Source organism: Furipterus horrens, unplaced genomic scaffold (assembly GCF_987537825.1).
Source record: "Furipterus horrens unplaced genomic scaffold, mFurHor1.1.pri manual_scaffold_6, whole genome shotgun sequence".
In the NCBI taxonomy this organism is placed as follows: domain Eukaryota; kingdom Metazoa; phylum Chordata; class Mammalia; order Chiroptera; family Furipteridae; genus Furipterus; species Furipterus horrens.
The window spans coordinates 175,353,109-175,425,197 of NW_028327176.1; the positions used below are offsets into that span (position 1 = coordinate 175,353,109).

General features: G+C 34.9%; 1 protein-coding gene across 1 annotated transcript; it reads right to left on the reverse strand.

Annotated features, from left to right (window-relative positions):
* Positions 1-20,403: 20,403 nt before the first annotated feature.
* Positions 20,404-42,974, reverse strand: NMBR (neuromedin B receptor). The gene is made up of 3 exons (XM_090280677.1): positions 42,553-42,974; positions 23,187-23,535; positions 20,404-20,805 (listed from the first exon to the last, which is right to left on the reverse strand). The coding sequence occupies exons 1-3, from the start codon at positions 42,972-42,974 to the stop codon at positions 20,404-20,406; spliced, it is 1,173 nt and encodes a 390-aa protein (XP_090136803.1).
* Positions 42,975-72,089: the final 29,115 nt, after the last annotated feature.

Below are 72,089 nucleotides of genomic sequence, written 5' to 3' on the forward strand. Positions count from 1 at the left end.
CAACATCCACAATATGGGGATACCAGAAGGAGAAGAGGGTGCACAAGGAATTGAGAACCTATTTGAAGACATAATGACTGAAAATTTCCCTAATCTGATGAAAGAAAAGTACACATAAGTCCAGGAAGCTAAGAAAGTCCCAAACAAGTTGGACCCAATGAGGCCTACACTGAGACACATTGTAATTAAAATGACAAGGCTTAAAGACAAGAGTAGACTCCTACTAAAATCTGCAAGAGAAAAGTGGGGAGTTACATACAAGGAAGCACCAATTAGACTGTCATCAGAGTTCTCAACAAAAACATTTCAGGCCAGAAAGGAGTGGTGTGAAATATTCAAGGTGATGAAACGCAAGGGCCCACAACCAAAGCTATTTTATCCAGCAAGGCTATCATTCAAAATCAAAGGGGAATAGGTAGCTTCCCAGACAAGAAAAACTAAAGGAGTTTGTTGACACCAAGCAAGTACCACAGCAAATGTTAAAGGGCTTGCTTTAAGAAGAAGAAGAAAAAGATAAATAAAGAAGAAGAAAAAAAAACAGAGGAAAAGAGTCTAACAACAAAATGGCACTAAATACATATCTATGAATAATCACCTTGAGTGTAAATGGCTTAAATGCTTCAACCAAATGACATAGTGTAGCTGAATGGATAAGAAAACAAGATCCATATATATTGCCTCCAAGAGAGCCACATCAATCTAAAGATGTACACACACTAAAAATAAAGGGATGAATAAAGATATTTCACATAAATTGAAAAGAAAAATGTATAGTAACAGTATTTATATCTGACAAAATAGACTTTAAAATCAAGGCTACGGTAAGAAACAAAGAAGGATACTACATAACGATAAAGGGAATGATCCAACAAGAGGATATAAAACTAGTAAAACATTTATGCACCCAACGTAAGAGCACCTAAATATGTAAAGCAAATCTTGAAGGACATAAAGGAAGAGATCAACAGAAATACATTCATAGTCAGGGATTTTAACACCTCACTGATTTCAATGGATAGATCTTTTAGAAAGAAAATCAACAAGGAGAAAGTAGCCTTAAACAACACACTAAATCAAATGAATTTAATTGATATCTTCAGACCATTTCTCCCCAAAGCATCAGAATACTTTTCAAGTGCACATGGAACACTTTCTAGAATAGACCACATGTTAAGACACAAAACAAGATTCAATAAATTTAAGATTAAAATCACATCAAGCATCTTCTCTGACCACAATGCTATGAAACTAGAAATCAATCATAAGAAGAACACTTAAAAACAGGCAAAGACATGGAAGCTAAATAACACGTTATTAAACAATGAATGGGTCAACAATGAGAACAAGGAAGACATCAAAAGATACCTTGAAACAAATGAAAATGAGGACTTAACCATCTAAAGTCTGTGGGACACTGGAAAAGCAATCCTAAGAGGGAAATCCATAGCATTACAGGCCTATCATAAAAAAATAAAAACAAGAAGAAACTCAAACAGTCTAACTTCATACTTAAAGGAACTCAAAAAAGAACAAAGCCAAAAGTGAGTAGAATGAAGAAAATAATAAAGATCAGAGTAGAAATAAACAAAATAGAGTCTAAATAAATGATACAAAAGATCAATGAATCCAAGAGCTGGTTCTTTGAAAAGATAAACAAGATTAACAAACCTTTAACCAACCCATCAAGAAAAACAAGAGAAAGGGTCCAAATAAATAAAATCAGAAATTAAAAAGGAGAAATAAAAACTGACACTAAAGAGATACAGAGGATTATAAGAAAATATTATGAACAACTATATGTCAACAAATTAGATGACCTGGATAAAATGGATAAATTCGTAGAAACATGTAATCTTTCAAAACTAAATCAGGAAGAATCAGATAACCTGAATAAACAGATTACACTTAGTGAAATTGAAGTAGTAATAAAGATAAATAAAACTAAAGAATAAAAATAAAACTTCTAACAAACAAAAGTCCTGTCTGGACCAGACAACTTCCCAGGTGAATTTTACCGAACATTCCAAGAAGAACCACATCTCCTTCTCAAACTATTTAATAAAATTCAAGAGAAGAGAAGGCTCCCAAACTCATTTTATGAAGCCAGCATTATCCTAATTCCAAAACCAGATAAAGACACTACAAAGAAATAAAATTACAGGCCAATATCCCTGATGAACATGGATGCTAAAATCCTCAACAAAATATTAGCAAACCAAATACAGCAAAGAATTAAAAAAATATCATACGCCATGATCAAGTGAGATTTATTTCTAGAAATGCAAAATTGGTACAACATTCACAAATGAATAAAATGATTCACCACATAAACAAAATGAAGGATAACAACCACATGATCATATTAACAGATGCAGAAAATGCTTTTGATTAAATTCAGCATTATTTCTGATAAAAACTCTCAACAAAGTAGAATTAGAGGGAACATACCTAAGCATAATAAAAGCCATTTATGACAAGCCCACTGCCAGCATCATACTCAATGGGCAAAGCTACGAGGGTTTCCCTTAAGATCAAGAATAAGAAAGGAATGTCCACTATCACCTCTCTTATTCAAATAAAACTGGAAGTCCTAGTCACAGCAGCCAGACAAGAAAAAGAAATCAGAGACATCTAAATTGGAAAGGAGGAAGTAAAATTGTCTGTATTTGCAGATGTCATGATACAGTACATTGAGAACTCCAAAGATTCCAGCAAGAACTACTAGAATTTATAAATGATTTCAGCAAAGTAGCAAGATACACAATTAATATCCAGAAATCAGTTGCATATTTACATTCCATAAATGAACTAACAGAATGGAAATTAAGAAAACAATCCCATTCACAATTGCCATAAAAAGAATAAAATACCTAGGAATAAACCTAACCAAGGATGTGAAAGACCTGTACTCAGAAAATTATAAGACACTGAAGAAAGAAATAGAAGAAGATACAAATAAGCGGAAGCACATATGGTGTTCATGGATAGGAAGAATTAACATAATTAAAATGTCCATACTACCTAAAGCAATCTATAGATTCAAAACAATTCCTATGAAGATTACGATAACATATTTCACAGAACTAGAACAAATATTTCAAAAATTTATATGGAACCACAAAAGGCCATGCATAACAACAACGATCCTGAAAAAGAAGAACAAAGTTGGATGAAACTAACTATAAGGCCATAGTAATCAAACTAGCATGGTACTGGCATAAAAACAGGTCAGTGGAACAGAATAGAGAGCCCAGAAAGAAACCCACAACTTTATAGTCAACAGAGGAAGCAAGTACATACAATGGGCTAAAGAGTTTATTCAATAAATGAGGTTGGAAAAATTGGGCAGAGAAGTGCAGAAAAAAGAAACTAGACCATCTTCTTACACCACACACAAGAATAAAGTCAAAATGGATCAAAGACTTAAATGTTAAACCCAAAACTATAAAAATCCTAAAAGAAAACATAAGCAGCAAAACCTTGGACATTGGTCCTAGTAAATTTTTATCAGGTATATTTCCCCAGGCAAAGAAAACAAAAGAAAAAATAAACAAATAGGACTAGATCAAACCTAAAAGTTTTGGCACAACAAAGAAAATTATCAACAACATAAAAAGACAACCTACAGAATGAGAAAACATATTTGTTTATACATCTGGTGAGGAGTTAAGGTGGGGAGTGAAAAATAGGGGGCAGAGGAATTGAGCAAAAGGAAAATAGTCTCATAGACATGGACAACAGTGTGGTGATTGCTGATGGGGGGGGCATAAGGGGATTAAATGGTAATGGAAAAAATACAATAAAAAAATAAAATAAAAATTTAAAAAAGGGAAAATGGAGGGAGGCAATACTTCTCTGTATGCAAAGGAAATGCACCTTCACTGTGAAAAAGATATACTAAAAAACTATAGGGGAAAAATTACTCAAATTTTTATCCTTCAATATTTGGACTCATTTTTCTATTATTATGCAAACTGTTTATAAACACATAAAATTTGCATTTAAAATGTGCAGCTAAGATTTTCTAATGATAATAAAGTGCTAAAACCGTTTTATAGGCTATATATTTCTTCATTGTATAAATACACCATAGCTGAGTTTGAAACATGCAGGTACTGGCTGACTTTTTACCATTATAAAACAGGCATTTAAAACTTCCTCTATAAATCTTTATCTTTTCTTAGGAATATAAATTAGAGTATATATTCAGAAATAGTATTTCTGTGTCAAAGAATGTGAACATAGTTGGGCTCTGGGTCATATTAACAGTTTCTAAAAAAGTCATTTTCCTATTTATACATCCACTAGCACTAAATAGTGGGGTAATTATTATGTTCTTCATAATTGCTAGCAATGAAATATCGTAGTTATGATTTACTAACTCATTAGTACCAGTAATCTCTTTCAGGCATTAATTAACCATTTTCCTTTCTATTTTTTTAATAGTTTATGTGCCTTGTCCAATTATTAGTAGCTTACTTTGGGCAGTTTCGCCTTGTGAAAATGGGTTAATGTCTTTGTAAATTAAGAATTCTGTCACAGTTGATGTCAAATACATTTTTATATTTTTATTTAATTTTAGTTTTTTGTTTTTTGTTTCCTTTAAGACTTAAAGAAGTTTACTTACAGTGAGACATTATTCATAGGTGTTTGATTTTATTCAGATTCATAAAGTGTGTCTCCACTCAAAAATTAAGTTAATATTCACCAGTAATTTTTGCTATTTTCTAGTTTCAATTTCTATTTAGCTCTTTCATCTTTGTATAATTTATTTTGGTTAAATAGAGTGAAGTAAAATCAAAATGGATTTTTTTAAGTTAGCTCATCAATACTCTCAGCAAAACAGTTGACCAATCCATCTCTTTCACCTGATTCATTAGGATTTATTTATCATACATTACTTTATAGGACCTGGTTCCATGATAGCTCTTCTGCTCCATTGATCTGCCAGTCTATTTTTTACCCACTAATTGAATAGTTTAATCATTTAAATTACACATTCAATTATTTTAGTCTAATAGAAAGTTTTATTATCTTGTAAGATTAGTTTCTATATATTATTCTTGTTTTTTCCAAAAGTTTCGAAATGTTTCACAGCTGCTTATTTTTTAAGAAAAGAATGAAATACCCATTTTTGTTGCAGTTTTGTATAGTGATTTATGAGCTTTGACTCTAAATCCAGTCTGCATAGGTTCAAAATCTCAGCCCAACCATAATGATTAAATATATGCAAAGTGCTTAGAAAGTACCTGTCAACATAACATAGAATATTATACAGAAGCGTTTTCTATTATTATGTGACAAGCACTTTGATAAGCTTTGCGTGCACTGTATCATCGAATCCCTGTCCCTGCTTGATCCTACCTCTCAGAACTCTTCTGATTTAATGATCTTGTAAAAACCAATCAAGATAAAATCATCATATGTTTGGTTTTGAGCAAACAATCTCACAATAAAAGAAAATTGAACACTTATATTTTCATTTAAAAAAATTATTTTCTTAAGTATTGTCTCACTTGATGTTCCTGATTCTCTTGACCTTCCAAATAACAGGATGGGGAAAAAAAGAATAAATGCAAGTGTCTATATGTATTTTTCAAATCATTTTAAACTCATTTTTATTGAAATATTGCATTATTGTGAGTCTTCTGTTATTATTTTATCTATGAAAAAAATTTTAGGAACAGCTCTTTAGAGCTTATAGTTTGTTCCAAGTGCACACCTATATATACATGATATATGATCTTAGTTGGTCCTTTATGAAGCAAGCTCAATAGGTTGGAGTCTCAGTTGTTAATGGAGAGAGAGCAGAAAGAGAGAAAGAGAGAAGAGAGAGGCAAAGAGTTTTATCAAAAACACAGGTTAAAATTAAAGATTCCAGAGATTATGGCTTAATAAATTTACACACTTAGTAACTTCCCTTACCCAAGAGATAGAATACAGATGGTTCCAAAGAGCAGATTTCAAGAAATATTGCCCAGAAAAGGGATACAAATGGACACATCTGGCAATAAACATTGCCTATAATTGTGCCTGCTTCCTTATGAAAAAAACAAGACAAACTTCTCAGGCCAAGACAGATGTTAGCAGATTACAGTGTGAGGTAGAATGTGTTCAGCATGGAAAAAAGACAGACACACCTACATATGCCGTTGGTGTTGCAACAGCTGCTACAAATCAACAGCTGCACTGTCAAGAGGTTCTGGAGGTCACTTTTTGCCCCCATGATGTGAAATCACTTCCTCAATGTCATTTCTCTGGTTTAAAAATAAAAGTCCTGAGACAGTGGCCTGGTAGCAAATATTCAGATAATGTCTCAACACATCCTCTGTTTGAATTGTGTCTTTCCACAATGACCTCACAATTTGGAATGTAGCTTCCATGTTCCCACTCCCCATGGCTGACTCGTCATTAAATATGCTCAGTTAAGGGGAGAAGGGAAAATCATTAAATTTTCTTACACTTCACCATAAATATGTGACATAGAATGTTTCTTCCAAAATGCTTTCCATACATATTTAAGATCATATGTTTAATGATTCTATACTAATTGAGATTTTACCTCTATAAAATCATAACCAATACACTATGTATTATGAATGAAACTGTCCACTTTTCCAGTTAGCCAACAGAAATGTCTTGTCTTGCATATATTACTTCCCTCTCTCCAGTCACTTCTCCTACTATCAGCACTTTATTGTAATGAATTCCATATGTCAGTTAGATCCATGGTATTTTGAGAACCATTCTAGAATTAATGTTTCAGAAAGTTCAGAAAAAGTGCAAAATTTGAGTAAGAACTATGAGAAAGATCATTTCCCAGAGAAATATTAATCATGTTTAACTTGCAACAAGTTACCATTTCCATGGCCTAATATGTTTCGAGTGTATGATAAACTTTTATAGACAGAAAATTATGCCTGGTTTCTTTTTTCTGAAAATAAGTTATTATTCACTGAGTTTCTTTTATGTTTTAATATTTGCTTAGAGTTTTACACACCATTCATTGGGTTCCATTAGAAATGTTCATCTTTAAAGGGTACTTAAGATGGTAGTTTTTAATACAGTCAGTTATCTGGGCAGTGATAAAATGGTCTTAGCTAATAACATCCATCATCCTCAAGTCACTGGAGGCAGGTGGTTTTAGTGAATGACTTGTACATTTCACTGACCAATTTGCTCCACTTAGGAAAAAAATATCAGTAGTAACATAAAACCTGTGGAGCAAAACTTCAAAGAAATACCAAATGGGAAAAAAGAATGGCCTGAAAAGACAATATCTAAGAACAATGAGTCAGATTCAGTGAACATTGAAAATCTGAGGTATGAAAATAATTGGCTCCTAATAAGAATAAAACAGAAACAGACTCTTTTTCTTAAACAATTTTAAAGACATTTTTATGATATTAACTATACCTGAGAATAATTTTCACCATGGCAAGTAAACAGTTAGAAACCTGCAATTGACAGTACTTTAAGATTACTGTAGTACCATTTAGGGAGCATAAGGTGACATTGTAATATCCTGAGACTGTTCTCATAAGCAGTAAGCATCCCTTGGATGCTGTCATAGCCTAATCATTCATATAAATAATAATCTTTTACTCTCAGTGACTATGACTTTTCTCACCCCATCCTCATCTCACAGAGTGGTTTAATTTCAATGGATATCATGAGACTATAGGACCACTATCCTAAAATTAGGGGACCTTTGGAGCTGAAAAACACAGAAGTTGTCCCAGGAGCCCCACGTTGTGACAAGACAACTTCCAGGTGGCTACGGCACAGTCAGAATAACCACAGACCTTGGGTCAGAAGGCTAAAGTTCAAATTCGGATTCTTCTGTTTTTTATATGTGCAATCTTAAGCAAGTCACACCACCCTCTAAGCCTCCATTTCCTCACTTTGAAGCAGAGATAGTATAAGGAATGAGGATAGTATAAAGAACATCTGAAACAATTTCAGGAGTACCAACCTTTGCATCATAGGGTGCCAGTGGAGAGGAGAGTAAGAAAAGGATGATAACCTATGTGAAAAATATGACAGAAAACTTCCCTAACCAGGTGAAGGAAATAGACATACAAGCCCAGGAAGCACAGAGTCTCAAAAAAGATGAACCCCAAGAGGCCCACACAAAGACACATTATAATTAAAATGCCAAAGGTTAGAGACAGAGAGAGAATTTTAAAAGCAGCAAGAACAAAACAGTTAATTTTCTACAAGGGAGCTCCCATAATACTTTCAGTTGCTTCTCTACAGAAACTTGGTAGGCCACAAGGGATTGACAAGAAATATCAAAGTGATGGAAAACAAGGATCTAAAACAAAGATTGCTCTACCCAGCAAAGCTATCGTTTAGAATTGAAGAATAGATAAAAGAGCTTCCCAGACAAGAAAATTCTAAAAGAGTTTATCACCACCAAACCAATATTAAATGTTAAAGGGTATTATTTAAGAAGAATGAAAACAAAAGATAAAATATGAATAATAAATTAATGATAAATACATATCTATCAACAATTACTTTAAATGCAAACTGATTAAATTCTCCAATCAAAAGACATATGGAGGCCAGATGGATGGATAACCAAACAGGACCCTTACATATGTTGTCTACAAGAGATTCACTTCTCACCAAAAACATACACAGACTTAACTCAAAGGTATGGAAAAAGCTATTTCATGAAAATGGGAACAAACAAGTATAAAAACGTTGAGGTAGCAATACTTATACCAGATAAAATAAACTTTAACAAAGGCTGTATAACAAGAGTCACAGAAGACCCAGCAATTCCACTTCTGGATATTTATCCAAAGAAACCCAAAACACTAAATTGAAAAGACATATACATCCATATGTTCATTGCAGCATTATTTACAATATCCAAGACATGAAAGCAACCTAAGTATCCATCAGTAGATAAATGGACAAAGAAAAGATGGTGGATATATACAACAGAATATGATTCAGCTATAAAAAGAATAAAATTTTGTCATTTGCAACAACATGGATGAACCTAGAGGGTACTGTGCTTAGGAAAGCAAGTCAGACAAAGAAAGACAAATGCCATATGATTTAATTTATATGTGGAATCTAATAAACAAACAAGCAGAACAGATAAAGAATCATAGATACAGAGAAGATTTTGACAGTGGCCAGAGAGAAAGAGGGTTGGCAAGATGGATGGAAAGGTGAAGCAATTAAGAAGCACAAATTGGTTGTTGCAAAATAGGCATGGGGATGTAAAGTGCAGTGTAGGAAATATAGTCAATGATGTTGTAATAACTATGGTGTCAGAGGGGCGCTTTATTTATCAGGGTGATCACTTAGTAAGTTATGTAATGTATAATCACTGGCTTGTACACCTGAAACTAATGTAATATTGTATGTCAAAACAAAAAACAGTACTGTATTTCAAACAAAAATAAATTGTAATTGTTTAGTTGTTGGAAGCTGCAGGCTATAGGCTGAGATGTATTGAAACAAAATCCTTTTTAAAAGAAACCTATGAGTTTATTTCCACACCAACAAGGGGCAAGAGGGCACTGCTGCTCCAATGCACACAGTTTCAGTAATTGTTCACTTTGTTACACATCAGGGGTCTGCAGGACTCTGGCACATATTTCATGACAAATAATTGCTGACTTGAATAAAAACAATAGCAAATACATAAAACTCAACACCAAACAAACAAGCAATCCAGTTAAAAATAGGCAGAGGACCTAAAGAGACACCTCTCCCAAGAAGACAGATAAATGGCCAACAGATATATGAAAAGATGCTCAATTTGGCTAGCTATTAGGGAAATGCAAATCATAACTACAATGAGATACTGGGTCACACCTGTTAGAATGGCTGTTATCAACAAAACAAGTAATAACAAGTGTTGGGGAGGTTGTAGAACCCCCATTCCCTGCTGGTGGGAAACATGACCCAGCACATGACCCAATAACCCCTCTTCTGGGTACCTGCCTGAAATACTTGAAACCATGTATTCACAAAGATAAACCTATGGATCTTGAGAATATTATGCTAAGTGAAATAAGTCAGTCAGAAAAAGCTAAGAACCATATGACTTCACTCATATGTGAGTTATAAAACTGAAACTTGTGGACACAGACAGCAATATGGTGGTTACCAGAGGGAAAGAGGAGGTTGACGTGGGGAGGATCTCATATAAGGTGATGGAATATGGTTTGACTTTGGGTGGTGAGCATACAGTGCAATATATAGATCTTGTATGGTAGAAACTGACACTTGAAATCTATATGATCTTAGTAATCACTATCGCCCTAAAAAACTTAATTTTTAAAAATGGCCAACACAGTGTTCCAAGCACTATCCTCAGTGTATTACCTGTATCATTTATTTAACTCATACAATGAGCTAGCAAAAATAAAAAAGAAAGGTAATTTATTTTTGTGTGCCTAAAGAGTACAGGCAACACAGGAAATAGAATCCTTTATGTCTTAAAAATGCTTCTATGATGAGAAGCCTGATTTTGTGCAGCTGTTCTTTTTTGCATATGCTCAGCTCCAGTTTGTTGTAAGATTTCAGTGAATCACTCCAAATTCAGGATGCAGGATTCCATAGAAATAGCCCAGGTGATTGGCTGGTTAAGATAGGTACATAACAGCTAGAATTATAAGCTGTTGGAGTGAAAGAGGAAAGGTCAACCTAATTAATTCATAATACCATTAATCAAAACAACTTTTTCATAAATCAGTGGGGATTATAAGGATAAAGGGAAATTTTCTTTCTTTCACTTTTTACTTTTTTCTTGATTTTTTTTTGTATGCTTCAAATCAAGAACTTTTTTTTTCCATATTGATGACTGGTATAGTCCTTTTGCAGATTCTATCAGGTGGTTTAATACTTCTACCAGAAGTATTAAAAAGATCTCATTTTAAGATGTCAAAGGAAAAGATAGAATAAAGAGAGTCTCATTTTGAGGGTATTCAGTGGCATTTAGTGACATTTTTACCTTAGAAATGACTGTACTTACTGTTTTTCCCCACTAAAATTGCAGCTGTTATATAACTATATTTACTGGGATTCAATTATTTTTTTGCTTTTAAATATGAATTTTTTTAAATTATTGAATCAATTGCCAGCAATAAGCAAAATCTATTATAGCTGTACATTTTGAAACAAGTATTTCAAAACAGACATAAGACATTAAAGGGATTCACCAGAATATACAATGATTTTAGAAATCAACACATTTTGAAAGGCTGTATATATTAAAATTTCCAATATGATAAGGAGACAGTGCTTCTTTCTCTCTTATAATATCTCCTTTTTCATATTAAGTTTTTCAGTACATGAATAGTCTATTTTCAAAATTACAAAGCTCATTTTTAGTTGTTTTCTTCTTCATTGTAATACCTTAATACAAATACAAAAACTATGTTACTATGTTTCCAATGCCTGTTTCTGCATCAATTAAATTCTCTTTAATGCATAATAAAATTTTTAAAGAAAAATTATGTTCATGTATCTCTAATTTTATATATTATTATAAAAGATTTTGGCAGTCATATTATTTAAAATAACTTGGGGAGAATATTATTTTGATATTAAGAATAAAGTCATTTTTAATTTATTAAATTATCCTATAAAGCTATAGTTGCAATTCATTCAAAATATATAATTAAGAATTTAGGATTATGCTAAATAAAATATAAAAGTGCCTCATATTTCACCTTGTTGGACATGCAATTGTCTTTAAGCTCTTGAATTATAAAAATGATTAATCATTATTCTGATTTTAAAAGGGGGACATTAAAGAGTGAAGAAAAATGTTCTGGCAGAAGAAGATAAATAAATAGAGAAAAACTCCAACCACTGGCATGTGCAAAGGGCCAATTACTAAAGAGGACTTCATGAAAGAAAACATGACTCCAAGTACAGGAATTGAAAGTATGTTCCTATTGCTGAAACAATGAATTCAAATTGGAGAGAAATGGAAAAAAAGGTTAAGGGAGAGGTAAACCAGAGCAAGTTTTATCTTTTTATTTATTTATTGCAATTTTATTATTATTGTTATTCTATTACAGTTGTCCCACTAATTTTCCTTTTTGCCTCCACACAGCCCACCCCTGCTTCCAAAGTCAATCGCCACACCATTGACCATACCCATGGGTCATTCATACATGTTCTTTGGTCCCTTTCCCTTCTTTTCCCCATTAGCCTCCTCCCCCTCCCTCTCTGGCAACTGTCAGTCTGTTCCATGTTTCCATGTCTCTGGTTCTATTTTGCTCATTAGTTTATTTTGTTCATTAGATTCCTTTTATAGGTAATATCATATGATATTTGTTTTTCACTGCCTGGCCTATTTCACTTAGCATACTCTCTAGTTTCACCCATGCTGTCAGGAAAAGAAGGAGTTCCTTCTTTCTGTCTGCTGCATAGTACTCCATTATGTAAATGTACTACAGGTTTTTGATCCACTCATCTACTGATAGTCACTTACGCTGTTTCCAGCACTTGGCTATTGTACATAGTGCTGATATGAACATAGGGGTGCATAGGTTCTTTTGAATTGGTGTTTCAGGATTCTTAGGGTATATTCCAAGCAGTGGAGTTGCTGGGTCAAAAGGCAGTTCCATTTTTAATTTTTAAAAAAATTTTGAGGATATTCCATACTGTTAGCAGCAACTCAAATGTGACTCAGGACCAGAGTTCTTGTCTCCCCAGAAGAGCAGTAGCTAGAATAAAGCAGTGGCTTAGTATTAATGAATAAAGATATTAGATTACCTAAACAAGGGCTCTGATATAAAACTCAAGTAATAGATGAGGGGCATTCTATGGGATACATTTTTAAGAAAGTAAAAAGCTAGTTATCCCAACAGATGTCCCGAGTCAGAGATGCACCACCACTAAGGGGCAACAATGCAGAGTTATACAACACTGAAATCCATCTGGTCCTTGGATCATGATAGACTGTATTCTAAAACATTTAAGAGAGGTTTATACCACCCAGGAGAGGCTAAGGGAGGATTTTAGAGGCTGGGAGTAATTCAGGATGTGATAGTTACACAGCTTGTTTGCACCAGCCCTCTTGACGTCCTGTAGAACATCTCCTCCTCGTGAATTGTCACTGTCCATGGGTGATGTGTGACAATTGTTATGGTTGTCATGACTGATATGATACAATAATGTGATTGTTTATGCCTAAGATATAGAAGGTGCTTTTTTAAAATGCAGTCTTGTATGTATTAGTTATGATCACTTGTTAGTAGATTCCATGTGAAATATAAATGTAATAAGACATAAGCCCCAGCAAATCTAAATACAAGGAGAGACCTTGAGTGTTCTAATGTTGAATGTGCTAATTGGAGCATCAGAAATGATCATTGTACCTTGTAGATCACAAAGTAAATAAACTCAATGAAAGCAGTGCAAAATTGCCTGAATTATTAACATTTTGAGGAGGCGGAAACAGGACAGTTTTGTTTTCTAAATTTAGTACTGTTTTAGATTATTTATTTATTGCAATCCCTTGACTAAAAAGCATAAAATGTATCCACATCTATTTCTTATAGGGAAACAATTCATTTCAGCTTCCTGCTCATATATTTATTGTACTTAAACAATACAAATTAAGTTAATTTGTTTTAAAGGAATAGACAATTTCAAAAGTCAACCTGAACATATTTCTATTTTTGAAAAAAAAAACAGAAAAACAGCTATCTCTCCAAAAGAACTGTTAAGGGCCTAAGGATATCAATGCTGCTATAAGGGGTAAAAAAAATTAAGTTTTGTTTTCCCTAGCACTTTTTCTCCCTCATACAATATTGTTATTTTTACCCAATTTTTCTTAAAAAAGAAAATAAGACATGCCACTTGGTTTCTATAGTAACAAAAACTAATCTCTAGCTTTCTTCATGAGCTATGATCAGGTTGATACCAAAGAGGACTCGTGGGTCTTGCAAAATTCTTCAAGTCCTGAACAAATAGTACTGCCATCTTCTGGCATTTGTCTGAAATGACAGACAATTGTATTGGTTCTGCTGCGTCCTAACCAAAAGAGATGCCCTTCTCCCATATTTCCTCCTGCTATTTCTAACACAGCATAATGACGTGGCACACATTCAGCCAGTTCTTGGGTAACCTCCTCCAGTTGCAAATAAGCCTTTTGTCCCCGAGTGAACATGAAGAAATGAGGATGTCTTAATGCAAACATTTGTTCCAGAAAGTTGAAAGATGGATACACTGGGGACTGAAAGGATCAGCATCTTCCCAATTCTTTTAAGAGGTTTTTTAATTGTTTTACATTCAAAAAACATAAAGCATAAGCCAAGCGGATCAAAGGGGAATTTTACTAGTGATTACTATGACAGAGTTTTTCTGTCCAAGGAAAGAATGGAAGGAGGACTAATGGAAGAGGGCATCTGGATCTGGGGACTTCCTCCCACCCTCTACAGCTGACAGCAGTGAGTTATGAGGTGTTAAAGAGTAAAACAGAGTTACCGTAAGAGCTGTCCAAATAACTTACGGCCTCGAATCACAGCACCATCTTCGGGAGATAATTCATGTCAACGGTAAACGTTCAGTAATATGGATTTTCTCCAAACATCGTATTTAATAAACAGCACCACTGAGAGGTGACTTTAATGGCAAATTAAATTATTTAATAGAATTGAACTATACTCTGACATGAAACAAAAGCTGATTAAAATGTAGGCAAAGTTGATAAAGTCATTGAAACTAAATACTGGTTCTGAGTAGCGAATAACAATCAGTCCAAAATGTTAAGATGCCAGCCAAATCAAAGATTAAAGAGAGTAGAGATTAATTTAATTAGTGTTTATATATATTCAACACTGAATTTTCTTTATTACAGATATAACAGCAAATTAAAATTTAAATGCATATGGCATACATTTTTTCTACCAAGATAGTTTATTGTTGCAATATCTGTTCTTTACAATATTAGGCACAACAAGTAATTACTTGAACAAATGACTTACTTATACTAATATTGATATTCCCATTCCTAAAAGAAAATATTTCTCTGTGGTTAGGTGCAATGTAGTTGTGGAATTTCAGAGTGAAATCTGTCATTTATAAGTTGAAAGAGTATTCACAGGCTGTCCCAAATGTGAGCTAAAATGTGCTCATCAATAACAGATTAATTGAAATTGCTATGGAACATTATAATATGCAGTGGTAGTAGTAAAATATTATTGATTTTATTTGAACGATATTACTATTACTTGCCTCAAGTAAAACTGACTCAAAAACAGCAAATGGGTATTCTGTAGCACTGAGCCCAGACCATGCCCCCGTGAGAAGAGTTGAAATGTTAGCCCTTGGCTTTGGCTCCATGATGAATGCTGTCCTGGTAGAAATCATCAACTCTGATCTATTTCTGATTGTACCTGGTCAGTTTGCCCGGCAAGTCTACAGACATTTCTCTGGAATTGGTAATGCTAGTGGATTTTTTCCACACTGTGTGGACTTCAAGTTTCTTTCTCTGAAAGTTGATTCTCAGTCAGGGTGCCCTTGCTCTCTATCCAGATCGAGAAATGTTCTGCTTCACGGGTTCCCTCCATAGTAGAGCTCATTGTACCAGTCAGAAGTCGTATATACAGGCAATTATTAAACTAAAGAATGAGTACCTAGTACAACTCTGTACTCTGTTGAATACTCTGTGGGCTCAATTGATCTGGAAATTATTTTTGCCACACACCATCTTTCTCTCCCCACTCCCAAGACCCTAAATTCTGGCCTTCCCGGTTTTCATCTGCACTTCCCTGAGCAATAATCTCTAACTTGTTTCCTAACAGTTTTTCCATTCTGCAAACCATCCAGGCTACTTTCATATTAGTCACCTGAAGGAACAACTCTGATTAAAACATCCCTTTGCTCAATGTCAACAATTGCCCTTAACGTGCAACACAGAATTCATTCACGGCGTGCCTCTCAAACCCTGCACAGCATGGCGCAACTTACCTTCCTAACTCTTGCTTCTACCATTGCATCTGGGAGGTTTCTCCTTGCAAGTACTTGGCAGGTTTTTAGTTTTAAGTTGAAAATTATATAACTATCTTGACCTAAAATTATATGTATAGAGATATTTAAATTTTGAATGATTTAAGGAAGTGATAATAAAGGAAAACATATAATTATGATGTCATTTAAATAGAAAGTTCCCTAATGGCACCAAAATAGTGTTCTAAGAACACTGTAGAACTTCACTCCAGAACTTTGTAATTTTTGTCTTTAAATGTGTAATTTTCCGCCCTGATTTTATTAATATTTTTAATTAAAAAGAAATCAATATGGTATCCTAAAACCAAGGTCTATATAAAATGAAGAACAAAAAAGCCTTAAAAGTGCTCAAACATTTATCTTTATTTTACATTTATTATTTCATTCACACACAATAAATGCTCCTAAAGAAATGTATCTTCCTACACTGTGCAGTGAGATAGACCAGATCATTTTTTTTCAGACAGTGATACACTTTATTAATATTCTTCTTGGAAAACTGCCTGGAGAGGAGAAACCAGTTCTCATTTTTAAATACTCTAGACAGCTTGTTATAGCTTGGGCTGAAATACCAAACTCGTGCCGACAGATCAAGCATGTCTGAAATCCAGTGTACACTTTTATACGGTCATTGTTGATTCCAAGAGATTTATTTGATTAAACACATAAGCAGAAATACTGCTACTCTTAGTAATTTGTTATTTGGATAAATCTGTGTTTTTAAAATAAACTAAGAGTGTACACTAAATTCAATTTCTCATTAAATTGTATTAAGTATCTGCAAGATATCATATAGTTGTTTAACCAAACTCTTTCTGCATTATCATGAAGAAGACTTACCCACTGAAAACCAGGCATTAAAGAGAATAAATAAGTCCAATGGAGATAATGGGATCATATAAAAATACCTCATGGGTTCTCCTTTTCTTCTGCTTCTGCACTCTAATAGAACCATCTTTACATACTCTGTTTTTTTCTGTTATACATGCACATAAATAAACATGTGAAAATATTAAAAGACAGGTCATACTGCTGAGGGCTTATGCTTTTTGATTTGAAGAATGTAGCAGAATACCACACACACAAAGCAAAAGATACATTTCTAATATTCATCAGAAAGTTAGAGGTTTTAAGCATAGACTCATGTTTCCCAATTAAATTTTTGCATCATATGCAAATAATATGAATATTTAAATATTTGAGTTTTCAAATTTGATTACCTACAATGCCAAAATGCCTCAAATGATGACAGGTTTTCTATTTCAAATGGTTTTGTTAAGTACCATTAAACATTTTGTAAAACACTTTTCAAGTCCCTATGTGGGTTAAATTTATATTATTTTTCTGCTCTGAGGACTATAGAGTGATTATTGTGTTTATTGCCCATGAAGGAAGTTAGTTCCTAGAAATGAAATCGGGGTCAAATTTTGCTGTATACTATTTCAAACAAAAATTAACCACCACAGATAAAGACTCAACTCTGTATATAAAAAACTTCCCATTCAAAAATTTGGTAAGACACACATGGAAAAAATTGAGTTCTCGGAATAACCATTAAAAATAATTTAGAAAATGAAATTGTATAAAATGCTGTAACCATAGTATATAGGTAATATTTCCTCCAATAATCATCAAAGATGCAGTTAGACCAGATTTTCTTTAGCAGTGTTCTTTTTATTCCATTATGACTTTAAAAATGGCTTTCGGCACCAAAACTCTCCATATTTATTTACATTTTATCTCATTGTTTTGAAAAAGTGTAAGAAAAATATGCATACAAGTCAATTTATTTGAAGTTGAAATACACATTTGTTCTATTTTAAGAAAATTCTGGTGTTTGAAACATTTCATTTGTCAGGAGCTTAATAGAAATATTTTCTAAGTAAACAATGAAGCCAGTAATAAAATATTAGTAAATGAAAATGTACTTGTCCAAAGTCCATTAGCTATTTTACAGCTATATAGAATTGTATAAAATTTAAGACATGTTCTAACACACAAATAGTTGAATAAAATATTTGCTTTGGAATTAAAAAATGTTTCATTAATATTTATCATTCTCTTCCCCATGCTTTTATACAGGATGTACAAAATAGAGAAACAAACTTGGGGGGAAATTATAGTATAAAGGTATTCACATAGGTGAAGACCCAAATTTATGCTATTATTCTTTGCCTTGGAATAATAAAAGTGATCTCAGAGAACCATTCTTTTTTGGCCTTTATGGTCAAGTAACCTCTGTATTTCACGGAGAAAAATGGTAAAATCTTTCTTTTTAAAAAAGAAAGCAATGGGGTGGGGGGAATCGGGACAACTGTAATAGAACAACAATAAAAAAAGCTAAACATTTTTATGCCTTTTTTACTTCATTAGTGTCATTACAGAAAAACATTTTTAGCAAAATATGTGTAACTAACATTTTTCTAAAATATTTAATGAATGAATGTCTTTAATTCTTGAAAATTAAATCAACAGATTATCTAATACTATTATTCTCTTAAACTTTAAATTATCAGGACTTTCTACCTAAAATATACATATGTCCCTTAGCTTTATATATATCCATAAAAAAATTCATATGTATACATATGAAACTAAAAGGATCTTGCAAGATGTATATATCTTGCAATCTTTCCTATGTCTATTTCTACCATTACCTTAATACCAGTAAGAAAAAAAATGGTGCATTGACCAAAGATTAGCCTTGGTTCTTTAAATTTTAATGGGTGAGACTTAAAAGGTTTATAAAATATCCAGGGGCAATACAAAATTTGTGTGTAATATCTTGCACCTTTCTGATGAGTGGATGTACAAATTTCCAAATGATTGAGAACAGCTATTCAAGATAAAAGAAAGCCACAACTGAGTGGCGGTGGAATAGTGGGTGCAGACACCATGGTGTGGTATCCATCTCTAAACCCCACCTTTCCATGGCTGCGTAACCCTCATTATGTTTCTTAATATCTCTGAGCCTCAGTTTCCTAATTTTAAAAATATAGAAAATAATGACATATTTCAGAGGTGGATTTACCAGTAAGTCTATACTAAGTTCAGAGCCCTGGCAATGTGTTCATATTATCAAGTATTTTTGGTAAATTTGCAACTGTGTGTATTTTTTTTTAGTGGAGACATCCCCAGTTGTATAACTCATACCCTACCAAAATTGGATCCTTCCCTTCTTCACCTCAGGAGTTTTATTGAGGATTAAGTTAGATAGTACAGGTAAAGATTTAGGATTATGATTAGAACAGAGAAAACATTTGATTAATGTTCATTCTCATCATTTTTATCGACTGTCATAGGTAATTCACATGTGTTTATTCTTTCCATTGCTACATACAGTTGAGAATTTCATATCTTAAATAGCATAGGTTTGGGATGTTTCAAAAATGGCTTAGTACACCAACCAAGTTTTCTTTCTATTCAGCAAATTTGGAGAGAGGAATAGTATGAATTAATCCAAATGTTGGACTTATTAGTCATACTTATGAAGACATAGCTTTAGAATTTAATCAAATCATCTTTTTTTTATTTTAGTGAAAAAATTCCAAGACACTTATTCAGAAAAACATCTATGATACCATGCAGAGTAAGCTTGCCTTTTCAGGTGGCTGTTACAAAAAAGAATGAGTAAATGGTTGAACTCACCAGAATTACACAAATCTTATCATAGCTATACAGAATCATTCAAATATCCAGCGATTTAGTAATGTATTCAAAATTGCCATGCCAATTGCTGAATCACAGTTTTACAATTTGAAACATGATATGTATTTTACATTCATAATGTAAATCATATTCAGATGATGTCTATCTTACTATTTATAATGTAAATGTCCTCAAACCTAGAAGTTACAGTTATGTCATTTCTAGAAATTATGGTTAATCACACAATCACAATAAATATTGGCTCTTGATTAAGCTTCACCTTTGAATTTACTATTATCTTATTCAAATAAAGGAGATATATACATGCACTAAGAATGAGTAAAATTTTTCCAGAAAAATATGACTTGTATTTCAAATATTTGGAGTTTGAATATTACCCTCATTGAATTATTGAGTCAATATAATAATTTATTTCCTGCCTCAAGTGAAAACAAATTTAAGGTCACATTAGCATTAAATCCTGAAACAATGATGATTTATATACATGTAGGACTGGTTTTTGAGTCACTTTTAATGTTATATATATACACATACATACACACGTATTTATGTAACTTAAAATTCTGTTCATAAAAAAATGCTGGCTATGTTTGTCTTGCCTTTTGTAAGTCAATCATGACATTGTCTAATAAATTAGCTCAGCAATATTAAGAAAAAGAAAATTGCTTAGTTTTGTTCTGCTCAATAGACATAGAAGAGCAAGCTGTTTCCAGGTGGTAAGTTGAATGGCCAAAATTACAGTGCCATTTCTTGCTTCATGCTGTGCCCATTTAGCAAAATAGAATTGGTCACCACGTTCTTAGCACTGCTTTTCAGAGATGTCATGCGCACTGCAGAAGAGCTCACTAAGGAGCTGGTTGATCTCTCTGGATAGGATTTCCTCCTACAACAGAGCTGGCTATTGAAATGCCTCCTGAACCTTTCACTGAGTAGATAAAGGGCAAATGGATTGACACAAGAATTGCAAAAGCTCAGAAACCGGGCAACTACGGTGACAATCATGTGACTGAGAGATGGGTCAATCTTGTTATAGTTGAAAGACCTATACATGTAGAGAATGTGATTTGGAAACCAACAGAAGACAAAACAGCCCACGAAGACCAGCACAATTTTAGCCAGGCGTTTTCGAGTTTCCATCTGCAAATACGAGGAAATAGTGCAATTAGTTAGAATGAAAGTCAAGCCAGTCACATTAAAAACATCATGATACAAGAGAAGTAAATTTATTATAGCATGTAAATGTATCCAAAAATACAAAAGCTGTTCATTTTCTTCAACAACATAATGATTTTAACAGTTTGATGAATCCTATTGTAGTCACTACACTATTCCCATTCATAACATTTGACAGCTTATGTAAGACTAGATGACAAATTATTAAGAAATGACTCTGACTCTATGTAAAAACTGTGCTCTTAAAAAATTGTCTTATTTTTAAATATTTCCTTTAGCTTAAAGTTATTGTGTTCACTTTAATTATAAATCACTTCTGTTTATATTAAAACCACTGAATGAACCACAGAATATATTCAACCTCAGTTTTTTTTTTTTAATCAGGGTCTTTTAAATAAGAAAATTAATTTATTAAAATAAGGTATAACTTTTAGACCCTTACTACACAAAAAAAAATCTTAAGATTTAAACATAAGACTTACATAAACCAAAAGCACCTAACATAGTTGTCAATCTGATACATTTTCTTTCTTTTCATTAAATTTACATGTTATGTTTATTGTTTTATAAGCAGGTCTTCAGGAATGTGATAGACAGACACAATTCACATATTGGACATTGTTCTTTTCAAATCTAAAAATTATTTGCTAATATCTAGAGTCCAAGTTTACCTGATATTTGTCTGATTTGTTTAAATATTTAAATAAGACAACATCAATATGAAAACAATTTATCAAAAGATGCTGATAGTAAAAGACATAATATTTTTGAGCTAAAACTAATGATAAGCAACTAGAAAATAGCAGAAGAGCCTTAAAAGTGTAGGAATCAAACGGGTCTGACATTGGGGAATAGCAGTGAGTGGTCACAGCAAAGGAAAGGGCAAGTTGGGGGAGTCTAGCCCAGGAAGAAAAATGTGATACTCCAGATGTCTCCCTGTGGCATAAGGTAGACAACCTGGCAATATTAAGAAAATTAATGTACAATTTATATTACAAAGTAGTGTCCTTACTAGTAGATGGAGCATGCGTGCAAGAATTGCGCAGCAATCTACACTTGGACACCCAAGGCAGGCTGTTGGCATTGAGATGACTTCTCAGCAGATGTTAAGCACAATTACTCAGCCTGAGTTTATAAGTCTCAATAGAGAAATTTGCAAAAACAAAGCAGAACTAAAGCCATTGAATAAAAAATGATGGTGGAAAGCGTAAGAGTAACTTAACTTTTAGAAACCAGATCAAAAACTCAAACATCCAAACTGAGATAAAAATTAGGTCACAGGCTCTGAATTAAAGAATTGTATGAAAAGTGGAAAACACATGACCTGGACATTTTGGCTTCAGTGAGGACAGATATTTAGAAAATAAATGTACTACCTTACCTGACAATTACTTTAATGATTGGTTAATTTTTTAAGACTTTGAAGCAGACAAGGATCGCTGATGTTGATGTTCATCAATAAATAGAGGTTACCTTCCAAGCGAGAAAAGTCTAGGAGATTCTGCTGTTGCTGAAGTGCCCAAAGCCCCAGCCAATTTTAATTATCTGAAATTTAACTTGTCTTCATTCAAATTAGGGAGGACTTACCCTTAAGTACCCTTTGGAGGGAGCCCCTCACTAGGAGTGCCCAAATGTACAACTTGAAACTTTGTCCCGTAAGTACAGTATTTCAATCTCTTTGTATATTAGAATTTTTTTCCTTAAATTAGTGCTTCATATTCTTTAAGGAAGAAGGAGTATGTAAGCTGTTGCAATTTTTAAATTAGTATACAATCTTTATAGGAAAATCTATAAAGTTGAGTCAGACCAAGTATGACTTCAGCACCAGCCTTCGATTCCTCTCTTGTTCTGCTGCCCTGTTCCCAGCCTCCCATTCTGACCTCACACCCAAACCTGATCCCAGACCCCAGGCAGTGCCCTACAGTCCTTTTCTGATGCAACCTTATCCCAGACTTCCTGTCATCTTTAGGGGGCTTATGGGAGATGAGACAAAAATTAAATAAATCTGTACTTAAACTGTGAAAAATTTCTGGTTTGCTATGTGATTCTTTGCATAAACATTTCCAGATAAAAAAAAATTCTTCCAAAAAATTTAATAGTCGTAGGCCCAAAGGGCAAAGAAGCAAGGCCTTGGTGAGCCTATACAAAGCTATAACATGGCCACATATTAGAGAACCCCGATGTCCCTTTTAGCTCAGGCTAGTGCATGTCCCAATGCCCTCTGACTTGGTACTAATCATTTCTTTTACTGAGAACCCATGAAATTGAACACAAAATAGCAGTACTGCAGCTGACCAGGGCACCTCCAACACACACACACACATGCGAGCACACACCAAGCTTACCTGTTTTTTGGTATGTTCATTGTATTCTCCAGGAAGATTATGTGCACTTTTAATTAAGGTCTTTGCAATATGATAATAATAAATGCTAATAATTGCAAGGGGTATGAGGAAATAAATCAAGAAGATGAGCATTGAATGAATCTTTGGATGTAATTCATCAGTCCGAGGGTAGGGTACACATGCTGTAAAGCTGCCGTTATCCAACTTATCAATTTGCACCACTTCCGAAAACACTGCTTCCGGAACAGCCAGCAGCACAGAGAGCACCCAGATACCCACAGCCTTCATGCAGGTCCACAGCAGCGCCCCTGAGGTCTGGACGTCCATGGGGTTTACAATGGCTCTGTACCTGGGAAGACAGTATATCTCAAATTACTCTTAGTAAAGAAAGGAAGTAAAAGAGAAAGAAGGAGGGAGGAAGGGAGGGAAGGAGGGAGGGTAGAAAGAAGGAGAAAGGAAGGAAGGAGGGAAGAGATGAAGGAAGGAAGGAAGGAAGAGAGGAAGGAAGGAAGGAAGGAGGGAAGAGAGGAAGGAAGGAAGGAGGGAAGGAAGGAAGAAGGGAAGAGAGGAAGGAAGGAAGGAAGGAAGGAGGGAAGGAAGGAAGAAGGAAAGAGAGGAAGGAAGGAAGGAAGGAAGGAAGGAAGGAAGGAAGGAAAGAAGGAAGGAAGGAAGGAAGAGAAAGAACTCCTACTTGCTAAGAGAGAGAGATCCCAGCACTCCACTGCTCCCTAGCTGCTGTGTAATGTAGGCAATACCTAAGATCCCTAGTTTCTCTGTCTGAAAGTCATTCTTGTGCTTATTAACACAGGAAGACAGAAAGACAGAGGAAAATGTCTGAAATTGTCATTTCCCAAATTGCAGTAATTTGCTTACCATTTTCACAAGTTTTTTTTTCTAAATATACATACACAACAAGTGTCTTCATTGACTACTCTTAATTAAATGCTTTTAATTTCAAAAAATATATCACTACTGTAATTGCTATGATAAACAATAATCATAAAATAGAATATGCCTACAAAATAGTATTAAATTCAGACTTCTGGCCAAGATGGAGGCCTAGACTGACACACTCTGTCTCCCTCCACAACTTAGAAAAAATACAACTACTGCAAAACTAGAAATAACCTGAAATTCCAGAAAATAAATGGAAGTCCAACATATGAAGTTATAAAGAAGTGGTGCTTGTCCAGACAGGTAGGAGGGGAGCAGCCCAGGCGGAGAGGTCAAGCTGTGCTGGCAATAGCAGCTGCGGCAATGGTGGTGGGACAGTGGTGAGCACAGACACCCATATTTAAGAGGAGGCGAGAAGCACCTGGGGAGTACCCCCGGCTGCAAACCAGACCTGTCAGCTTGCAATTCCAATGCTGGAGAAGGCAGACCCTCACTGCCTCGGAATGTGAGGCCTGGAATGGGTGGGGATGGAGGAGGAGGCTCCTGGTCTCTCAGCAGACAGTGAATAACAGGAATCCATCTTGGACCCCTGCCCTCACAGAAAATGCCACAGCCTGGTGAGAAAGGTCACCCAGTTGTGACAAGTGCATGGGGCTCCATTCCCTATAGCATAGGAGGTGTGACAGCCCTGCCCAGGAAGCAAAGGTACACACAAAACTGTCAGGATGGCACAGATCATGATAGAGATCCCAGTGACACAGCTGACCAGCCAGCAAACATCTAATCTAACAAAGCAGCAGATAGGAAATCTTTCTGAGGCACAGTTCAGAGCTTTGGTTATAAGAATGCTTACAGACCTAACAGCAGATCTTAAACAAGAAGGGGAAGGAATGAAGACTAGTCCTGCTGAAATGAACAAAAACACATACAAAACTAGTGGTGAGGGAAAGAAAAACAGGGACCAAATCAACAAATTGAAACATAGAAAAGGAACAAGCAGTCAACCAGTGCAGAAAGAGGAAACAAAAAGTGAGGAAAATGAGGAGAGGCTCAGAAACCTATGGGACAGCTATAAGTGGACCAACATCCGAATCATAAGGTTGCCAGAAGGTGAAGAAGAAGAACTAGAAATTTAAAAATTATGTGAAAAAACAATGAAACAGAACTTCCCTAACTTTGGGAAGGAAATAGACTTACAGGTCCAGGAAGCACAGAGAGTTCCAAAAAACCTGACCCAGGGAGAACCACACCAAGACACATTATAATCAAAATGTCAAAAATTAAGGATAAAGAGAGAATCTTAAAAGCAGCAAGAGAGAAGGGAATTACATACAAAGGGGTCCCAATAAGACTATCAGCTGATTTCTCAAAAGAAATTCTGCAAGCAAGAAGGGACTGGCAAGAAATGTTCAAAGTAATGAAAAGCAAAAACCTACAACCATGATTAATCTATCCAGTGAAGCTGTCATTTACCATAGAAAGGCAGAGAAAGGGCTTCCAGGACAAAGCAAAACTGAAGGGGTTCATCAGATCCAAGCCACTGTTATACGAAATGTTAAAGGGACTTGTTTAGGAGAAAGAAGATCAAAACTATGAACATTAAAATGAAAACAGTATCACAACAACCAACAGCAGAAGCCAGGGAATCAAAACAAAGGCAAACTAAGTAGGCAACGAGAGGGGAAAAAGAATTATAGGTATAGGGAAACTTTTGGGGGGAGGTCAGCAGGGAGAGGGAAGGGGGGGAATGGGAAGGAGATGGGACAGGAATTAAGAAGCATAGTAGGAGGGAGTGGAGTAGACAGGAAGATGTTGAGAAGAACTATATGTACATCCAATGGGCATGGACTAAGGGGGGGGCAACTGTTGGGAGGGGGGTCACTGGGTGGAGGGAAACAAAGGGAGAAGAAATTGGGACAATTGTAGTAACAGCATAACCAATAAAGCGTATTTTAAAAAATAGTATTAAATTCTACCTTGATACTCTTTTTTTAGCTTATAAGCCTGAGTTGCTCACTTATTTCCCTAAAGGTATCAGAAAATCTTAGAGACTAATCCAAACTGGGTTTTCTCCATAATTTAATCATTAGGACTGAAAGAAATGGAATAATATTCTGTCTTTAAATTTCAAATTTATTTAATGTGGAGACCTTATGAAATTCTCTGACTCCCACCTGACACCATCATAGTGGTCAAGTGCTCCTCCAGGACATACCAGCTTTAACAATCCAAACTGTCTACACCTACCTCAGAAACACACATTAGGGTAATAATAATGCAAACAAACCAAAATTGTATGTAAATCTCAAATTATTTTTATTTGTCTTTGAAAATATTCCAGGTCACAGTATACTTAGGAGGTTAACAAGATGCAATTAAAAGTGATTTTAGTCTAACAAATCTGAGCTATAATCTCTGATAACTGCTGGAAAATCACATAAGGTCTTTTTCTTCCTCTGTAAAGTGGAGGTAAAAAAAAAAGAAAAATAACCTCCCTCAAAGTTTTATGATTAGAAAAATATGTGTAGAGCACCCCTTGCAGTGCCTGGCAATTAGCAGATCCTAACCATATCACAACTCTGTACCTTCTCCTTATTTACAGTTCATTTAGTCTGGCGTTCTAAAACCTCAGAATATTTCAAGCTGCATAACAAGCAATGAAGGTCTTCTTCTGAGGTTCTCTAAAGATGCTTTTCATTTCCCACAAGGGAGGAAGAACTCTCAGCCTCAACCCCACTCTGAGAAAGCCTCTCTTCCTCCTTTCAGGCTTGCATCAAAGTGCCATTCCCAGACCCTCAATAGGAAAAAGGTCATTTGCATTTTGATCTGGAGGATCTTCCCATGTGAAACAGGAAACATGGAAATTAAAGCAGAGCAACAGCAGAGGGCTTCAACACCAAATTAAGCAAAAAAGCATGCATTGGGCGTTTTACCCAGAATTCACACAGCGGAACACAAGAGATGTGGTCCCATCTCCTATTCTGTTTAATTTTACAGTCTTAAGAAACTCAAAGAAGTACAATTAATAATTTAAAATGAGCTATTTTTTCTGCATTTTGCATTTTTTAACAGATTAATAACATTCAAAGAGGTTTATTTGTTTGTTTTTGAACTCAGGGAGCACTAAGAGTGCTGTAAAGAAAAACAGAAGTCCCTTGTTACATCTCAGGCCCTGCTCATGTTGAAACAAATTTCACATCATTTCCTCCATATATGTAAAAAATATAATTCTCCCACTGTCTCTTGAATCAAATATTATAGACATTAGCTCTTGATATCCTGCTACCATAATTGAAGATTTTCTCTCTACTGCCTCTATTCTCCCATTCCCAACTTCCTGATTTAATAAGTATATTGTTTACATAATAGTCAATAGGTAATTATTATGACTAAACAAATATCATGCACTGCAGAGTTAAGTAACATAACATTCTCTTTTTTATATACATGGCTCTGATTTTTCTAGAGTTGTTAATTGATAATTTTTTGGTTGTATAATTTTCCATTTACCTGAATTTAATTCTTTTTTAAATGTTATTTCACCACTTTCCTGAATAATAGGAGTCCTAGTGCTTGAATCTCAATTCTTCTTCTTTCTTAATTTTTGACTTTATCAAACCCATATCCACCTGCTTTTAGGTTTTATTTTCTAAGCTGTCTTATTAGCTTTAGCTTACTTCCTTTCTTCTGAATTTTATGTCATATTTTTATATTTTTAAATTCTAGAAGTTTTTTCTAGTTCTTTAGTTATTATGTAGCTATGGAACTAACACAGAAAATGTTTAGTTTTTTTCTCCTTCTAGAATAGATTTCAAGTTGTAGGCTTTTTTTTTTTTTTTTTTTTTTTTGGTTACTTTATTCCACAAAAGTTAAATATTTGCTGCCTGACAATTCATATGTAAGATCGAAGTACTAAACACTGATTATAAATTATTTTATATGTGGAGGAAGTGGGGAAAGACAAAAACATGGAGTAAGGGGGCTGTTGATCACTAGGAATGGACTAGTTAACTAACCTTCCTTTTTAGATTGTCAGAAACAACAAAGAATATTCTGAACTTTTCTTCATGGATTTAAAGGAGAGAGAAAGGTAACTTCCCGACCCTCACTCCTATCTTATAGCTACAGACATTTGCAGAAGCACTGTAATCATAAATGATGTTGGGGAAAGTTCAAATAAGAATAAAAGTAATGACCCTTTCATCCTGATAAGATTGCCATAGTAAAGCTAGCAACAGATGCAGAATTTTTGGTTGAGACCTAGTGGGAGTGCAGGACAGGGTAAAAAAGGCATTTTCCATAGGGATGATTCTTAGCCACCTCCGGCAGGAAAGGGAAAATGGGTCCCATGAATTTTTCATTAAATGATTCACATTTGGTCAAAAAGAGAGTATTCCAAATTCTGTACAGCCAGAAAATATAGTTCAAACACAAGTTACTGAAGTGTCATTATTAGTGCTAAACCAGGGTTTATAGCTGTCAGATGATATGTTATACATCAACCCATGTTTCATGTGTATCTTTTAAAGAATAAAAAGCAAAAAGTAATATATATAGTACAAATTAATATGAATATTTTAAATCATGTTTCCTTTAAATATTTATGAAAATATAAGACTGAAATATTCCCTCAGTATAAAAACTATCTCATTGAATTTAGTAGCAAAATAGGTATGTATAGTTTTTTTCTTTCACATAGTCTTAGAAAACTATCCCTTACTGAAAACTAGAAACTAGTCAATCAAAATTCATATAAAGAGAACATAATAATCACTCACATATTAAATATCTACAAATAGATATGATTCTTCATTAATATCTGTTTTGAATCTTGCTTATTATATCTCTATGCAGTCTTAATTTAATGTAAAGAGACAATTAAATTTAATCATATTACAAAATATTAATGAAACAGATAAGTTTAGCTCATAGAAAGTTATCAAAACATCTCAAAATCTCCATCTATAAATTTCTGCAAAGCTTTCTAGTTATACTACCCATAGTTCCTTCTGTGATACCAAACTTTCATTTATCAGAAGCTATCAGAGTCCTAGGGTGAACTGACAAGTAGAAGGAGACAAGAGTATTGTGGAAACAAGAGGAAGAGAGAAAGTAAGAATTGCAGAAAAAAGTGTAGGTCTCTGTATCAAATGCTCTAAAAGCAGAGAAAAAGTTCTTGAAACCTGAGCCTGTGTCTTGCTCTCTGCTCTACCTGTAATGCATAACACAATGCCTGACCCATAGCAGGTTCTCAATAAATGTTTACTGAGCTAATAAAGAAATACGGTCTAAGCAACAAGGAGATGACTTCATTAAGAGTAGTTTGGGGAGAGTGGGATGACAGTTTTTGGTGATTAGGTTCCCTTGAGTATGGAAGTGAGAGATGGAGACAGTCTAACCTACTACTGATGCCCAAGCTGGATCAATCTTCAGAATCACCTAGAGAACTGAAAAAAAGATAGAATTAGACTTCTTCCCAGTCGTACTGGCACAGAGTTTCTAGGCTGTAAAAGGAGAGAGTTTGCATTTTTATCAGATTTCAAATGATTCTGAATATAAGCCAGGTTTAGAAAATACCTTTTGAAAAGATTCGCTGCAGAAGTGAGCATCTTCCCACAGGCTTCCTGCACTGGGGGCACATTCAGCATTGTGGAGAGTATCAGAAATCCAGCAAAAGTTCAGTGTTTGAAGAATCGGATGGCTGGCCTTTACAATATAGCATAGCATATTTTAAGAGTACTGATATCCTATAGAAGCAAAACTTATTCTGAGTGAAAGTACTAAATTCATCATTTAAAAATATCTATTCATTACCAATACAATAGAATGGCTAAAACTATAAGTAACCTTATTAAAAATATCGTAATATGTGGCTGTCACTTTGGAAAGGATGAGAAGCACCTTTCTCATTATAGAGGGGTCAGCTATTCTAGTTGTTCCTTACCAGACAAAAAATCACTTTGTTCTTAATTCATTAAAAAGCATGACTTAAATCACACAAATATTTCATACAGAGGAGAGTTATAATGACAACTTATGCTGAGGAAGGCAACAGGTTGGAATTAGTCAGTCTATAATTAAAGGCATTGAGAAAAGGTTGTAGGTGATAGGGAGATTATTATCATTAATTTTACAATAGGCTCATTTGCTCTCCTCTTCAATGCTTATTTTCTGATAATTAACTGCATGTGTGAATAAATACTGATTGGAATGAGTGAGTCATGTGTCATCTTGACACATTAGTAATATAGTAGAAGTAGTTATACAGCAACCCACAGTTTTAAAATGCTTTCACATTAATTATTTCATTTGATAAAATAGTCCTGTGCTGCAAAATGATTTAGTGTGCCCACTTTACAGAAAATCTTATTGAAACTAAGGGATTGCATGACATTTGAATGATTCCAGAGCCAGTAACATACACCTCAGAATTCACTCACGTGTTGTGATTAGAAATCCTGTACATTTTAAACTATAATGAACTGAATCATTAAATGCTTTATCTATTCTACCCAGTTTCAGACATTTTATCTCTCGTCTTTTTAAAGTCAATTGAATTTTTAACTGGAAAGAATTAATTTACATCTGCAATTATGTTTTCTTAATATAATGATTATGTTTACAGTAGAGAAACTAATCCTCAATTGTATGAGGAAGTAATGCTTCATGTTTTTTAAGTAATCTCTAAAAACTGCATTCCTATAGTATCTACATAAATGTCTATAATCATTTGTAGGTTGTGCTTATTTGGTTCTACTTAAAATGTGATTCTCTTTCACCCTGGCTGGTGTGGTTCAGTGGACTGAGCACCAGCCTGCAAAGTGAAAGGTCACCTGTTCAATACCCAGTCAGGGCACATGACTGAGTTTTGGGCCAAGTCCCCAGTTGGGGGCATAAAAGAGGCAATAAAATTCATGTTTCTCTCCCTCTCTTCTTCCCTTCCTGTCTCAATAAATAAATAAATAAATAAATAAGGAACTTCTGGTCAAGATGGAGAAACAGGTAGACACATTTTGCCTTCTTGCTCAACCATAAAAAGGATCACAACTAATCTCAAAACAAAAAACACCCTGAACTGCCAGAAAATTGAACTGTGTGTAAGTCCAACAACCAAGGACTTAAAGAAGCCATAATCATCCAGTTGGGTAGGAAGGACAGAGCTGGGGAGCCAGGGCAGAGAGAACTTGGCAAGGCAGCAATGGCCAGGCTGCAGCAAGGATGTGGTAGTGGTGGTCAGCAGAGTGGGCAGTTCCATATTCACATATGGTGGATAAAAATTGGGTGGGATACCTTGGGGGTGAGAAATCACAGCCCCAGGCCAGACCCCACAACCTTCCAGCATTGGGAAGTAAAACCTCATAACTTCTAGCTGTAAAAACCTGTGGGATTGGGGCAGTGGAAAGAGACTTCCAGTCTCTCAGGAGAGTCTATTTATAAGGCCCCCATGGCCCTAGAACGTATTCAAACCCACCCACTGTGGGAACTATAATCAGGGCAACAGCTAGAAGGACACCTGTCACATCCTGGAAGAGGGTGAAGTGACTAGAAACTGGGTGAGTACTGAGCAAGCCTCATCAGCCAGGCAGCTGCAATGTCCCCTCTCTGATCCCTTCACATACAGAACCACAAAGCAGTGAAACACATTGCCCTCCCCTGACAAATGCCTAATGCTTCATGGTATACTACTTAACAGGTACAGGAAAACGGGGAGTCAAAGCAGCTCTACCTAATACACAGAAATAAACACAGGGAGGCTGCCAAATTGAGGAGAGAAAGAAATATGGTCCAATTGAAAGATCAGAACAAAACCCCAGAAGAAGAACTAAATGAAATGGGGATAGCCAACCTATCAAATGCAACATTCAAAACACTGGTCATAAAGATGCTCAGAGAACTCATAGAGTATGGCAAATGCATAAGGAAAGAAGTAAAGGATGCACTGAGTGAAATAAAGAAAAATCTACAGGGAACCAACAATGAAGGGAAAGAAACCGGGGTTCAGATCAATGATTTGGAACATCGTCGTCGGCAGCCGTCCGTCTCGAGAGACGATGGTGTAGCTTCTTAAGTGTCTATCTGCACCGCCGAGAATGGCTGTGCAGTCCGACTCGGGAGTGACATGGCATCTGTCTCCTCCCCTGTTGAATCGACATCTTGCGATGACGCTGGAGTGTCCTCTCCAGTGGAGCTGAAGCTACAGAGCCTGGGCAGGGTGATATGGAGGGTCTGCTGTTGCCCATGCAGCAGACCCCCCCTCTCTTCGCAGCTGAAGGGTCCAAGGGAAAGACGGAGTCGATACAGCTTGGCTTCAGGTGCGCCGCAGGAGTTGCCGGTGTTGACTACAACGTCAAACCGCCTTAGGGACTCCGGCTCCGGATTTTCTGTCGGGGTTTACTCCCTTAGCCTTTCCCCAGAAGAGGTATGCCGCAAGGCAGCGGAGGTTTTTTGGAGTCAGAGTTTTCCTTCTTTGATGTACCCTGACTGGAAGATCGAACCAGCGACACTTAGCTCGCAGGCCGACGCTCAATCCACTGAGCTAAACCAGCCAGGGCTAATTTGGAACATAAGGAAGAAATAAACATTCAACAATAACAGAATAAAGAATCAAGAATTAAAAAAAAAAAAAATCAAGGAGAGAATAAGAAGACTCTGGGACATCTCCACAAGTACCAACATCTGAATCATTGGGATGCCAGAAGGAGAAGAAGAGCAAGAAATTGAAAACTTCTTTGAAAACATCAATGAAAGGAAACTTCCCTAAATTGGCAAAGGAAATAGACATACAAGTCCAGGAAGCACAGAGAGTTCCAAACAAGTAGGACCCAAAGAGAACCATCCCAAGATACATCACAATTAAAATACCAAAGGTTAAAAATAAAGAAGGAATCTTAAAATCAGCAAGAGAAAAGAAAGATGTTATCTATAAGGAAGTTGCCATAAGACTATCAGCTAATTCCTGAAAAGAAATTTTGCCAGCAAAAAGTATTAAAAGTGATGAAAAGCAAGGACCTACAACCAAGATTACTCTATCCAGCAAAGCTATCATTTAGAATGGAAAGGTAGATGAAGTGCTTCCCAGACAAGGTAGAGCTAAAGAAGTTCATCATCATCAAGCCCTTATTATATGAAATGTTAAAGAGACTTATTTAAGAAAAAGAAGATCAAAACTGTGAATGTTAAAATGACAACAAACTCACAACTATCAACAACTGAATCTAAAAAATAAAAACAAAAACAGACTAAGCAAACAACTAGAACAGGAATGGAATAATAAACATGGGGATCATTTGGAGGGTTATCAGTGAGGAGGGAGACGGGAAGAATAGGGGTAAAGGTACAGGGATTAAGAAGCCTAATTGATAGGTACAAAATAGACAGTGAGATGTTGAGAATAGTATAGGAAAGGGTGAAGCCACAGAACTTATATGCATGACCCATGGACATGAGCTAAGGGAGAGGATTGCTGGAGGGAAGGGGGGGTACTGGGTGGATGGGGGCTAAGGGGAGAAAATTGGCACAACTGTTAGAGTATAATCAATAAAATATACTTAATAAAATAATTAAACCAAGTAAAAAACAATCAGCCTAACTATGTATAAAGCAGATCCTTAAAGAAAGTACTAGAAGAAAATACACCAAAATACTACCAAACATTGTGTGGTGGTGAGTGGAAGTGGGTTTTCATTTTTTAATTTAAATAAATAAATAAACAAAATATATTTTATGTGGTTCTTTTTCAAAAATTAATTTGAATTAAACCACAATTAAAATTTTAATTTTCAAAATATTTTCCAAAAAATTCCAAAAATGAAAAATATTAAAAAGGTCTACATTAGAAGTTAAAAGTACTTTTAATGAAAATATTTATAGGAAAAAAATTAAAACTCAAAGGAGTCAAAAGAAGTGCTAAGGAGAAATGAAGGTTTAGTGCTTACTTCTGCTCTCCACGGAAACCTATGAGTACCTGGAAATAGAAAATACTGCCAGGAACCTCAATAAATCAGTAGTGTTTACCAGGAGTCAGGTATGGACCTAGTAACATTTAATAACAATAAGTTGAGATAATTCATTAAGTTTGAAGCTAGAAAAATTAAGCTGTATCACTTTGGAGCATAAAAATAAAATAATCTTGATCATGGAAACAAATGAGAATAAAGAAACAAAGAACAACAAACAATAAAAAATAAAAGGATGTTTAATGAAGACATGTGTCCTGTTGTATAGAAACTAAACAAACAAACTTCGGACACACAAGGCTGTTGATGAATTTGGGATGTGGGTGTGGTTCTCCAAAGAGCTAAAAGTAATCTACCAGTTACATATAATATTATCTAAAACCTACGCAAGACCTTTGAAATCAGTGAACCCTCCTGAGCAACCTGAAACTGAAAGAGCCAAGGTATGTTATTTTGGGTTTTGAAACACATCAATAGGAACTTCACTGCTGGTGACAAAGAACAATAAAGAAAATGCTGAAACTTTACTGTCTGACCTTGTGGCTCATCCAGAACAGATGACTCGTATTTAAATGTATCACTACAGGCAAAAGACTGAGGTACATCTTAGAGGGTCCTGTTTGTCCACTAAGTGTACAAATAGAACAAGCATACGTGATTAAATGAGAGACTTGCCTCAGATGTGGTCACATGGAACAGTGCAGCAGGCAGGGCTCTGAACTGAGCACCCAGTTGCCTCACAAATTGTCAGTGTCCCTTGACCTCTTTGGGTCACTGTTTGCTCAACACTCAAAGAGGAGGTAATAAGATCCCATCTTAGAACACTCAGCTCTACAGTGCAAGACATTATTTTTGTTTTGCAAATAAGGAAAATATTGATTTGTGGGCATGTCTTCTGTGCTGTTTTATCATGTTTTCCTAACTTGAACATGTGGACATAACTGACACAGGACTAACACACAGATGCCATATACCCCAGCCTGGTACATTCTCTATTTATATAATGTGTCCCAAAAGTTTCAGATCAAGGTGGATAAATAAACTTCAAAACTTATATATATATATATATATATATATATATATATATATATATAGTGTGTGTGTTTATATATATATATACACACACACACAATAGTGTGAGTATTGTGAAGACTATGCAGCACCTAATTTAATATGTGAATTAGAAAGGATAAAGAAAAAAACTAGTAGTTGAGACTAATTAATAAAATATATCTGATTATTGGAGTCAAATATAACAACCTTTAAATAAATTCAAATGAACTAGTAAATTAAGTGCAGATTATAAAGCATTCTGTTACTATGGTGATGTAAAAATAACTGAGCATCTGTTATGCAAAACAAATTATCCTTGCAAATTGATAGCTAGAAAGCTCTCAGACAAAGGTACTGTAGGACTCACATTTTGTGAAAGAGGGATCACTTTGTACTTCTTAACTTTCATTTCCCTACACATGGTTTCCTCCCTTTTTGTGCCTGTTGTGTGTTATTTGTATCTTCATCTTCTTTATTGTTGTTCTATTACAGTTGTCCTAGTTTTCCCTGATTGCTCCCCCTTGTCCCACCATCCCCTGCTCCCATAGTCAATCCCCACCTTGTTGTCTACGTATATGGGTCATTTATAACTGCACTTGACTAGACCCTTTCCTTTCTTTCCCCCTTATCTCCCACTTTTCTCCCCTCTGGATGCTGTCAGTCTGTTCCTTTTTTCAATGCCTGGTCCCTTTTTTCTCATTTGTTTGTTTTGTTTATTAGGTTCCTCAAATACATGAGGTCATATGGTATTTCTTTTTTTACCATGTGGTTTATTTCACTTAGCATAATATTCTCCAGTTCCGTACATGCTTTTGTGGAAAGTAGGAGTTCCTTCTTTCCTTCTGCTGCATGGTATTCCATTGTGTAAATATACCATAGTTTTTTGGTGTTTTGGTTTTGTTTTGTTTTTTTTATCCACTCATTTACTGATGGGCGCTTAGGCTGTTTCCTGTACTTGGCTACTGTAAATAACACTGCTATGAACATTAGGATGCATAGGTTTTTTTGAATTGGTGTTTCAGGATTGTTAAGGGACAATCTCAGCAGTGGAATCACTGGGGAAAAGGCAGTTCCATTCTTAGTTTTCTAAGGAAACTTCATACTGTTTTCCACAGTGGCTGCACCAGTCTGCATTCCCACCAAAAATGCACTAGGGTTCCCTTTTCTCCACATCCTCATTAGCACTTGTTTGTTGATTTGTTTATGATGGCCATTCTGACAGGCTTCAGGTAGTATCTCATTGCGCTATTAATTTGCATCTCTCTGATGGCTAGTGATGTTGAGCATTGTTTCATGTGCCTATGGGCCCTCTGTACATCCTCCTTAGAGAAGTGTCTGTTCAGGTCCTTTGACCATTTTTTAATTGGATTCTTTGTCTTCCTGGTGTCAGGTCATATGAGTTCTTTATATATTTTGGAAATCAAACCCTTGTCTGAGGTATCATTGGCAAATATGTATTCCCATACAGTTAGTTCACTTTTCATTTTGATATTTTCCTTAGCCATGCAGAAGCTTTTTAATTTGATGAGTCCCATTTGTTTATTCTTTATTTCCCTTGCCCTAGATGATATATTGGCAAAAATATTGCTGCCTATGTTTTCCTCTAGGAATTTGATGATGTCATGGCTTATGTTTAAGTCCTTTATCCATTTCAAGTTTATTCTGGTGTGTGGTGTAAGTTGATGGTCTAGTTTCAGTTTTTTGCATGTACCATTCCAGTTCTCCCAACACCATTTGTTGAAGAGGCTATTTTTACTCCATTTTATCCTCCTTCCCCCTTTGTCAAATATTAATTGACCATAGAAACATGTGTTTATTTCTGGGCTCTCTATTCTGTTCAATTGATCTATGTGTCTGTTCTTATGCCAATACTATACTGTTTTGATTATAGTGGCCTTATAGTATAGTTTGATATCAGATATTGTGATCCCTCTGGCTTTGTTCTTTTTCTCAAGATTGCTGAGGCTATTCGGGGTCATGTCTGGTTCCACATAAATTTTTGAAATATTTGTTCTAAATCTGTGAAATGTGTCATCAAATTTTAATGGGAATTGTGTTGAATCTGTAGATTGCTTTGAGTAGTACAGACATTTCAATGATATTAATTCTTCCAATCCATGAGCACAGTATATGCTTCCCTTTATTTGTATCTTCCTTAATTTCTTTCCTCAGAGTTCTGTAGTTTTCCGAGTACAGGTGTTTTACTTCCTTGGTTAAATTTACTCCTAGGTACTTTATTTTCTTGTTGCTATAGTAAATGGTATCTTTTCCTAGTTTCTGATATTTCATTGTTGGTGTACAAAAATGCCTTTGAATTCTGAATATTGACTTTGAATCCCACTATGTTGCCAAATTCACTTATTAGGTCAAGTAGTTTTTTGGTGGAGCCTATTCAGTTTTCTATGTACAGTAGTCCCTCCCTATATCGCAGTTCACTTATTGCGACCTCACTGTACCATGGGATATTTTTTAAAATTATATTTAATTATTTATCATGGATTTTTTCTATATCACAAGATTTTGAGGTACTGTATATGTATGTTGTTAAAGTTAAATAGGTTTAAGAGTGTAGAATATGTTTAAGAACATAAGTAGTATTTATAAAAGTGTGGAAAAGGTTAATAAGGGAGTGGGAAAGGTTAATAAAGGACTGGGAATGGTTTATAAGTGTGTGGGAAGGGTTTAAAAAGCCTTAAAATATATATTAATACTAAAATAAATGTAAGGTTCCTACTTCGTGGATTTTCACCTATCATGGGGGGGGGGGTCTAGAAGGTAATACCCGTGACAAGTGAGGGAATACTGTACATTATCATGTCATCTGCAAATAATGACCATTTTATGTCCTCTTTTCCAAATTTGTATGCCTTTTATTTCTTTTTCTTGTCTGATCACTATGGCTAGAACTTCTAATACTCTGTTAAATAAAAGTGGTGAAAACAGGCACCCTTGTCTCATTCCTGATCTTAGGATGGAAGCTTTCAGATTTTGCCTGTTGATTATGATGTTGGCTATTGGTTTATCATATATGGCCTTTATTATGCTGAGGTATGCTCCCTCTATTCCCACTTTTCTGAGCATTTTTATCATAACTGGGTGCTGTACTTTATCAAATGCTTTTTCAGCATCTATTGAAATGATCATGTGATTTTTGTCTCTCATTTTGTTTATGTAGTATATTACATTTATTGATTTGTGACTATTATACCATCATGCATTCCTAGGATAAATCTCACCTGATCATGGTATATGATCTTTTTAATGTATTGCTGGATCTGGTTTGCCAATATTTTGTTGAAATTTTAACATCAATGTTCAACAGTTATATTGGCCTGTAGTTTCCTTTCTTTGTTGTGTCCTTATGTGGTTTTGGTATTATGATAATACTGGCCTCATAGAGAGAATTTGGGACTCTTCTCTTTCCTTGAATTTTTTGAATAGTTAGAAAAGGATAGGAGTTAGCTCTTTCCTAAATGTTTGGTAAAATTCACCTGTGAAGATGTCCAGTTCAGGGTTTTTGTGTGCCAGGAATTCTTTTTATTACTGCTTCAATTTCACTAGTTGTTATCAGCCTATTCAGCCTTTCTGCTTCTTCTTGATTCAGTTCTGGAAAATTGTATATTTCTAGAAATGTTCCACTTCTCCCACATTGTAAAATTTATTTTTATATAGTTGTTCAGAGTAATTTATTATAATCTTTGTATTTTTATGGTATCTGTTTTAATATTTTAATAAATAATTATGGTAAAGAAAATATTTGTTTGCATTGCTATAACATGCAAATAATGTTGATGATTCAAGGTTCAAACCTAAGGACACTAGCTTGATTATGAAATTAATTATGTTTATCGTAACTAACAAAGGCTTGAAATTAGTAATAATGAGCACTTTAGTCTCACGAGGTGCAATATTATTTTTGCGTTCAATTCAACATTGACTATTTAGTATCATAAAAACAACATAACCTGATGCATTAAATTAATTTCATTTGTATTGTTTTATAGAATTTTAGAATTTAATTTATAAATGAATTTCAATAAACGGTTATATGAAAAGCAGAATAAGGAATTGAAATCTAGTTTTATACTTGTAAATGCATAAAATGATAAAGTTTATAGTTTAGCACTAGGAATTGTGGGAATTTTTTGTTATAAAAAAGGGAGAACTCATTCTTAAAAGTTACTTGCATCTTAATTATGGGATTTAGAGGCAAGAAGGTCTTCAAGAATCAAAGTAATATTTTCTTTGGAATGCAACTACTGTAACAGACAGTGAAGAAGATGTTTATAATGCCAATGCCTGTCATAAGCAAAGTGTGGTTTATGGGGATTCACCTCCTCCATATCACAGCACACATGTCCCAACAGTGAGGTAGGGGGTGGTGTGTGTGTGTGTGTGTGTGTGTGTGTGTGTGTGTGTGCATGCACGCACGTGTGTGTGTAAACTGGTATAAATGATACAATACAGAATATGCAAATACTTTTAATTAGCTCCTTAATGTGAGCAAGCCAAAGAAGTACACTTTGGATATAATTTTAAAAATCCATTATTATTAAAGTGAAAAGTAAACCAATAGCACTACTATCACCCTTTCTGGTTACGTACTGTCCCCCCTTACACTCTGGTTATGAAATGTGTCTGAGGTACCTCTACAATGGACACAAATGACCTTTGCTAGGGATGAATCAGCTGAAACTCTGCAAAAGAATTTGGAAAGTCAAGGATGAATATCAGTACTACCACACAGTGTCACCCATACTACCCATAACAAACAAGTAATATAGGCCGCAAGGTAGAGTTGCAGGAGTAAATGGCGTGTTTCTTATTTCCTTCTCTGCTATTTGGTGATGCTGTCATCAGTGATATATAACATTAACTTTCCACTTCACATTGGGATATGCTTTCCAAAAATCTAATTATATTCCTGTTTCTTTTTCTGCATTACTCTGAGCTCTATTTCTAAATTCTCTAACTTTATATAAGCCATCTCATGAAGACAGAATATTTAGTGTGGTTTAATAAGCAATTGAATTTGTTGTTTAAAAACTCTAATAACAGCTTTTCTTTAGTTTTCTTATTGCTATAACTACTACATAATTTTGAATTCAAGGTGTTTCTTTTATTTTGTTGTTACATTTATGAAATTCTTTCATTCTTAAATCTAAGGAATAAGCTTTTGTAATCATTTTACTCTTGGTGCTATGTTTTAAATGTAATTTTTTTAGCCTATCATTACATAGGAAAAAAAATACATTAGTAATTTCTTATAGTTGTAGAATAATAATGTGGCTTAATGGTGAAGACTGTGGACTTCGAACTGGTTTCAAATGCTGGCTCCACTATGAAATCAGGAAAATGTTGCTTAACTTAAGCCTTAGTCTTCTCCACTTTAAATGGTAATAATGAGAGTGCCACTTCATAGTATTGTGAGAATAATAAACTCACACAAAAAAACTTAGCATAGTGCTATGTGCAATCAATCTCATTCTTGTTTCCAAATCCACAGCAAAGTAAAACACTTGGTGAGGTAAAGTAAGAGGAGATCAGGTACAAATCAGCACTCTCATTACTATGTTCCGGAAGAACAACAGAAGTGTAGACAATATAAAACAAAACATTTCCAAGCCATTTAAATGAATATTGGAATGTATTGTGAGGTTTTGTCACAGGCGGTTCCAGTTCCTCAGTTTAGATTTACAAAACACACAGTGACAAGCGAGAGTAACCTCCTGACCAAATAGAAGAGGAAACACATCTTTCTTCATCATTATTATTATAGTATCCGTGCTTTATTTACAAAGTACATGATGCACATAACAAACCAAAAGTCAATAAATATATCAGGAATAGCATTTTCTCTGATTATTCTCAGAGTCAATTTACCTGCATTTCTCCAAAATAAGAAAGAAAAGTGGTGTAAAATAAACTCAAGCCCTTGGTCTTGTTATTAATATTACCTTAAAAAATGAAGGAATAATGATAGTAATTTTAACTCTTGCAGTGGTAACTATGTATTGCTTTATTCTAATACTTATCTAGAGTTTAAGAAAACTTTCTACTTAAAATGGGTCCCCTAAAGAAGGGAAGTTAAACTAAAAAGTCACATTTTAATTATGGAATTCAATGAAAACTTTTCAAGAAAGATAATAGAAATCATGCCAAACAAAATTAGGTGGATAATTTATCCAAAGCCACCTATTTTTATAAGAACGTGGTTTTAAAGAAAATATTACACAGATTTTAAAATTCAATAATATTCAATTTAAACAAACAATAGCTCTCAACTCTCCACTGAATACTGTCTTCTTTTAATGAAGATTAACTCTTAATGCCAAAGTGATGTAAGGGTATTATTTCAAATACCAGGAAATTTAAATGTACTCAATTTTCATTAATAACCTAACATGTAAATTAAAGAGGTGGAGAATGACACCCCCTTAATTATCCAAGTGAAATAGTTTATCTAAATAGCTTAAGTCAACACCCCATTCCACGGGTATTAAACTACAGCTTCATGCAATGATACCCAACTGAACATCACCTCAAATTTGGACATGCCCAATTTTGCCCGAGTCCCATCCAGGCATCCCTCCTGCTTAAACCCCAAAAGCATGATTCAGAGAGCCTTCAACACCAGCACTGAACCCCAGATTAGCCTGCCTGTACTCTCCTCCCAGCTCTGCCAGGGAAGTTATATGCCCTGGGCCTCAATATCCTTACCTGGAAAATGAGACAGTGGAACTAGATAATATGCAAGGTAGAGTAATGGACACTTCCCACCCTTAAAATATGTGAAAAGCAGATTTGATACCTAAGATGTATTTTTACAACACTTTTAAAATACAAATATTTGGTACCTACCTGTTTGTGAAAAAACAAACAATGTATCATTCACTTGAGGTGTTAAAACAAACTAAAGAAATGTGTAAAAATCATTTGTCAGAAGAACATTTACTATTCTAGTTCTTTTTGCTTCAAATCAGCAGCAGAATTTAGTTAAGTGTAAATGATGTTTTCCCTTATTTGGAAAAAAAGTCAAAATCAAACATTTCCCTACTATGAAGGCAGACATTCTTATCTATCAGGTTGTTAAGCTACGGAATAAGGAAACAGCACATCTAAGGTTTTAAGCACATGGAGAAAGGTTATACAAGGTAGCTACACTGTTGCCCATTTGTTCCATAGCTTTTCTACGAAATAAAATAAAGATTCCCAAAGTGTGTGGAAGGCAAGAGGGACAGTAGGGTACCCAATTTTAAAACTACTTTCAAACTAATGCAATTTTAATTATTTTTAAAGTAACAATTTTCATATATTTTTTTAAACTACACGTCTCAGTCGGGCCTACCTTCTTTTACTCTTATTCCCAGATACACACTCTCCCTCTCCTCCTCCCTCCCAGGAGCCCTCCCCGCTGCTCTCCACCACTGTTTAGGCCACCCCGCCGCTACCTGTGCCCTTACCTGTCGGCGCTGAGCGCAGTGAGAGTGAACACCGACACGCCGACTGAGGTGAGCTGAATGACCGGGATCAGTTTGCAGCCCACTTTCCCGAACATCCAGTCGTCCAAAAAGTAACTTGAGGCATCCACCGGGACGCAGGTGAGCAGCAGCAGCACGTCTCCGGCGGCCAGGTTGGAGATGAAGAGGTTGGGGGCGCTCCTCATGGCACTGTTGGTGATGAAGATCTTCACCAGCAGGATATTGCCCAGCAAGCCCACCGTGATGATGAACAGATAGAGGGACGGGATCACACAGCGGATCACGACCTCGGCCGTGGTCCCCTCTGGGGCAGGCAGAAAATCCCTGTCCGAGAGCCCGGGAAAGAAACCGCTTTGATTCCCGCCTGCAATCTGGGAGAGGTTGCAAAGAGTGTTGGGGGCCATGGTCTCTTTTCCAGGAGAGTCCGCTGGACTTTTCCTGCGCCCAGGTGACCCGAAAAGTGGAATTCCCTTTCGCGGTGACAAGTTCACTGCCCGAGGGGAATGCGTCACACTGCGCGTCCGGGAGGGGTCAGGCCGGTGAGCAAGAAGTCTGTTCACACACTCTGGTTCTTCACTTCTACAAGGGGCGCATTGGCTCCTGCTGACTCCGAATAAAAAAAAAAAAAAAAAAAAAAAAGCAGCTGCGTCTTTGTTCCAGTATTCACTGGTTTGTTCCTATTTATACCTAGTGGAGAACGGCTCTTTTGTAAACAAAGATTTATCCCTCTGGGATTAATAAAAGTACCTGCCCGACTGTTCTTTGGGAAGAGAGGAAGTCATCCTGTCGCTGTCCAGCGAATCGCGGCTGAAACACGGGGAACTAGCATGGTGGGGCTGCCACTTGGCTCATATCAAGGCTTTGCTGTGTTTCTGCAGTTCCTGCCTGCTGTGTTGAATGGAATTGGAGGAGATCTGAGAGCTCTCTTTGGCACTGCGTCCTTACATACGTTCATCAGTACCCGCTTCTGAGCAAGAGGAGCGTCAGGCCAGAAGTCTGTGAACTGAGGATTTGGAGGCTGGCAAGTCTCTGATGCTGTAACACTGAATTTAGAAAAGAGAACGAGTAACAAATGACGAAGTAAATGAGTGGTGTTGCCTCCCCACTCTTCTTCCTTGATCCACTTTTCTCACCCCAAATATGGAAACTCTTTCCTATAGCTGGCATATTATTTTTAAACTCATATTTTATTGAAATATAACATGTATAAAAGACAATTCTCAAACTGGCCACCATTCAGAACCTACAAGCTAACCTCTGTCCCTATGGAAAGCAGTATTGGTTCTGCCTTTTACCATCTAAGATTAGTTTGCCCACTCTTGAGCATTTGTGAGATTCACTCACAAATTCACTCATGCTTTGGTATGTCAAATTTTTCACTGCTATATAATATTCCAGTATAAATAAAAACTATTTATCCTGGTTAAGGCAATTGACATTTGGATTCTTTATAGTTTAAGCTAATTTGGATGGTGTTTCTATAAATATTCCTGTGCCTTTCTTCTGGTGCATATCTGAATCCCAGAGCATTTGCTAGGTTACAATGATTATGTTCAACTTTAAAAGAAATTGACAATTTTTCAAAGCAGTTTTTATCTTTTCTTTTGGAGACTTGCTTGACAATATCTTTTAAGGCTAAACATTTATATGCCTATGACTTTATAATGCCACCCCTAAGGATATACTCAGTATAGATAGATAGATGATAGATAGGTAGATAGATAGATAATATAGATATAGACATGATACACTATTTTAAATAAGATATCTCTAAGAACAAAATAACTTCCCAAATTAAAACCAATGGAGTTTAATATAAACTGCTCAGAAGTGGCACAGTTTTAAAATTGACACTCTTCTCATTAGGAAAACATTTGGCTAGTTCTTGGTTATTAAAGAATAAAATTGTGTAAGAATGAAGAAATGAGTCAAGGACTACCTACAATGATCTAGCCACAAGCTGATGAATATTCCAAACCATTTGAACAATTTAAGCAAATTTTTCAGATATTGCTGATCAAGAATGGCATTTAATTATCATAACTGAATTAGAGAAGGTAAACATTTATGTTGTAATTAATGTTATGTTTTTTAACTCAGTCTCCTCTTCTTGGATACTCTTCTCATTACTTACATCACTAAGTGAAAGTTGGCTAAATAGAATATTCAAATACATTAAACTGCATGTAGGTGAACATTATATTCATATTTATCATACATAAATTTTAGAGTGTCTCTAGGTATTTTATCTTCAATATTATTTAATTTTTTAATTTTAACATCCCATTTCATTATGCAAAGTATATTACAAAAGCAATATTCTAAATGATGAAATCTCTCAAACTTTCAAACTACAACTATCTCATCTTAATCTATTTTACATGAAAATATATCGCAGTCTAAATTGCTGAATAGACATCTATATTTTCTTCTGATGTTGTCTATATGATGCTAATTGCTTACTTTAAAAATGTTGAGCCTGAAAATTATATTAACAAATATCCAATTGCCTGGCATTGTATAAATAGGAATCTGAATTATTGGTTCTTTAGTTCCAAGTGAATTCACATGTATTTACTCAAAGCCTTGGATTAATAAGAGTGAAGAGTATAATGAATATTTTAATAACAATGGTTTCACTAATACTTTATTAAAATATGTTATAAAGTCATTAAATTATGTATATATTACTTAGATGCATCACGAAATTATATATAAGTACATGGGTACTGTCTCAATTGCATAGAATCAGTACACATCAGAAATAAACATCCACTGAATAAACAAACTTTGTTTTATGGTAGTCAACGTACCATGTACCACATTATGTTCATATAATAGTATATATAGCACATCCAATTATATACAGTAAATGACTTGATAACAATAAAGTAATATGGTGTTGGTTTATGTATTTACTACTCTATACTTTTTATCATTATTTTAAAGTGTATTTTTTATACTTTTTTTTTTTAAGTTTGCTGTAAACTGCTGTTATGTGACACTGGACTGGCATTAGCCTCAAACATCTCTTGCTTACCATATATTTTCATTGCATAATTTTCTCTTGTGCTTGATTCAATCATGTGTTGTTCAGTTTATTATGGCCCCTGAGCATAAAAACTCCATTGCTAATGTTTCAATAATAGGTCACATCAAGTGATTGTTCTGGAAATGAAATCAAAAGTGTTTAAGGACTAGAAAATTGGAACATTAGTGATGGTTATTGCTCACCAGTCAGGCACATCCCAATCCACCATAGCTATGATCTTGAAACTAAAAAAAAGTGATGGAAGCTGTTAAAGATATGCTTTATTGATGGCAACAAACTGACAATGTTCAGAAAGGTCCTACCTCAAACTTAGACAAAATTCTAATGACTTAGATTGAAGACCTGACACAGAAGCGTATCCCTCACAGGACCATGACAATCATGACCAAAGAAAAAGTTTATTTTTGTAATGTTGAAAGAAAAGTCTGAACCTGATTACAATGCTGAGGTTACTGCTAGCTCTGAGTGGTTTAAACAATTGAAGAATCATGTATTACGTAATGTGAAAGTGAGGTATGTGTCTGCACGTCCTGATGTAAAGACAACTGAAGAATTCTTGGAAAGTAGGTAAGCTGACTGTGGAGGAAAATCACTTGCCAGAGCAAGTATTCACTATGAATGAAAACCTCACTCTTCTGGAAAGGAATGCTATGCCATCTAGGTTTGTGTCAATGCACTCTGGTGTTCATAGAACAAAATCACCTAACGATGATGCATTTTCCAGAAAGCATCGCCTCTGTTAAGCATTGCACGGCTGCACAATACTAAGGATACAATCCAGGAAAGAAAGAATGGATAAGCTTGACTTAGTGAGCTAATTAAAATTAAATACTTCTGCTTTGCACAACATATTGTCAATAGAATGAGAAGGCAAGTCACAGACTGGGCGGAATGTATTAAGAACAGTTAAAACTCCACAGATGAAAACAAACAAACTTAAAAACAGGTAAATTACCTGAGTAGACACCTAACCAGAGAGCATGTAAAGATGGCAAATAAAAATATGAAAAGCCGCTCAACATAATAAGTCATTAGGGAATTGCAAATTAAAACAACAATGAGATACCACTATGCGTCTATTACAATGACCCAAATCCAAAACAGTAATGGCGACGAATGAGGTTCAGGATGTGATACAACAGAGACTCTCATTTATTGCTGGTGTGAATGCCAAATGGCACAGCTGCTTTGGAAGACAGTTGGGCAGTTTCTTACATAACTAAACATACTCTTACCATACAATCCAGTAATTGTGCTCCTTGGTATGTACTCAAATGAGCGAAAACTTACTTCACATATAATCCCATGCCACATGTGGGTATTTAAAGGAGCTTAATTAATAATTGCCAAAATGTGAAAGTAACTAAAGTGTCCTTCAGTGGGTTAATGTATAAATTGCAGTATATACAGACAATGGGATATTAATAAGCTCTAAAATATGAGTTACCAAACCATGAAGAGACATGGGGGAAATGTAAAAGCATATTACTAAGTAAAATAGGCCAATCTTCAAAGGCATATAGTATATGATTCTAACTACATGACATTGAGGAAAAGACACAGCAATGGAGGGAGTAAAGGGAATAGCAGTTGCCAGGGGTTACCCTAGGGAGGATGGAGAGAAGAAGAGGCGGTACACAGAAGACATCTAGGGCAGTGAAACTACTCTGTGGGGTATCATAATGCTAGATACATGTCATTATACATTTGTCCAACTCCACAGAATGTACAATACCAAGGGTGAACCCTAATGCAAATTATGGACTTTGGATGATGATGCTGAGTCAATGCAGGTCCATTAATTATAACAAGTGTACCACTCTGTGCAGGATACTGAAGTGGGGGAGACTATGCATGTATGAAGAAAGAGGGTATATAGGAAATCTCTGTACCTTTAGCCCACTTTTTTTTGTGACCCTAAAACTGCTTTTAAAATTGATTTTAAAAATAAAGTCTAATTTTTACAAAAGCATATATGATAAAAGTTATATTTATCTAATAATGTGCTACTTTTTATCTAGATATTTATGTCTATGAAAACTACTTGATAGGATTATCTGTTTTATATTTTAGTGGCAAAAGATGTCTTACTTGAGTTTGTTTTTTATTTTGTTTTTTAAACTACATCCGAGGCTTAAAAAATTGCACCAAGGTAGATCATAATGAAATTACAATAACAAAGAAAAATATTAATACCAGTCAGTAAAATAATAAACAAACATCTAGAGATACAAAACGATGACAGGATATATTTTACTGGAAACAATGCAAGCCCAAAGACAGTAAAAGAGTATGTTTAAAATACTGTAAGAAAAGAGAATGTCATTTAAAATTTTATATTAAAGAAGTATCTTTAAAAACACAGGTAAGATATGTAATTTTTCACACAAACAAAAATCTCAAAGCTTTATCACCAGCAGACCCATGCTAAAAGGCTGAAAAATAGTTCTTCAGATATAAGTAAAATGATTGTATCTTTATCTGCAAATATGAAAAATCATGTAAATGATAAATATATAAATATCTTTAAAAGATAATTCAGTAAGCAAAAGTAAGGAACATATACTGTGTGAATTATACATACAAGTAAAAAAAATGATAATAATAGAACAAAGAAAATGGGGGAATGAAAATATACTCTTGTAAGGTTCTTTTCTATATGTGAAGTTGCATAATATTACTTGAACACTAACTGAGACAAACTGACTGGGATAATCGGGCTATGTAGGTTGATAGCAATACAATTGACCCACTTTAACTAATTAGCATTTATAAAATACTTTGCCAAATAACAGCAGTATGTAATTCTTTTCTATTGCATACAGAGCATTTACAATGATTATGGGTCATAAGAAAAGTCTCAATAATATAAAAAAAAAAATTCAAAACCTATAAGTATGTTAAATGACTACAAAGAAATTAAATTAGAACTCAATGATAAAAGGTTACTTGGAAAATTCTAAAACCTATATAAAATAACTTAAACATGTCCAAAAGACTTATGCAAAGGATAAATCAAAAGTCAAGTTAGAATATAATTTCCAGTTAATGACAAAAACCACAATCTATGTAAATTTGTATAGTACAGATGAAGGAGTGATTAGAGGGAGGTTTATGGCACTAAATGCCTATAACAGAACAGAATTGATGACATTAGCTTATATCTTAAAAATTGAGAACAAGTACAGCAAATTAAACCCAAAGTAAGCAAAAGAAAGGAGGAGATAGGTAAAAAAAACAAATGTAATAAAATAGAAAACAAAAAAACCATAGAAAAATCAATTAAATCAAATGCTGATTATTTGAGATCAATAAATTTGATATGCCTCTAGCCAGACTTATCAGAATGACAAGAGAAGACCAGTAATGCAAGATATAAAGTCAATACATTCTATAGGTATTTTTAAATATATGCAATATAATAAATAATTTTATGACAATAAATTCAACAACTGAAAAGAAATGGACAAATTCCTTTGGAAGGAAACAAATTACCAAAACCAACATAAAAAGAAATTAATAACTTACATAGTCTTATATGAAAAAGGCTATTAAATTTGAAACTTTTCCACAAAGAAAATTCTAGGTCCAGAAAACATCACTGATGAATTCTACCAACTACTTATAAAAGACATAATGCCAATTTTAAACAAAGATCATAAAAGTCAGTAAAGAAAGAAGCAAAATAAATGCTATAAAAAAATCAGGAAAAATTATGATGGAGTAATTTGTTTTTAAACAAAATCCTTTATAAAATGGAAAAGGAGGGAGTATTTTCCAACTCATTCTATGAGTCTGGCATTACCCTGATACTAAAATCAGACACAGACATAACAAGAAAAAATAATAAACCAAACACCAGAGTTTTTATACACATGGATATAAAATTCTTAACAAAATTTTAGCAAGTCAAATCCAAAAAAAGGATAATATATCATAACTAAGTAGCTTACCCCTGGATTGCAACATTGGCTTATCATGTCAAAAACCAGTGTAATTCATTATATTGAATTTTTTTTAAAAAACCATAGTAACATCTCAATAGATGCAGAAAAGGCAGTGGAGGTGATCCAACATCTATTTACAACAAAAGTTCTCAGCAAACAAGAAATAGAAGGCATCTTTGTCAATATGATTTTTAAAAGCCACAAAAAAAGCAAAAGAAGCAAACCAAAAAAAAAACCAAAGTGAGCGTTATACTTACGGGTGAAAGACTGAATGCCTTTCTACTGATAAAAAGCAAGGCAATGTGTCTGCTCTTACATCTACTGAATGTTGTTACAGAGGTTTTAGCTAAAGCATTATGACAAGAAAACCAATGAAAAGTGAGAGAGACTCGGGCTCCCTCAGAGTGGATGAAGAAACTACTCAGACACTCTCCATCTGAAGAAGGAAGGGAGGGGGTTTTCTCTAGGGGGAAATCACCCCTTTTCTTTATTAGCCAGGGTTTTTATCCACTTTCCACATGTAGAAATGCATAAGGAAAATATGCAACCTTCCCCCAAATGGTAGGGAGTGAAAGGGAAATGCAGATCAATACAGGGTTGAAACATCCAGATATTTTACACAAGGTCAAAAACATTTCCTCTTACTTAATCATTCTGTTCTTCACATTTTACTGACAAGGATTTGAGGCTTTACAGAGAAAAATAGAGGAGGTTCCCTTTTCCTTAACAGCCACTTTGTATTTCTATTCTATCTTTAAAATCCCCCTGAGGGTGGGATTCAGAGCAGGCCTGGGAGACAACCTGCTGAGTAAGAGCCCAGCGGGGGCCGGCTCCACACAGCAGTCAGTCTTTTAAACCAAGCCTGTCTGCTTCCCACATCTCTCCTTGCCTGTCTGTTCCCCACAGAAAAGATATACAGATTTGTTACCCTATATGACTAGAAATGTACAGGGGCCGGGGTACCAGAAAGAGTGATAGTTCAGTTGCCAAACTAAATCTTCCTGTCAAACTAGACCTACTTGGGGAGGAAATGCTTTGGAAAATAAATGATAAAAATTAATGAGAAAGGGTGAATTAATATTTGAAAAAGAAGCTAGCAAATTAACTATAGATAATGAAAAATAAATATAACTTCAGTACCTGGCAAGATATGTTTAGGAAGATAATAATTTTGTCTCTTTCCCTTGCATTATATTTCTATAAGGGCAAATCAGTTTGTTAAATGAAGCCTCTGTCATTACTGCAACTAAATGTAATGCAACAGTATTTATTAGAGTGACTTATTTCATATTTATTTGATAAAACCACAGAAAATGTTATACTGGCTAAATGGAAAGACACTGTTGTGGTTACCTGCTGGCTCTCACTAACAGAATTACCATTTACTGCAGAGACATTCAGAGGATAGAAACTTCTTGAAGAATATGATGCCCTGTGGTCATCCTATTCCAGAGAGCAGGAAAATGATAGCAAGCATTTCAGTCTGGTAAAGAAATTTGAATGCATTTCTTCTTAATGGGAAAAGTGTTAAGAAAACATGACTGGACAAAATGATGGGAGGCACTTGTAGCAGGCCTTTTAGATATATCATCACAAATAGAAGCAGAAGTAGCCCAGAATGAGGGGACAGCTTTGGAAATAAATGGCAGCATAAAGAGCTCTAGTGAAACGTCCATACCTGGTTAAAGTTATAAATAAACATAGGCAAATATTAAATGTCTGTACAAATTGTCCACTGCATAGAGGAAATGAAGAAATATTATTCAATAATATCTACTAAAGACTTCAAGTCTGGCATTTAGGACTCAATTTGAGACTTCTCTCCCCCACACTGCCAGCTTGGCATGACAGAAGCTCCTTTCCATGGGAGTGCAGCCAGCTCCCCATCAAGTGCTAAGATATCCCTCAAAAAGCGGCAGGTGACTACCCGTTCCCATCCTTCTCAGTTTCAGGTTCTGCTCCAGAGAAGAGCAGCTGAGTGGTCTGGACCTATCTTACCACACTCAACCCTTACTGCTAGGGCAGAAATTCTACCCCAGGGGCAGAGGGTTTGAACTGGTGCCCTAACCCCCCCCCCTTACCCCAGCTAGCTTGTAATGGGGAGACTCTGTGCTGGAGAGGCAACCAAGGAGACCAGAGGATAGCACCCCTGCTCATTGCCCAGCTAATAAATCAGGGGTGTCACTCAGAAAAGAAAGTCACAGTCTCTAACCCCAAAGAGAACTCCAAAGTTCTTTCTAAGGGAATCGACTTTATTGGAAAAAGAGAATGGGTAAATTCAAGCTGAAGGACACTCCTAACAACAATGGAGATTATAGTGAAAAGACATTAAGAGGAGGCTGGTAGCTCTGTGAGAGCAACAAAGTAAAATGCAACCCAGGTACAAGTTGACAGGTGGAGAAAGCGAGCTAAGAAGAATCCTTTGGAGGTAGGAACAAACAAAAAGGTCTTAAAGAGCACTCTTGCAAAGTGGTCTGAGTTTAATTCGAACATACTGTGGAGGAATTTATGCCCCCCAAGGAATGATCAAAAACAATACAGCAATCAGCCAATAGCTGGGGGTGGGGGACAGATTTAATAGCTCAATGTTGTACCTACAGAGGCAGTAAGCTTAATAGAAGGGTCAGGAAAAGAGAAGGTCAGAGGGAACATTGCTGAAACTACCTCAGCCTAGGGTGACTGTATATATACCCAAGGCTGTGTCTTGTGAGGAGTGACATCAGAGGCTACACAATGCAGGGGAAATACACAACTCTGAAATAGCTCAACCTAGTCACCATACAAATAAATAAGTAAACCATAACAAGTGGGAGGAAGGGTCAGTATACAAAGTTGCTACAATATATTACCTAGAATGTCCAATTTTCAACAAAGTTGAGAGAAGTTCAAAAAATCAGGAGAGTGTGACTCATAAAAGAAAAAATCAGACAACAAAATCTACCTTTGAGAAGATCCAGAAGTCAGGCTTAGTAGATAAAAACTTCAAAACAACTATGTAAATTATGTTCAAAGAACTAAAGAACACTGTAGTTAAATACATGAAGGAAGATATGATTATAATGTCTTATTCAAATGAGGAATATCAATAAAGAAATAAAAGTGTTTTTAAAAGAATGAGATGGAAAATCTGGAGTTGAAAAGTATTATAATTAGAATAACCTTCATTAGAGGGTTCAAAAATAGATTTGAACTGGCAGAAGAGTCACTTAAACTGAAGATAAACTAGTAGAGATTACGCAATCTGACGTCAGTAAACACACCAGAATATGCATAATAGAAGTATTAGAACTAGAAGACAGAATTTGGAGCATAAAAATATTTTTAAAATAGCCCTGGCTGGTGTGGCTCAGTGGATTGAGTGCTGGCTTCCAAAGCAAAAGATCATAGGTTCCATTCCTGATTAGGACACATGCCTGGGTTGTGGGCCAGGTCCCCAGTCAGGGTGCGTGAGAGGTAACCAATTAATGTCTCTCTTATGCATTAATGTTTCTCTCCCTCTTTTTCCCTCTCTTCCCTTCTCTCTAAATAAGTAAGTAAATAAAATATTTTTTAAATAACTGCTAAAAACTTCCTAAATTTCACAAAAAAAATTAATATACACAACAAATAGCTCAACACATTCTAAATAAACACCAACAGACCTACACCAGACACATCAAAGTAAAAATATTCAGAATAAGATAAAACCTTTAAAACACCAAAGGAGAAAAATAGCCAAGACTTACGTTTAAAAATAGACAAAAACACCCCCAGAAAAAACAAAAACAGAGAACTTTTGTTAACAGACCCACCTTACATGAAACAATAAAGCAAGTTCTTCAGGCAGAAAGCAAGTGACCCTGACAATAGTTCAATCCACATGGAAAAAAGAAAGTGGGTAAATGTATTTTAAAAAGACAACATATGTATTTTTTTCCTATTTTTCTTTATAATTCTTTTAAAAGGAAATTGTATAAAACAGTATGCATATAATTGTATTATTGGGCCCATAATATGTAGAAATGTAATAATATTTGACAATAAATGGACAGAATTGCTGGGTGGAAGCAGAGCTATATAGGAGCTACAAGAACCAGAGGAACAACCACAAACAAAGCCCAGAGCAAGTAGAAAGAAGGAAATCATCGAGATCAGAGCAGAATTAAATGACATAGAAACTAAACAAACAATTCAAAAGATCGATAAAACTAAGCACTGGTTCTTTGAAAAGATAAACAAAATGGCAAGCTTTTCTCCAGCTCATCAAGAAAAAAGAGGGAAGACCCAAATAAACAAAATCAGAAATGAAAGAGGAGAAGTCACAACTGATATCACAGAAATACACAGGATTGTAAAAAATTATTAAAACATCTCTATGGCAAGAAACTTGACAACATAGATGAAATGGAAAAATTTCTAGAACCATGTAATCTTCTAAAACTGATTCAAAAAGAAGCAGAAAGTCTGAATAGATCAATAGCAAACAGTGAAATTGAAGCAGTAATCAAAAAACTCCCAGCACACAAAAGCCTGGACCAGATGGCTTCATAGTTGAATTTTACAAAACATTTAAGGAAGAACTAACGCCTACCCTTCTAAAACCATTCCAAAAAATCCAAGAAGAGGGAAGACTCCCAAACACTTACTATGAAGCCAGTACTACCCTAATTCCAAAACCAGCTCAAGACACAACAAAGAGAATACTACAGGCCAATATCGCTGATGAACATTGATGCTAAAATCCTTAACAAAATATTGGCAAACCAGATCCAGCAACATATTTAAAAGATTATACACCACAATCAAGTGGGATACATCCCAGAGATGCAAGGATAGTTTAATATTCACAAACCAATAAGCCAATAACCAATATTCACATCACATAAACAAAATGAAAGATAAAAATCACATGATTACATCAATAGATGCTGAAAAAGTATTTGATAAATTACAACACCACTTATGATGAAAACACTCAGCAAAATAGGAAGAGAGAGAGCATACCTCAACATAATAAAGGCCATATACAAGAAATCTGAAGCCAACGTCATACTCAATGAACAAAAGCTAAAAGCATTTCCCCTGAGATCAGGAACAAGACAAGGATGTCCATTCCCTCCACTCCTATTCAACATAGTCTTGGAAATTCTAGCCGCAGCAATCAGAAAAGAAAAAGAAATAAAAGGCATCCAAATTGGAAAAGAGGAAGTAAAACTCATTATTTGCAGATGACATGATAGTGTACATAGAAAACCATATAGACTCCATTTTAAAAAAACTACTTGATATAATAAGTGAATTTGGAAAAATAGCAGGGTACAAAGTCAATACCCTGAAATTGAAGGCATTTCTGTACACTAATATCAGACATAGAAACTAGAAAAAAATCCCATTTACTATAGCAACAAGAAAAATAAAGTACCTAGGAATAACTTAACCAGGGATAAAAGACCTGTACTCAGAAAACTACATAACACTGAAGAAAGAAATTAAGGAAGATGCAAATAAATGGAAGCATATACCATGTTCATGGATGGGAAGAATCAACATCATAAAAATGTTCATGCTACCCAGAGCAATTTATAGATTCAATGTAATCCTTATTAAAATACCAGTGATATATTTTACAGACCTAGAACAAATACTTCAAAAACTTGTCTGGAAGCAAAAAAGACCCCGAATAGCCACAGCAATCTTGAGACAGAAGAACACAGCAGGGGGAATCACAATACCTGGTATCAAACTATACTACAAGGCCACTGTAATCAAAACAGTCTGGTATTGGCATAAGAACAGACATATAGATCAATGGAACAGAATAGAGAGCCCAGAAATAAACCCAGGTCTATATGGTCAACTAATATTTGACAAAGGGGAAATGTACATAAAATGAAGTGAGAAGAGCCTATTCAACAAATGGTGCTGGGAGAACTGGACAGGGACATGCAAAAAAATGAAGCTAGACCACCAACTTACATCACACACCAGAAAAACTCAAGATGGATCAACGACTTAAATGTAAGCCATGACACCATAAAAGTCCTAGAGGAAAACATAGGCAGGAAAATTTCAGATATCCCACATAGCAATATTTTCACTGATATGTATCCTAAGGCAAGGGAAATAAAGGAAAAAATAAACAAATGGGACTACATCAAACTAAAGAGTTTCTGCTCAGCAAAAGAAAAAACTAGCAAGATGAAAAGGGAACAACCATATGGGAAAACATATTTGCCAATGATACCTCAGACAATGGATTGATCTCCAAAATACATAAAGAACTTATACATCTCAACACCAACAAGACAGATAGCCCAATTAAAAAATGGGCAAAGGACCTGAACAAACACTTCTCCGAAAAGGACACACAGAAGGTCCATAGACACATGAAACAATGCTCAACATCACTAGCCATCAGAGAGATGCAAATTAAAACCACAGTGGGATAACACTTTATGCCAGTCAGAATGGCCATCATCAACAAATCATCAAACAAGTCCTGGCGAGGATGTGGAGAAAAGGGAACCTTAGTGTAGTGTTGGTGGGAATGCAGACTGGTGCAGCCACTATGGAAAACAGTATGGAATTTCCTCAAAAAACTAAAAATGGAACTGCCTTTTGAACCAGCGATTCCATTGCTAGGATTATACCTGAAGAATCCTGAAACCCCAATTCAAAAGAACCTATGCACCCCTATGTTCATAGCAGCACTATTTACAATAGCTAAGTGCTGGAAACAGCCTAAGTGCCCATCTGTTGATGAGTGCATCAAAAACTGTGGTACATTTACACAATAGAGTACTATGCAGCAGAAAGAAAGAAAGAAAGAAAGAAAGAAAGAAAGAAAGAAAGAAAGAAAGAAAGAAAGAAAGAAAGAAAGAAAGAAAGAAAGAAAGAAAGAAAGAAAGAAAGAAAGAAAGAAAGAAAGAAAGGAAAGAAAGAAAGAAAGAAAGAAAAAAAGAAAGAAAGAAAGAAAGAAAGAAAGAAAGAAAGAAAGAAAGAAAGAAGAAGAAAGAAAGAAAGAAAGAAAGAAAGTAAAGAAAGAAAGAAAGAAAGAACTCCTACCATTTGTGATTATATGGATGCAACTAGAGAGAATTATGCTTAGCTGAATAAGCCAGGCAATGAAAGAAAAATACCATATGATATCACCTATACACAGGAAACTAATGAACAACACTAACAAATGAGCAAAACTGAACCAGAGACATGTAAACAAAAAGCAGACTAACAGTTACCAGGGGGAAGAAGGGGAGAGAGAGAAGTGGGGTAAGTAGGGGAAGGGTTCAGTAAAGGAACTACTATAAATAAGCCATAGACATGTACAAGGAGGCAGGGATTGAGTGGAAAAAGGGGTGGGCTGGGAGGGGGGAGGCAATAGGGAAAAATGTGGGACAACTATAATAGAAAAACATTAAATAAATCAAAAAAATTTTGTAATGCACAGAGAAGATATAGAAATCCAAAGAGATCTCCAAAGAAGATATACATGGCCAATCAGCACATGAAAAGATGCTCAACATTTCCATCAGGAAAATGCAAATCAAAACCACCTCACGCCCACTAATATAGCTCTTATAAAAAAAGACAAACAAAATAATTGTTGACAAAGATGTGGAGGTTTTGAAACCCTTATTCTTTGCTGGTAAAAAAATTTTTAATATGTAGTCACTGAAGAAAACAATCAGGCTGTTCTTCAAAAGATAACATTAAAAAATACCATATTCCCCAACAAGTCTACTCCTAAGTATAATCCAAGAGAATTGAAACCCTATATTACATAAACCTATATACAACTGATGGTAGCTTTAGTCAGAAATAATCTAAAAGTAAAAACAACTCTAATGTCAATTAACTAATGGATGGCTAAATAAAATATGATATATCTATACAATGGAATATAATTTGAAATAAAAAATAAATCAAGTACTGATACATGTCACAATATAGAGGAACCTTGAAAATATTATGCTAAGTAAAGATGACAATTACAAAGGCCATCTATTGTATGATTCCATTTTTATGAAATGTAATGCATGAAATTTATACAAAATATCTAGAATGAACAAATCTATATAGACAGAAAGTACTTTAGTTGTTGCCTAGAACTAGGGAGTTGGGGGAAAATGAAGAGAAATGGAGAAACTGGTAATGAGCATGGGTTTTGTTTCATGGGTAATAAAATATTTTAATTAATTGTGGTGATGGCTGCACAAATGTGAATATATTACAGACCATTTAAGTGTATACTTCAAGTGGGTTAATGGTATGATATGTGAATTATGTATCAATAAAGGTATTAAGAGAAAGAAGAGAAGGAGGAGAAAGAGGAGTATCATTAGCTTATCATATTTACCTAGTTCATTTATAGAGAATTTATGAACCCTTCAAGTTTTGGAAGTGTCCAAATAGGAAATTAATTCACATCATTCCCCTTGTCATCTTGGTTCCATGAATAAATACAAATAAGTCAAACCCAATTATTGACCATGTGGGGACAAGAACTACAGAAAAATTTTCTCAGATAATCCCAGTGAGAACTTGCTTGGCTATTTTAGAAGACCCCTCCCATTGGGAAACCATTTCAACTCAGTCCTATAAAATGATAAAAGATCTGTGCCTATGCCTACAAGTACTTGTACCATGAACTCACTGATAAATGACTTTTGGTAAACCCACTGTGCACAACAAAATCTGGTACCTGGAAAGAGGTCATTTCTGTTGGGAAGAGGCAATAAATACAACAGTCATAATTTCTGATATTTGATAAAAGAAATACTTTTCTTAATAAGAAAGAGTTGTTTTGGTTATATAATAAAGCAATTTCTATGAGTTTTCCAATTGTTACTGGTAAACAAATTAACTAGACTTTCACTTACGTAGCAGTCTCTTAACCATAATTATTTAAGAGGAAACCTCTTTAAAATAGTTTATCCATTCACTGGTTTCAATTAGGATTCACAAAAAATATGAAATAAAGTACTTTATGCAAATTAGAACATAAAATTGGAATGACATTGGGTTTTATTAAAAGAAAACATTGAAAAACTTGGGATACCAGAAATATCAATGATAATTTAATCCTTGCAGGAATGTGACTTTGGAAAACATGCATTAGTATGTTCTCAGAAAATTCCACTGAATTCCCATTTAAAATGCAGCTCTTTCTCTCTTAGTGAGATATCACTTAAAGGACTTGCTCAGACACCACCAAGGTAATGCCTAGTACGAAAGCAAGTGTTAGTGTTGTTAGATTGACAAAGTAAGCAAATACTTCAGTCCTTTCTAGTTAAATAATACTTTCTTATTCAGGGAGTCCCATTCATATGCCACAATACATTTGTTTTTCATTCTGAATGTTTAGTAGAGCCAAAAATGAAAAGAAATTTTCCAACTTGAAGTCCTTGGCCTAAAATGATCTGATAGGTATCTCTCAGAGATAAACAGGATTATAATCTTTTGTGAGTTAGTATCTCCCAAGAATATCATTTGAATTTAATTGTTTTTAACAGAATAACCACCATGTGATCGATTATGTTTCCCTCTTGCAGAATGTGACTGGTAGGCAGTTCTTATGGACAAAAAACTAGGCTTGATTTTCAGCGGAAGAAAGTGTTTTAATTTTTTTCGAACATTATGAAGTAAACAAGATTACATATTATCTTCAAATCCAGTATAAAGTAAGAAATAAATGAATTTCTAAAATAACTTCATGTGGCATCAGTGCTCCACAAATGGAAGACAGTATGATCAGCCTGTCTTCAACCGTAACATACAATCAGCCAGTTTTTGATCCCTAACATCCTTATTACTAAACTATAATACATTTTTAACAATAGATGACTATTTAGTATTTTATGTCTCATCAGCGCCACCTACTGAGTGCTGGTCACATTTCATAAGTCAGTTACAAGTCAATTTGGTATAAACCCAAAAGGAACTAAATGGAAGTTACCGAAAGGATGACAATAGAATAATTATATCTTCAGCATTTTATTTTCATCCAGGCTACCTGAGTATAAGTGCAGTAACAAAAGCAATGGAATTCAGGAAAGAATTAGCTTTAACTTCCATTTATATAATACTTAATTTGATTAGAAGAGGCTTTACCTTGATGAAAACAGATATTAAGCCATACTTGCCTTACCTATATCACATATTTATAATAATTATATAAAATAACATGTGTGGAAAATATCTGTAAATCATAAAGGTTTTTAAATGTAACACATTCTATACAATTTAACCTATAATAAAATAGCATTTTCAGTTTGTTTAATACTTTTCCAAACACTTAAAAAATGCCACAGCTGAATTTTTGATCCAAGTTTGGCTGCTTATTTAGGTTCACTTGATCTAAGTATTTGAAACAGATGAAATATTTTATTTTATTACAAAGAGTTTTCCTACACTTGATGATTTGAAACTGCTTTCTTAATACCTTTTCATATCTAACAAAAATAAAGGGATGAAAGTCATATTTATTTTTCAGTTCTCAAAATGCACTGAAAATGCCATCTTCACACTGAATATGACCTATGAAAGGCTGGTAATTCCAACTTCTGCTTTTGCTGAAACTATTGAAGAGTCATGAAGTGCGTAAAGAACTTAATGTGGTTAAATTTCAGGTTCATTGATATTCAACTGTTGATGAGTTTTATAACACAGAATGATTCCACATAAGAAAAGTTCTTCTCACAAACTATAGTTCTTTAACTACCTTTATGTAGATCTTGTCTAAAGTGATAAAATAATAAATAATAAAACAACACATCATAATTAATAACAAAATAATTTAATATATCTGACTAAATACATTCAGCACACTCATTTTTTCCTACCATATACCTAATGCAAGTAGAATGCCAGGCCTGAGGAATCAAACAATGCTCACATTGCATATTTTCTTATCTGTAGTCTCCAACTGTATAACAAGCAGCTTACCAATTTGGAAACATCTAAATATCTGTAAACATTGAAACATTTGTCAATTTTTCCCAAATGTTTCTTTTCTTCTCACATAAAGACTTTAATATATTGTAAATATAAGCCTAGCCAAAATATCAAAGTCAGTCACACTCTGCGCATGCAAATAGATTAATGTTTAGGAGAAATTTTCCTTTGGCTCAATTCCCTCCTGCATTCACATTTTCCTGGCTGTCCCTCCTAATCCCCCAGAGGTTTCTCAGCATGAAGAGACCAAATAGAAAATAGAAAAAGCTCCACTTGAAGCCAATATATGCAGTTACAAAGTGCTCTGGAGAGGTTAAAGACTGATATGAATACGGTCCACTGCATATAGCCTGAAGTGATATTGCCAGAGAAAACAAGAATTTGAATGAGTCTAGGTTGAAAAAAATAAATTACCTTATCACCTTGAAGGCCAAAACCTTTTACTCTGGCTTGCATGGAATATCATCTCTATCCCCCCGCCTCCTTTTTTTTCTTAGATAACTAGGGGATTTTGACATGTTTGTGGTCAGTGATCTGATATATTTTCACAAATTGTCTTTTAGAAAATGGAAAGTGTTCTCATTAGTTGAATGAGGATGATCGATCATGCTAACAAATGTCTTTCTCAAATTCCATCATAATTTTAAGTCAAGGTCAGGGTATTAATAAGACTATTACCTTCCTCAAATTTACTTTTTCTTTCTGGGTTCATATGTCAGAATGTGTCCAGCTAACGTCAACAGCAGATGAAAATGTATCACAGTTCAAGATATATAGTCTTGCTAATATTTATTTAAGAGGTACTGGCCTGATAATGATCATCAATAAAAATTTCAGTCAAAAACTACATGTGTGTCTACAAATATATTAAATTTTCATATCAGAAACTTCAATTCAATGAGAAAAACAGACTAGCCCTGAAACTAAGGGTGGTAGCATAAAACATAATAATTGTAAAGGTCAGTACTATTTACTGATTATGGTTTTTATGTCAAATATCCAGCTAAACAATTTACATTCTTTATCTCATGTCATATTGTTACCAACACTATGAACTCCATGATATTATCCTTATTTTACAAGGGATAAAACTAACTCTAGAGAGATAAAGTAATATATCCAAGGTCATCCAGCTAGACAGGGACAAAAAAAGAGAACTGAAGTCTAATGAATCTCCATTTGCTAAGCCATGCAGTCTGTCTGCAAGGATTAAGAGTACCTTTTTCCCAAAGGTAGAGGCATAGGTAGACATGCTTTAACTCCTCACACAACCATAAAAAGGATCATAACTAAGCTCAAAACAAAAATCAACCAGAACTACCAGGAAATCTAACAGTATGGAAACCCAACAACCAAGGATTTAAAGATGAAATATTTGTCTAGCTGGATAAGAAAGACAGAGACGGGGAGCTGGAACCAAGAGGATGCAGTGTGGCTGTGGCCAGGTGGCAAAACAAAGGCAGCAGTGGTGGCTGGTGGAACAAGCAGTCCCACATTCATGTTTGGTGGATAAAAGCCAGGAAGGATAACCTGGCAAACGATCCCAGCCCCAGGCAAGACCATGCAGCCCATGGTTCCAGAGTGAAGAAAATAAAGCCTCATAGCTTCTGGCTGTGAAAACCAGTGGAGGTTGAGGTGGTGGACGAAACTGCCTGCTCCCAGGAGAGATGTTTAGAGGGCCCCCACAGTCTTAGAATGCAGGCAAACTCACTCACTCTGGGAAGCACCAACAGGGCAACAGCTAGAGGGGCACCAGTCACATATGAGAAGTGGGTGGAGTGACTAGAAATGGAGTGAGGGCCAAGCAAGCAACACTGTTTCCTCTCTGGCCACTCCCCCATATACAGAGCCACAAAGTGGTGAAATGGATTGTTCCACCCTGACAAATACTTAAGGCTCTGCCCCATACAACTTAATGGGTGCGCCAAGATAGAGAATCAAAGCACTCTGTATAATACACAGAAACAAACACAGGGAGGTTGAAAAATTGAGGAGACCAAGAAATATGGCCCAAACGAAAGAAGAGAACAAAACCCCAGAAAAAGAATTAAGTGAAATGGAGATAGCCAACCTATCAGTGAGTTCAAAACACTGTTGATAAGGATTCTCAAAGAACTCACTGCATATGGCAAACACATAAGGGAAGAAATGAAGGCTATACTAAGTGAAATAAAGAAAAATTCACAGGGAACCAACAGTGATGGGAAGAAAGCCGGGGTTCAAATCAATGATTTGGAACATATGGAAGAAATAAGCAGTCAACAAGTGCAGAATGAAGAAACAAGAATTCAAAATAATGAGGAGAGATAAGAAGACTCTGGAACATCTCCAAAAATGCTAACATCCAAATCATAAGGATGTCAGAAGGAGAAGAGGAAGAGCAAGAAATTGAAAACTTATTTGAAAAAACAATGAAAGAAAAGTTCCCTACATTGGCAAAGGAAATAGATATACAAGTCCAGGAAGCACAGAGTCCCAAACAAGCTAGACCCAAAGAGGACCACACCAAGACACATCATAATTAAAATGCCAAAGGTGAAAGATAAAGAGAGAATCTTAAAATCAGCAAGAGAAAAGCAGAGAGTTACCAACACAGTTCCCATAAGACTGTCAGTTAATTTCTCAAAACAAGCTTTGCAGGTAAGAAGGAACTGGCAAGAAGTATTCTAAGTGATGAAAAGCAAGGATCTACAACCAAGATTAATCTATCCAGCAAAGCAATCATTTAGAATGGAAGGGCAGATAAAGTGCTTCTCAAACAAGGTAAAGCTAAAGGAGTTCATCATCACCTTGTCCTTATTTTATGAAATGTTAAAGGGGCTTATGTATGAACAAAAAAAATCAAAACTATGAACATTAAAATGATAGCAAACTCACAACTATCAACAATTCATTCTAAAAAATAAAAACAAAAGCAAACTAAGCAAACAACCAGGAGAGGAACAGAATCATAGGGATTGGGATCATTTGGAGGTTTATCAGCTGGGAGGGGGAAGAGGCAGAATGGGGAAAAAGGTGCAGGGATTAAGAAGCATAATTGATAGGAACAAAATAGACAGGGGGGTGTTAAGAATAGTATAGGAAAAGGTGAAGCAAAGAACTTACATGCATGACCCATAGATATGAACTAAAGTGGGGGATTGCTGAATGGAAGAGGGTACTGGGAAGAAGGGGACAAAGAGAAAAAAAATTGGGACACCTGTAGCAGCATAATCAATAAGATATACTTTAAAAAATTTTAAAATAAGATAAAATATATTTAAAATTTTTTTTAAAAAAACGTTTCTTTTTCCACATGTAAGGGAAATCATATAGTATTTGTTTTTCTCTAACTGGCTTGTTTCACTTAGCATAATGTTCTACAAGTCCACCCATGCTGTTACCAAGGTAAGATTTCCTTCTGTTTTACTACTGAGTAGTATTCCATTGTGTAAAAGCATTCCATTATGTAAACGTAACACAAATTTTTTTATCCACTCATCTAAAAAAAGTTTCTTTTTTCTAATTCACTTAGAGTCAGTCTGTTCTCTAAGCTGCATGTATGGGAGATAGAGTGAGCTTTTCCAATTACACAAAGATGTCAAATGGCCTAGTGTTCAGTCCTATGTGCTGCCAAATGTTCTACAAATTCAGAAAGAAAAGTTTGCCGTTAGCTCAGTAGAACAGGGATGGGATCACTGACATAAGAAATTCAAATGAATCTAAACAACAAATAGGATTTTAATGGGGAAGACGAAGAGTATAGTGTGTGTGATGCAGGAGAGAGGGTAAAGTATGGCCTTTTGGAAAATATGAATGATCCATGTGTAGAAAAAAAAAAGGCACATTTGATGTATAAGCGATAGTCTGAAGTGGCTGAAGCATAGATTTTTCTAGAAGGATCAGAGTCCAGATGGAAAAAAGCCAAGTTGTGGAATATTCAAAATGTTAAGTTAAGGTGGTTTATGGTTGTCAAGATTTAGAAAGTAAAGGAAGATTTTGGAGGGAAAAATTAAAATCATATATAAGATGATTATTCTAGCATTTGGTGTAAAAGTTTTTGAGTGATAATATGACAATAAGAAGACAATTAAGAAACTATTAAACCAGACCTGAACTACATTAGTATAAAAATAGTGGAAGTGAAGAGGAGGGATAATTCATACCAGACATGCAATTTTGTTCTGTCTTCCTGTAAACACTAGTTCTTTTAAAGTTCTTATGTCCATGTGGGCATCAAGTTAAAACACTAAGATCTTTTGGAATTTAACAGAGGCATAATGGTTGTGAAAATTATTTAAAGGCCTTAATTTTAATTTAATAGAATTATTCAATCAAAGAAAAACTTTAACACCCATTGTTCTCTGCATTCTCTTAACCCACAAAAAGATATACCAACTCAAACACATATACCCACACCTATACAAGAATATCTTCAGCCCCCAACTACTATAGGAAGCTGTGCAAAGAAGAATTGTCTATAAGGGGATGTTTAGTTATTACTGCTTTTGTGGACACAAATAAAGATCTCAAGGAGTTCCATTTTTAGAGCCATTTACAAAGGACTCATCCTCAAACCATACTTTCACTAACAGTCATGAAACCCTAGTATGTTTTTAACAAACATTGAAACCCTAATGCTTTTGAGTTCTGATCTATAAGGAATCAGTGGAAGATCTCTGTATCATATCTGTGATGCCAGTTGATTCCAAATCATTCTGCCTACCAATTCCAGCAGGGTTATGCTTTTTCTCAAGATCTGTGTTGTCTGACATTGATAAGCATTTTCAGCCATGCATTTTTTTTAGACATTCTTTTATTTTCTTATCGATTCAAGTTTCCATTCATAATCCAATGTTACAATTTTTAACAGACCTATTGGCAAATCATCTTTCAGATTATTTTTAATGTAAATTGTATCTACTGTTAACCAAAGAACCCCATAAGTGCTTACAACAAATTAACTTCTAATGTCATGATTAATAGTATTAGAGACCTGCCACATCACCCAGAATGAGTTAGGAAGCCTTATATATGTTTTATATATAGATAAAAAGTGTTATTAGAAACTTACAGCACATAAATTCATTTTAAATTGTTTTTCTCTCAATAACATAAATACTGGGATTGTTTTCCATTCATCACATCAATGCTTGTGATGATAAGGTCACTAAAGGTCACTAGACATTTATGAGACCTTTCATAACACCTTGAAAACTATATACCCTTAACATATAAAGCTGGAAAAATCATTTATTCTGAAATTATCAGAGAATATGTGACAGTTTTAGTTCAAATGACTCATAAAACTCAAATAATTATAGTCAGTAGCATATTAATACAATCATCTCACATATGGTTTCCTATTTCACCAACTCCAGTACATTTGCATACCAAGAGCTGTATTAACATTTCAAAGACAAATTAGCACATCTTAATACTTAATAAGTAAAAATTCATAGAAAAAATGGACATTAAAATTTCCTTGTAAAAGGGAGCAAAGGTGGTTTTATATTAGGTGTTCATAACAGGGGAATACATTAATCAGCTTTCAAGGGCTAAATTTGTCACAAGCTCATTATTATTCAAAGCAATGAATTTTCCCTGGTAACTTGTCACAGAGGGAATAAGGAACAGGAACAGAAGTTCTAATGATAGGGCAGAGTTTTAATTCAGTAATCTGGAGTTTATGCATATAAGACTAATTATATACACTTAAACTCAATTCTATAAGCACTTCATAAAGTAAAGGAATGCTATGTATATTGTTAATACAAAATATGTTTTAATATATATTGAAATTAAGAAACATTTAGAGTACTTTGCTTTGCCAAATGTAAAACAATCATTAATTCTCCCCACACTAAGGCATGCAACATAAGCATTTATATTCTCTCATAATGTCCAATATCAAAAAAAATTGCAACAAATTGGTGAATTATAGAACTTACATTGAAGAAAATTGGGGTGAGGTAAGTAAGAATAAGCACTGACAAAGGAATAGTATTAAGTCTGAGCTTCTGTGTTTTACTCTATAGGATATATTTTCACAGAAACCATTTACTGTCCAATGTTTATTCCTCTACAGATACTTGGTTTTCAGAAAAATAAGATAAAATAAAACTGGGCAACCACCAATTTCAAAAGTTAGTATTTTTCAGAAAGATGAGTATAATCTTCCAACCAATAAATCTAAAGGACAGAGTTACCGTACATAATGCTCACTAACTCCTTGAAACAAATTGAAATAACCTGAAAATGTTAGCATATTGAAAGGTATATGCTAATGTACTCATATTTGTAGTCACCACTAAGTTGTTAGTGAAAATATGAATCATATTCATGTATCCAGACTTGATACCTAAGTTTCATGTTTGCTAATAACAATTTGTCATAACTTCAGATAGGAGCCCTCCAAAGTCAATTTGATATAGTGCAAATTGTCTCATATTAGAAGAATCTGTTCATTGAAGAATTATCCTAATTCTCATTCAGGTTTATCTAGAAATCACTCTTAGGAGAAATGTCCATGTCTAAAGATATTTTGAAAAGTGTCAGGAGAACTAGAAGCTTTTGTGGAATTGATGTGAATCTAAGAGCTAAGAAATGTTCTCCCTTCTGGCACACCCAAAGGGTGAACACCTCAGCTGCCTTGAGCTATCTTTATAATTTTTTTTTTTGTTTAATTACAGAAGGGACTATGATAGCTGCTTTAACTATTGCCTCTCTTTCTCCTTAACTTCAAACCCTCTTTCAGCTCATCTGCAACAGGCTTGAAGTGTAGTCAGAAACATGTATATTATAAGGGTTCTTAGTTAAAAAGATAAGCCCTTCCCAGGTTCATTTGGGTGGCAAAGTTTGGTGGTAAGAACCACAGGGAAAGGAGACATAGGAAACTAAGTTAGCAGTTGTACAACTTTTGGTCTCTATACTCACAGTTCAGAGACCTATGGCAGTTCTCAGGAGACCTAGAGCAATGGAGAGTTTGCATTCAGAATACAACATTCTCTCAGTTGTGTGTGTCTCACAATCAAGCTTCCCAAGTGTCTTAGATTGGGTTCCACAGGGACAGATTCAGAGATGACATCGTGTGTGTAGGCAGTTTTTTAATGAGTGCTCTCAGGAGTTGACCCTATAAGAAAATGATGAAGACAGGTCAGAGTAGATAAAGAAACATTTGCAATGTGGTTGCAACTGAAGTTTTCGCCAGTTTCAAAGGTGGCCCCGGAGCTGACCTGGCCCTTTAGAGTTATTCTGAAATGGGATGGAAGCAGGCCTTTCAAGCTGCATCAGCCAGTTTCTGGCCATATATCAATCACCCTCTGGGAGTGGACATAAAGTTGGGTGAGACATTTACCCGCAGTGGAGGGCTATGTTCAGTGCAGGATGTAGCTGTGCACCTCCAGCAGCCAGTATTCCCACCAGCAGAAGGATGGTGCATAAGCAAAGCACCATAGCATTGACCACGCCAAGGAAGAAGATGGGGCTCGGTCAGGCTACTTCCAATTAAACAAGAACCCCTCATTAGGCACAGCCTCCTGTATCAAACCTAGTTATGGCAAAGTTTGGACTGGTGCCCTAAGAGCTGGTCTAGTCAACTGTGGCCAAGTAAATTGGTCTGTTTTCATTTAAAGCATAAAGCACAAAAACTTGTCATGTACTCTAGGTTGGAAGGGACTTAAAGGTTTCCAAACTCATCTTCAGTCCAACAGTTGACTGACTTCTAAATAACAACCAGATCAGCAACAGCAATATAGGAATAATAATCTTTTATAGTAATTTGGTATTTACAGTTCTAGGTACTATGTTAAATAATTTAAATAAACCATTTCATTTAATCCTAATAACATCCCTATGAAGTGAGTATTATTTCTTTATGTTGCAGATAGGAAACTGAAATCCAGAAGAAAAAAAATAAAAAAAGAAATGTATCCAATATCACACAACTGGTAACTTGATAATAGAACTTGAAAAGAAGGGTTTTAGACGTCTGCATTGTAAGAACTTTACTAAACTATCTACGCAGTCTGACTTTTTGCTGATCACATACTACTTGATGGAACTCTGTGGACATCTTAAATTTTAAGTACAAAGTAAGATCTACTTTATAATAATACAAATATTGTAAAACTGGCATTACATTAATTCAGAGGTCACATGATCCTAACTTTTTAAGAATTGTTGAGAGACATGAAAAGTGGTTTTACAGGATTTTTGTTCTGGTGGATATGGAGTAATCAGGAGCAGATGTTCTTTTCTGCTCTCTGCTTTAACCAACTATAAAACTGAATCAAAAAAAGTAACAATCATTGTAAAATATGAGAGACCTACTGGAAAACAAGCAGCAGAGGACTATAATCATTGAGAAGAGGAAAGCAAACCAGGCCAGCCCTGATTGTGCTGAGCTTATTACCTACAGGCAGCATTCAGGAAGGCCGGCTTTCAAAGGCCACTCACTGTCCAGGTAATGGAAACCCTCAATGAGCCTAGTGTCCTCACTGAATTGAAGACCCAGAGATAAGTGTTTAAGGGGGCAGAGATGGATAGAATCTGAGGGGCAGAGTTCTACAGAGGTGGGAGCCAAACAGGGGGAACTCCAAAGACCTGCAGGGGGCCCACTGAAGCTTTGACTATGTGCTGATCAGCTCATACATGAGGAAAACATCCCAAGGCCAGAGAAAGAAACACCCACAGATATCTGAAATATAAACTGGGTGGAGAATAGTCTGTGTCTACACAGCCAGAGCAGAGAGACCTTGTAATACAATGTTCATCCTGTAGAATACTCAGAAGCATATTACTTTAGTTGTGATCCTAAATGTGCCGGGTACCACAAGCTAATGGAAACAGATCTGAACCATGCTTAATCAAGCCTCAAATGTATCTTATTGATTCCAGTAACTTATCTGTATGCTAGAACAAATTTTAACACTATTAAGAGAAAGACAATAAACTACAGCAACCAATAAAATATCAAGCATTCAGTTAAAAACTACTAGGTTAAAAAAAAAAAAAAAACAGGAATATAAAACCCATAATGAGGAGAACATTAATCATTAGAAACAAACACAAACACACACACACACAAAAAGACAGAAATGATGAAATGAAGATAGAGAAAAATATTAACATTCTGATTAAAGAAATAGAAAATGTCTTCAAAAAAACCCAAATTCAACTTCTACAGATGGCCTGGCTCTAGAAAGTTTAGCAATTTTTTTTCTTAAAGGGCCAGATAGAAAATGTTTGAGAGTTATGGGCCGTATAATCTCCATTGCCACTATTCGGCCCTGCCCTTGTAGCACAAAAGCAACCACAGACAGCACATAGATGAATGGGCATGGCTATGTTGCAATAAATGGTGTTTTATGGAAAGTGTGTCTGATCCGTGAGCAATAGTTCACTGAGTCCTGCCCCGGAGATTAAAATCCCCAATATTAAAAATGCCCTAAATAGGATTAACTTTCAATGAAATCTTTTAGAAGGAATGATCAGTGGAATTAGCATAATAACTATTTACAATGAGACACAATGAAAAAGAAAACATTTTTAGATAGGATCAGATACATTTGGGAGTGTATCAAGCAGTCTAGCATATAGGTACCAGTAATTGAAGTCCCAGCATAAAAAGGGAAGAGGACAGAAACAATATATGAAGAAATAATGGCTGATTCCACCCACCTAAAATTTTTTTTTAAATAAATTCACAGATTCAAAAGTTCAACAAGTTCCAAGCAGATGAGAAACACTGAGGCTTAGAGTTGTTAGGTTATTTGCTGGGGGCATTTCATAACAAGCAATGATGCAGATATGTTTGCTGATTTGAAACCCCAGTTTTTACCTTTTGGGTATACTTCCTCTCAAACTGGACAGAATGAATCTAGTCTTTCAAGCAATCATATTTATTGAGAAACCAGCTATATATCAGGGGCTGTGCTAGATGTTATTTCATATATTTTTTCATTTAATTATAGTATCTCTTTTAGGTAAGAATAATTTTCCCCATTTTACAGAAGGAAAAGCTTAAAGTCACAGAGTTAACACAGAATCCTTACATTGTAGAAAAAGACACAAACTCAGGTCTTCTGAATTTACAGACTGTGTTCTTCTGTGGAACTTGGCTATATGGATGGACTATCTGAAAAAGAAATAAGACATATGAATTCTGTAAGTAGAAATCATGTAGTTTAGAAATATTTGAAATATAAACTTACTCACAAAGGAAAATAAGGCCTTTGATTTTACCATTAGTTCAAGCAATTACTGTCACAATGCAAATTACTGACAATAAATTTTCAGAGCAAGTACAATAGCTCCCGGTATGGCTATAATACTTAGAATCATAAAACCATAGAATTGTGAAATAATTTACAGATTGTAGAACCCAGGCTATTTCTTTCAGAGAAATGAAAATGCGACCCAGAAGGTTATATCATTTGGCTAAAATAACATCATTGGCTATTGACCCTTTTTCTAAACAGTACTCAACTTCACTCCAGAAAATATAAATTATTCATGCAGAAAGACAAACCCAATTTTGGCAGGTCAGAGATTTCAATGAGATGCGAATTGGTTAAGGATTTTGATTTATGACTCGAGGCAGCTTTTCAGATTGCCTGATCTTAGTGGCCCTTCTGTGAAACATACTATTTTGAGTCCCTAACTTGATATCTATTTGATCCCATTCAACAGTTACGGCTATCTCATGAGGAAGAAAGTAAATTACTGTAACAACGCAAAATTCTGAAAAACCAAAGAATGTTAGAGAGGAAATTTATATGGAGATAATTTTCCCTTTTTTGCCAAATATAAAAGAAGCCAAATAGAGTTTGTGACTGCATTCTGAAGGATTAAATATAAATGCTTCATTTTAAGCAAATTCTCAACAGTGTGTCAACCATATGCATACATACATACAGTCACACATGCTTTTCTGTAAGCACCGTGAAGATAGGGGTTACATTATTCTCACACATTCCCAGCACCTTATGGTGCTTAATATGTATTGAGTGGATGAAAAAAATCAGTGAATAAACACAAACACATAGAAAAGCATAGCTCTAAAGCAATACATAAAACTAGATTTTAAAGTATTAGAACATATTGTAAACAATAATAATAAATAACATGGATTGATTTTCATGTATTAGCCATTATGGGTAGTATTCTGTACTTTTATTGTATTCAATCTTATCTTGGGTTCTGCACAAAATTATAGCTTTATCCACTTTCTGAGTTAAAGCACAAGTCTTAAATGTTTTTAATCTCAGAAAATTTAGGACACCACAAATATCTATTCAAAGGCTGTATATGGCTTTCAGAGTTAAGAGTAGTACTGGAAGATAGTGGTGATCAATAAATTTCATAATTTGTGTGTGTGTTAGTAGTAGTAATTGTGGATCTGAGTTTGCCTTCATTTCTCTATTGGAAATTAAAAGCTTTTAGCAAATTTAAGCAAGCAAGCTTATATGGCTGCCTCAACTTTTAGGCCATTTACTCAAGAAATTAATGGAGATGTCTGGTCATTTTTGTAAATCTTTGGGACTGAGAGAACAGAGGTTTTTGTTTTGTTTTTTTCTTTTTGGCTATTTGTATTTCTTTTCTTTTTT

Excerpts from the sequence above, each read along its gene's own strand:
- NMBR (XM_090280677.1), bottom strand. The coding sequence starts at position 42,974 with ATGGCCCCCAACACTCTTTGCAACCTCTCCCAGATTGCAGGCGGGAAT. Across the intron at positions 23,536-42,552 it reads ACTGCGCTCAGCGCCGACAG|GTACAGAGCCATTGTAAACC; the intron begins GTAAGGGCACAG and ends CTGTCTTCCCAG. Across the intron at positions 20,806-23,186 it reads ATGAACATACCAAAAAACAG|ATGGAAACTCGAAAACGCCT; the intron begins GTAAGCTTGGTG and ends TCGTATTTGCAG.